Genomic DNA, 71,315 nt, shown 5'->3' on the forward strand with positions numbered 1-71,315 from the left:
GTGAAAATCGGGGTGAAATCCAATCACGAATTCTTTAAAAATCGTCTGGAATCTATGTGAATTCCATGGACTTTTTAAAATCTGTGGAAATCCACAACGAATACACTCCTAAGTACTTTCGTAACCTGCTTTTTCACGCGACAAAGATAAACTTCAGATAGTGCAGAATTTACCGTTGTCTGCCACGATACTAATTTGTCTGAACAATCGTTTTCTGTTAATCAACTACCTCAAATTTTGTTTTTAATTTAAAATTTTAGATAGCATTTGTCATTTCGGCCCAAACACTTTTTGATAAGATTTGCACGTGAACATGTTCACGCTCATAATTTTCATTTCTTTTGAAACTTGTCTTCTCAATATCAACTTTTATATACTAACGAATTTCATTGCCTACAATGGTAAGGTGTGACGTAGAATTGAAAGTACTATATAATTTCAAATGTTGGCAAAAAAATTAGGGACATTTGCAAAAATGCTCACATCCTTATAAAAACTTGTAAAATTGCCCACTTTCATAAACAAAAGTGGGCAATTTTACAAGTTTTTATAAGAAGGGGGCATTTTTCCCTATTAACACAAAAAATTATATACATCCGGACATATACGTGACTTCCATTTCAAATAGAGTTCATCAATAGTCTATAATTAAAATTTATTAATCATAATTAGAATTTGATTATGAAGTAATGCATTGTACATCCGAATTCACCAAATTATGCCTCTATACAATGACGAGCACATGTGAGGGGGAGGGGGGCCAAGCATTTTTTTAATTTTCATAAAATCGTCAAACTATCGGATTAATTTTGTGAGTTTTTATGCAAAAGTTCTTATCATCAAATTAAATCGTACAAAAAATGTCTTCTAAAAGTTTGGAATGATAGATTCCCCCCCCCCCCCTCCCTACCTCTCTATATATGATTAGGTTATAATGAGAATACTATATAATTCTTATACAAAATATAAACATATATATGTGTGTGTATATATAGGAAATGGCTATCGTGAAAACACTTCTTAAAATAAAATAATTTTTTTTAATGTACAAATTTGATGTAGAACACGTATGAATTCATCCAACAGTACGAATTATGAAAAATAAATTTTTGCTATCTTTGGGATTCGAACTCAAAACCACGAATTCATCCAGCAGGGTTACGAATCAACTGTAGATCTTGATGATCTAAGGGTTGAAAATTGTTTATATTTTATATTTTAAAAAGTGTTTTTATTTTAGTCATCCCTGTATATATATATAGGGATTGATTATACTGAAAATGCTATCTTTCGTGACAAATGAGAATGATTGCATAAGCCAGTATATAGTGTTGCATAAGCTGTAACATATATAATAATGCATAAATTTTTTTACCTAGGTTCGAATTCTCGAGAGAGGAAATTTTTTTATCTAATTATTTGAATTTCAATATGCAGTCATTACAAGCAGCTTATGCGAATTAAAAGCATTTTATGCAACATATATACTGACTTATGTGGTTCTAGAGAGAACCACATTATTTGTGAGAACGTGAGAATCATCAAATCAAATGCATCCACTGTAAAAATTAATACATTCGTTGTTGAAATTAACGCACTCAAAAAAATAAAAAAAATTGCTCATTTCAGGATTCGAACCCAGAATCTGCATTCATCAAACAAGATGATGCATCCACCATAGATCTTAATGATCGAATGGCTGAAATAGTTCTCCGTTCTTTTATTTAGTGGTTCTTTCTTGAACCTCTCCCTATATATGAGAGAGAGATTAAATAGCTACAGAATTGACCCAAAACAAATATATATCGATCGTTCTCATCTCTTTATCGAAAATGGTAGGAAAGAATAAATTCTTTTAAATTAGTTAGCAAGTGAAGCTAGATAATGGAAAATTGATTTTTTTTCTTTCTTTCTTTCTTGAGTGGTGGATAACAACTGGCCTTTTCAACCAAGTCTATTATTACAAGTGATGACGGCTCCATTGCTAGTGAAAGAAGATTATATGTCAAACCAGCACATGGCTGCAGTTTTGGATTGCAAATATTGATGTTTCATACCATTAATAATGATATTGATTTATATATATACATATATAATTATTATAAATGCAGTTTCACACAGTTATACACAATTATATGTGGTAAAATATAGTAGTATATATTAATTACAGCATAAGTCCTCCAATTATCCAAATGCCGCAGATGCATGACATGGCCGATTTTCCAACGCATATAATAATACAAAATGGAAATATAGATATATAGATGTTAATTTAAGAAATATTCAGATAAAAAAAAAAGCCAATTTCTCTTGGACTCCAACGAAACAACAAAAACCCTAATTTCATTACATATATAGAAAAAATAATTCCGTTCCTCAATATATACAGATCGAAACTCGGTCCAATGATATTCCAACCAACCTGCCCAAAAAATGTACCTAGTGTAATGATAATTAAATGTTAATATGCATGCATAGGCAAGAATGACAGGTATATGATGTAGAACAGCATTAACAAAAATAAAAAGACCTTTTCTTAGGTAGTGGTGTGTGTTTTTCCATTAAATAATACATATAATTATATATGAATAGAGAAACTGCATAATATTATACTCCCCCGTCCCTTGAAACATGATCTTCTTTTATTTTAATTAGTCTATTAGTTATTATTATCACTTTTTCTAATTTGTGAGATCATTTCTTCATTCATCAAATATATAATTACTTTCTTATTAAAATAATTTGTGTCATTTCCGTTTAGAAAGATATATATTTGAGGAACAGAGGGAATATTACTTTTGGCAAAGATTAAATGCTTACGTATGTAATAGTGAGATATGCAGGGGCCAGCATGTTGTAGATTAATACAATGATTCAGTTATATATTACATAATGTTTTGTGAGATAGGACCCATTTCTCACATGTCGCTCACATACAGTTATATGCACTGTTTTTCTAGTCAATTGTAAATTATGAAATTTGGGTAACCAATTTAGTTGTAGGGGCCCGGATTATATTGCCTATCGCCAATGAAAATGACCTATTTTGATAGGTTGTTGGAAAATAAAATGACAAGATTCATTAAGAATGGATAGCGAATGCCAAATTGATGTATTGGTATAAAGAAACAAAGAAATTTAGGCTCATGTCACATGCAAATACTACCCCATTTATTTAGGCAATATATTTTGGTCCCCCTTTTAAAGTATTTTTATGGCCAATATTGTAAGTGTGTAGAGAAGAAAAGGTAGCTCTGTTCTTGTATCTCTAGTGGATACATATAATTAATGTGGGCATTTGTATACACGACAATGCAACATGTACATGTTGCTGTGCTCTTGTTTTTTTCTTTTTTGCCTTTTTGATTAGGTGAAAGTGCTTATCTTGTTACCAGAGTTCGGATTTCAAGAAATCCTGTAAAATATATGAATGGAGTAAGGGTCCCACATTGATTGTGATGTTTAGTAAGAGAATTATTATTATAAATGGAGTATGCATATTTTTATGGGACGAACGGAAAATAAAAACTATGCATGTTTTATTAGACGGATGGACTATATTATTATTTAATTAAAAATTATTATTTTGATTCGATCTCAATACAAATATTTAAAATTAATCTTTAGTTAGTTAATTGTTATTGATCATAAAAATCACTCATAGTGAAGCTTGACCTTTTGATATATATATATATATATATATATATATATATATATATATAGGGTGCGGTTATTCAATAAACCACCCTTATTTTAAGAATTACGAACCAGCAAAAATGCATGAATTTTATGTATAACTCACATGAATAAACTGTATAAAGGTATGAATATCGAAAAAATAATTGTTTGCTACATTTGGGATTCGCACTCATGACCATGAATATATCCAACAAGGTGATGAATCAACCGTAGATCTTGATGATCTAAGGGCTGAAAATGGTTCTTAATTTATATTTTAATAAGCGTTCTTATTTTAGCCTTCCCCTATATATATATATATATATATATATATATATATATATATTAAAAATAATTTAAAAAAAAACCCTTGGATAAGTCTTCTTGATAATCAGTTTAAAAGGCCTTGGACAGTTCACAGTTGGACTCTTAAAGCTCAGAATCGGGCTAGATTTTACAGATGACCTCATATTTGGGCCTCATTGAGCCCATAACTATAATGACTATTGACTTGATCCAGAAAGTTTGTTATTGTATGCGGACTTGAACAAAAATAGTTTTTGTCGAATAGTTTTTTCGGTTAAAATTAATTACGATTAAAGCATTCACGGCAGATCCCTCAAAATTTTACTCGTAAAAATACTCCTAAGACTGTTTATCGATGCAAAAATGATGTGCTGGACCGCCACATCCTCAAAGCAAAATAAAAGAAAACAACAATTCAAATAAGCAGCAACCATGTAGGTCGACCACAATATAAATCAGACCACCATTGGTCTCTCTCCTCTACAATAGATGAATTATCTAGTATGACATTTGTCTATATTTTTAATTTAGAAGATTTGTTTAGATAACAAATAAAATTATTATACTCTTATACGTTAAATATTTAAAAATACCAAAATTTATGTTTTTCCATTCTCTACAAATAGAGATCACTTTTGCTATATTTCAACACATATTTAAATTCTTTCATTCTTTCTCTCTACATATAATATTTATTATTTCTTCTATTTTTCAATGGATCGAAGCAATAAAACTTTCTTCAACTCTCAAAATTTCAATCTCTCCCAAGACTATTAGTTTGTAGTAATTTGAATTTTATTAATTTTTTATTTTTCCCATTTAACTTTTTTAAAAATATTTTAATTAATATTATTACTAAAATTAGTACAATTAAAACTAATAACAAAATAATTATATATAATGTTGTAGTTGGATGGTTGGGTGGTCATTGATAAACTAACAAAAATAGAAGTGGTTGGGTTGAGATGAATATTGGTGATGTGGAAGAGAGATAAATTAATTAATTACTGGAGATGATTGGATGGTTGGGTGGTATCTGATAAAGATAGTCTAAAGCCTCCCCTAAATTATTTTTATTTCCTATTTTACATTTGCACACATCAGCTCTCCTATTTTCCATTACCTATTTTAAACTATGATAATTTACTCTTTTTTTATCAAACGGAATCCATATCATTTTTTACATTTACACACATCAGCTGCAGGACCTCTACAATAGGAGGAGCTTATCAAATAATTTTGCTAATAAAAATTGGTGAATAACTCTTCAATAAGAGTTATCTGCCTTTTCTTCACATATATACATTTTAAATTCTGTTGCTTGTTGCCAGCCAAGTTGAATGGCATTAACTCAAATCATATAATTTCTCATTGATACCCAACAAAGATTAGCTCATATATATACTGAGTAAAATAAATTCAATGCAATTGCCAATCTGTGGCGAAACAGTGAAGATGCTTACGCCAACAAAAAGTGAGTGTAGATTTAAGATTAGATTTGAGGGAGAGTAAATTTTTTTATGGGCCCAACTTAATGTAGGTGATACTGATATGGTGGATGATCATTTTATATCACTTTTTATTATTTTAGCTCAAATTTAAAATTATGATTACTTTAAGGGATCTGTTGTGGATGCTCTTAGATTGTTTCTAAACAAACAAAGTAGTTTCCTATTTGGTTATTTAATAAAGTAATTATCAAACTGGTTTCCAGCACTCCCAGACATATAGTTTGTTTCTACCTTGTTGATATCTGGTAGTGTACATATATATATATATATATATATATATATATATATATATAGGGGAGGGCTAGAATAAAAACACTCTTAAGTGTATAAAATATACTAAATGATTTTCAGCCCTTAGACCATCAAGATCTACGGTTGATTCGTAACCCTTTTGGAGGAATTCGTGGTCCTGGGTTCGAATCCCAAAGGTAGCAAAAATTTATTTTTCACAATTCGTAACCATGTTGGATGAATTCGTAACCATGTTGGATAAAATTCGTACATTAAAAAACGTTTATATTTATATTTTAAGAAGTATTTTTACTGTAGCTCTCCCCTTTATATATAGGGGTGAGCATTCGGTTATATGGTTCGGTTTTTGCTAAAACCAAACCAAACCATATTTTAGTTCGGTTTTAAAAAAAAAATCGAACCGAACCGAATTAACCGAAAAACCGAACCGAATTAACCGAAATTTTTATAATTAAAACCGAACCGAACCGAAAAACCGAATTAATCCGAAGAAAACCGAAATTTTCGAGAAAAAACCAAAATTTTCGAAAAAAAACCGAAAATTCCAAAAAAAAAACTATAAAATTAAAAAAATATTAGAAGTTAGATATTATAAAATTATAATTAAAATATTATAACATATATTTATATATATATTATAAATATAATTCGGTTTTTCGGTTTTGTTCGGTTTTAAAAAATCCGAACCGAACAAAACCGAAAAACCGAAATTTTATGGAAAAAAAAACCGAACCGAACCGAAAAACCGAAAAAATCGAACCATATTTTAAAATTTCGGTTTGGATTGGTTCGGTTATTCGGTTTCGGATTTTTTGCTCACCCCTATTTATATATATATATATATATATATATATATATATATATAGGGAGAGGTTCAAGAAATAACCATAACTAAAAGAAGACCGGAGAATCATTTTCAGCCATTCGATCATCAAGATCTACGGTGGATGCATCATCTTGTTGGATGAATGCAGATCCTGGATTCGAATCCTGAAGGGAGCATTTTTTTAAATTTTTTTAGTGCATTAATTTTAACAGCGAATGCATTAATTTTTACAGTGGATGCATTAAATTTGATGGTTCTCCCGTTCTCATAAATAATATAGTTCTCTCTAGAACCACACCATATATATATATATATATATAGGGTTGAGTTCAATAGAGAATTATCATTTTATTCATTATGAACAAATCTATTCATTTTACGAACAGATCAACATAAGTAATGAACAGTCGTATTTAGTAAAAATAAAGAAAAACTCGCCACCAGCAGGATTCGAACCCTTAGCAAATTGCTGTTCATGCGATACATTGATCTGTTCATTAAAATTATAGATCTGTTCGTTTTTATTTTACGAATTCTCTATTCTCCACAATATTTAGCTTCTCTGTTGAACCCTTCTCTCTCTCTCTCTCTCTCTCTCTATATATATATATATATATATATATATATATATATATATATATTTCTTCTTCAAATTCAATTTCTTTAGTTTATAAACCTTTAATTTAATTTTGCAATTATTATTTAGGATTCATTATTAATTTTAACATTTAGTTATCAACTATTAAGTTAATATTAAAATGGGATTATTATTATAATAAAAGAAAAACGTAAAGAAATCCACGAAAGCACAAACGATGCAACTAAGGGACATGTCTCGTTAAAACCTTCCTAAAGAAAATTCAAAGGAAAAAACTTTAGGAAGGAAAAAAGAGTGTTTGTCTAAAAAAGCCAAAGGAAGAGTCTAAACGATAAACCAAAAAGACTCCTGCCCGAGAAAATAGGCAAAAAGGTAATTGGGTCCCGAGCTTCGAGCTAACCATCACCCAGGCCCCAGATACACCTGCCTGTCTTCCAAGCAGTCAGCCAAAAGAAGATATTCTACAGAATAACGAATAAAAAATGTACATCTGGATCCTCTGCACCAGAAACCCATAAAGAGACACATATGGAACCAAGAGATAGAAATCATGCTAGCAAAGACATCTCCGGGATCAAGCGCACTCGAAACCCGTAAAAAGATTCCTTACCTGGCGAGAGCAACACAGAGCATGAGAGCGAAAGAGCTCCAGGAAGCATGTGCAAAACAAACCCAAAAACAAAAGCAAGAACTATCCATAGTTCTAAAATAGACTCAGATGAACACAAGCAAGCATTGACATCTCCGGGATCAAGCGCACCCCAAACCCGTAAAGAGACGTCAGCCAAGCAATAATAAACAGACAAAAACATAGCAAAGAAATCTAGGGGCTGCCAGCGATCAGCTCTCGCTCAATGGAGGGCTGTTAAAAGGCACAAGCATACACGACCATGCCAGCAAACAGACCCAACTTTGGTCTAAACCAAGCAGCCCTTAGCCTACCAAGTGTTTGATGAAATGACTCATCCATAGTAGACCCCTTAAGCCAGCAACAACTACACGAGGGATCTAACCAATCAGAAATAATGATCAGAATCAACTCAAACTCAAAGTGCGAAGTCCCCGCCCCAGCCTCCAGCTTATCGGACGACTGAAAAAAAGCACGGGCGAACGCGAGCAGACCAGCAAACAGGCTAAACCCCTGCATAAACAACTCGGCAAAAAGCCCACCAAGTGTCTGAAAAAAAAAACTCAAACAGATCCACAAACTTGGCTCACATAACTGTGATTGGACATATCCGTGCCAATAGCAGTTACGATCTCAGGGATAATGCGGGGCCACCAACCCTCGTCATTCTGTTGATTAGCCATTATATTTGAGGCAACATTGCCTTCCCAAAAAATATGAGAACTCTGAAAACACATGTTGGCAAGCTTACCAAGAATCGTTTTCCACGAAGCAATGAAACACCAAGGGACATCTAACGTGCGGGGTTGAAGTAGACGAACCAAATAGGAAGAGTAAGCCTCTAACCACAAATTCTGCCAGCCCCAATGATATGCGATGTCAATAGCCGAGATAACGGCAAAGAGCTCGGCTTCAAACGCGAAGCTAACTCCATGCTTGATGTGAAAGCATCATCGGACACAACCATGATGATCGCGAAAGACCCCGCCAGTCGCAATCTTTCCCGAGCACCCCATTGCTGAGCCGTCAGTATTAACCTTCATCCAAGGAGCAGCCGGAGGTCACCAAGAGACATTGACAAAGTGGGGAGGAGGAGCTGCATGTGATTTGATGCCAATAGCGTGAATAATCTGATATTCAGGCCACACATTATGTATAAACCCAATTTTAACAAAAGAGTTGTCAACTTTCTTGAAAGCAACTTTAGCCGTGAGAAGAACACTGGTGTGTTGGAAGGTAATGCCATCGAAATAGCTTTTATTACGAAAAGTCCAGATGGCCCAAATAATAGTGATAACTCCAAGCTTCCAGAAATTACCGAGTTGAAAGTTGTGCTTGACCGACCACGACCAAACAAGAAAACTATGAATGTTCGCACAGTTCATTCCCTGAGGAAGATCAAACCATTTAAGAAATTCTCTCCAAATAGGTTCCACCCGAGGACAGAGCCAGAAAAGGTGGTGGAGGGACTCAGCATCGGCGAGGCAGAGAGGGCAGCGGTTCAGAGTGATGAGCCTGTGTCGAATGAGACGATCAATAGTGGGGAGTCTATCATGAAGAATACGCCAACATATAATGGATTGTCTAACTGGGATAAAATGTTCCCAAAGCCATGAACCCCAAGAGACTGCGGGGAATCGATGGCAATGAGCAGCGAAGGCCAACCTGTAGTGACTGTGCCTCTGATAGATGGCTTTCAATGGCGAGTATCTTTGTCTCCTTCGCCAAGGGGGATAAGTAGAATATCAATCACAATTTCTAGGTAACGAGCACAGAAGTCATCCGAGAAATGCCAAATTCCATCGTAGAAATAATCCGAAGTCGGCTGTGTAAGGAACGCATGCATGAAAGTTGGGATCTGGAGCTTATCAATAATCTTGTATCCCAGCCAATCGTTGCGCCAAAATTTGACAGCATCACCGCCACCCAAGTAACAATAAGTGTCATCAACAGTCTCCTCACTTTCATTTTTAATGCCATACCAAGCCAAACCGAAGAAGTAACAAATTTCTTAGGTTGACTGAAGACAATCAAGTAGTGAGATTTGAGGTTTTGGAAGCCAAAATCCGTTCCCATTACCAATTTCCATGTCATCTTCATCAGAAAGCATTTATTCATTAGGGAAAAAGAGCGAATGCCAAGGCCCCCTTCCGACTTGATCGCATAAACTCGATCCCAACTGACCGCACAAGTAGGACGACGATAGATATCTCCATTCCAAATAAAGTTCCGACATTTAAGATCCAAATCTCGCAGGAGATAACACGACCATTTGAAGACCATCATAAAATGAGTAATCGAGTTCTAAATAATAGATTTAACTAAACAGATTCTACCAGACATAGATAAATGCATAGTGGCGGACGTACAACAGGGCTGCATTGGGCTTCAGCCCAGTGCAAAGCCCAATTTTTTTTCTATATACTATATGATATATTTAACAAGCCCACCCCCTAGCCCACCTCTAGCCCAGTCCAATTTTCTTAAAAAAACATAAAACAACTTAAACATAAGGTTAAAGAATAGACGCACATTTAAGAAAAATAAGAAAACAAAGATATAGTATTCACTCACTCTCATCTCATATATTCAAGGTAAATAAATAAGTAATACACACACACACACACACACACACACACACACATATATATATATATATATATATAACATTATTTTAATAAACTATAGTATTTATGTTAATTGCTTAATAGTTTACATTTATTTGTTAAATTTAGGTTATTTTTATCCTATTTTTCTTTCTTAGTTAATTTTTAATGTTGAATTTGAGTCAATCCTTAATTTTTATATGCTTTCAATGTAGTTGATGTTGAATTAATTGAATTGCAAAAAATTATATATTATAATAAGTGACTCTTAAAAAAATGCATGAAAATAAACTGTACGAAATGCCTTTAAGTTAATAGTTGATTAGTGAAATTTGTTTATTCTATAATAAAGAGTTTATAGATTAGTACACAGAAAATTGCAATTAATTTCACAAAAATTACTATGAGTTAATATATGAAAGTAGCCATTTTTTTATTGTAAATTTAAAATTTACCCACTTTTTATGCTAAAATGACTAAACTACCCTTAAGATTAAAATTAAAAAATTACCCACTCTTAATCCTATCTATCTCTGCTCTCACTCTCACTAAGAACTCTATCTCTCTCTCTTCTATTTCTCTCTCCTCTCTCCTCTCTCTCTCTCTCTCTCTCTCTTTTCTATTTCTCGTATGTGCACCAGGTAACACATCTCCCTCTCTTCTCTTTCCTCTCTCTCTCTCTCTCTCTCTCTCTCTCTCTCTCTCTCTCCTCTCGCTCTGTAAGCTATGTCGTCGCTTCCATCAACGGCTGCAGGCAGGCATCATCAGCTATGGAGCCGACGCTGAAGTAACGCCGCCGCTCGTGCTCATCATCCGATTTGCATCTGATCTGCTAAAATAAAAAACAGAGATTTGTGAGATCTTAAAATTCCAGATCTATGTATGCATATTTTGAATTTGCATGCGATCGATAGTTAATTAAAGTTAATAATGTAAATAAAGTAAATAATATGTGTGCTGATTTGTTCAGCAATAGGGGGATATGAAAATCGAGAATTGTGTGAAAAATGAATTAATTTGTCTGATTAATGTTCTTGAATTCACAACTGAATTATGAATTCACAATTGAATTACCAGCGTTGGTTAGTGTTGGTTGTGAATTTACAACCAACACTGTTTCTAGTTGTGAATTCACAACCAATAAAACTCCAATTCACAACCAACACTATTTATAGTTGTGAATTCATGACTAACACTATTTTTAGTTGTGAATTCAAACTTTAAAACTTGAATTCACAACCAATACTTGTTATTCAGTTGTGATATCGAGTTTTAAAGCTTGAATTCACAACCAAAAATAAATCCTGGTTGTGAATTCGACTGGTTGTGAATTCGCGGGTATTTTTTAAATTTTTATATGCAAGGGTAAAATGGTAAGTGTGAGTATTTTTTTAATTTTTTATCTTATTGGGTATTTTTTAAATATACTATTCCAAAGTGGCTATTTTCAAAATCCACTCAATTACTATATACTCCCTCCGTCCCGCTATTCATGTCTCGTATTCCTTTTCGGGTTGTCCCACCTATAATGTCTCATTTCTATTTTAGGAAATAATAAGGGCATAGTTCACTACAAGAAAACTGGTCGAACACCGACGGACTATTTTCCGTCGGTAGATACCGACGGACCGTCATCCGGCAACATCGCCGGAGCCGGCATCTATTTCCGATGAAAATATCGACGGACTACCGACGGACATAGTCCGTCGACAAAATTCGGTATTTTCGATTTTAATAATTATTTTTATTTTTCACCGACGGAATCTCTACCGACGGATCAAATGCCGTCGGAAAATTGGGTAATTTTGAATTTAATAATTATTTTTATGTTTTACCGACGGATTACCGACGGAATATTCCGTCGGTAAATTCGATAAATATTATAATTTGTATTTTTATTTATTTTTTAGTTTTTTATTTATTTTATTTATTTTAAATTATTTTTAAAATTAGTACCGTCGGTAAAAATAATTTTTTTATTTTTTTTATTTTTTATTTTAAATTATTTTTAATTAATTTTCTATATTATTATTATTTTTAAATTATTGAAAATATTTTAAAATTGATAGTTATTTTTAGCAATAATATTTTCTCTTTTTAATAAACGATAATATTATTTTTTTTTTATTATCTCAAATTCGATCATATATTTACTGTCATTCTTTCTCCCGGCACCACAAGTTTTAGATATCATCTCAACATATTCTAAGGTTATGAATAAATTATATTGTATATTGAAATAGAGTTTAAATGAATTAATAGGTGCTAGTTATATCAATAATACGCGTGTTCTCTACTGGCAACCACTCGAAAGAAACTTCAAGGTTAAGCATGCGTGCTTGACTCAGAGCACTAGTGAGATGGGTGACCCACTGGGAAGTTGGTCAAATCATATGCAATTAAGTTCAAAATACATTAGAAATACGAAATACTTGTAGGATACGAAGATAGGTTGATAAAAAAATTAATAATTAAAAATAATAATTAATTTACCGACGGAAAATTTCGTCGGTAAACGCACCACCTACCACGGCCAACGCCGGCGTCGGAAACTTACCAACGGTGATGTCCGTTGGTAATCCGTCGGTACCCACCGACGGACAGAAAAAATCCGTCGATAAATCATTTACCGACGAGCTTTTCAACGACGGGTGAAATCCGTCGGTAATCCGTCAGTATCTCCATTTATCGACGAAATTTTGATGCTTACCGACGGAATATTCCGTCGGTGTTCGGCCAGATTTTAGTTGTGTTCGGCCTTAATTAAATAGACTAATTGTACTCCTATTAGGGCTCTAATTAATTTCGGACTTGATATGCCTTTTTTCTTTCCTCTCTAATTTGGCTCTCAGTTCCGCCGCACCGAGAAACCCTAAAGTATTCTCTCTCTCTCTCTCTCTCTCTCTCTGTCTCTGTCTCTCTCTCGAGAAGCTTCCGCCTCTCTGAAATCTTCCTTCGTTGTTCATCGCCTTTCTTGGGCGTAAGCCGCCGCCCCTCTGCATTCATCTCTCATCTTCTATTCCTCCACCATCACCCATTCCCAATCCCTGTGATGTAGAACCATTTCAAATCTGAAGCCCTCTCTCTCTTACGCCTTTCGTCGAATAACACTCTTCGATCTATTTTTTGAGGGATTTGACCGAATCAATGTCGAAATCATACGGAGATAACTATGATTTCGAATGGATGACTGAGGTGGAGGTTTCGATCCAATTGTTGGTGATTGAAGATGGAAGCAGAGATTGGCGTCGTCGGGCTTTAGTCCAAGAAGGTAAGCTGATTTCGTCTAGCCCTAGTTCTTTCTCCGGTGAAGAACCGATTTCGTCTTCAAACCCTAGTTCTTACCCTGATTCTTTTTTTCTGTGTGAGGAAAACTGGCAACACATGTATATGAACGTCAGCGTGTTGTTGATGTTGAAAAGCCTTCTTTCTGAATTTTTTCTGGTGAGATCTACCATAATCTTTATTCTGGTATTGGTTGTTGGCGATCTTTTGTGCTTATGGTTTGGTTTAGGCAATTGCATGTAGGATTTGCAGTGTTAGTGATATGTGGTATGTGTGTAAATGTGGTCTGAAATGATGATTAATGCTCATTTTTTATGTCCCTGTGTACCTAGTTGAACTATGATTTATTTTGAATTAAAATGAGATGAATAATGTTTGATTCTTCCATGTTCCCCTGTTCTTACGGTTTGTTTTCCGTTGTTCTAGTTTGATTGGGTTTTTTGAGTTGTTGGTTGGCTGCTGTTTATGTGATGTTGGTTGGGTGTTGTTTATGTGGTGTTGTTGGTTGGCTGCCCAAAGTTGGTGTTTATGGTTTTCTGCATTCATTCATTAATCACACATTCTACACATAGGTCTGCATTTCATTCATTTACACATAGGTATGCATTTCATTCATTTACACATAGGTGAACAAAATTCATTCATTTCTGCAGCCTTCAATCACTGCTTTACAAGCTTAAAAAAATATTTACAAAATGTCCTTCTACACATTTTCTGCATTTACAAAAAAAATTTAAACATTCACAAAAGGATTCCTTCTTCTTACTGCAGCCCTTGAATTTGTTTCCACTCCATTGTACCTGCAGCCCTGTTCTTACTATTTCTTTTGGCTGGCACCAATTTAGTGAATGGAAAAATTTCAATTTTTCCATTAAACAATTATATACACCATCAGCCCCAAAAACTGGCCTACATGCAGCATACATGAACATCACCTTGATGATGAAATTCTTGTTATTGCATGTCCTATGAGGTTCTATCTCTTCAGGGGTCAAATAGAACCTCTGTGCACTTTTTGATGTAGAACCATTTATCATCAATGTGGACTTGTGCATGCTTTTAAATTTCAAACTCCTAGGAATCATGTCATATTCTAGAGTTTCTAAAGAAAACCGTAGCCTAAGCAACTTGTTTGGAGCAGTAAGATCAGGTTTTATTGCACTTGAATGAGGTTTGATCAGTTCCGATTTTATCCACCTACCAACAGTGCTTTTACTGCATTTAATCCCACATGCTAGCCTTCTAATGGTAGATCTTTTTGACAATTCTAAGCTAGCAATCAAATGTAAATCAAGTTCTACAAGTTTTCTCCTTGGCCTTAGCTTTTTTTTACTCAATGAACTAATTACCTCACCACTTGCTCTTTGTTTATTTGCAGTTGCCTCTAGCTGGTTTTCCACTTTGGCTTCCTTCAAGAAGAAATTGGATGATGGCAGGCCTCTCGAAGGAAGAAAGATCCTTCCTTCTAGCCATCTTGGAGTTTTTTTTTTTTTTTTAGGAGTTGTGTAGGTTCAAATGTTGTTGTTTCTGCCCTATTTATAAAGGGCTTCAGATTCTGAACTTGAAAAAAAATGTGGGAAATTTGAAAGTTGTGAAAATTTCAATGAAAAATTTGACTTCCAGTTTAGTGAAAAATTTGTGGCGCCATTTTTTTTCATTTTTGTTGGCAGGCGTTAATTTTTTTAGGCTTGTGATCAGATTTTACAAGATGCATTTTTTTGGTATATTTCGAATTTTAGGAAAATGATTAATTTAATTACAGATTATAAAAAATTAAATTAATAAATAAACTTAAGTCTTTTTTAATATTGATAAAATGAAAATAATTAGTTATTCCTTAATCATAAACTTAAACATGTAGACCACACTCCTTATTCACCTAATTTACTTCTGCTTAATCTTCGTGCCAAAAAGTAATGAGACATGAATAGTAGGACGGAGGGACTACTATAGTACTTATATGAAATTGGTTATAATTTTGATTACGAAACTTGCATTTTATATAATTAAAATTTTAATTTAATTTACTTAATAATTTTATTCCAGATGGCAATAAAATACTCCTTCCGTCCACAAAAGACCTTCCTATCTTTCATTTTTGAGACGTCCACAAAAGAACTTCCTACCTATTTTTGGACCATACCCCACCACTTATAATCCTCTTACTTTTCATTTTTCACAACTCCCAATATTAATTATAACACTTTTTCACCACTCTCAATACACTCAACTACTCTTAATCCACTATCAATACACTCAACAATATTTTTTCTTAAAACCCGTGCCACTCCCTCCTAGAAAGTTCTTTCATGGACGGAGGGAGTAGCATATAATGTTCTGCATTTAATTAAAATAAATCTCATCTCCATTCTCCAAAAAAAATCCCAGCAGCGCCGGTTTTAGGTAATGTTGTGCAAATCCTCCTTGACTTCCTCTTCCTCCTTGTGAAGCTTTCTATTCTCCTCCACTCCCACTCCAATCACCTCCTTCTACTGTTGGATAATTTTCAATTAGTAGATTCGTATTTAATTCGAATAACTAAGCCACCAACTTCAGAGTTAGCAATTAAGCATGTTGGAGGAGTACATGGCGCGCGGTGGCTTCGTTTCCTTCAACATCGATGCGCCAAAAATTGTATCAGGAGATAATCGGTGGAGGAGCTGCAAAAGATTTCCTAAAAGGGGTTTAAATACAAAGGGATTCTAGAAACAAATTATGATGCCTAGAGACAACATAACATTACCACAAACACCAGTCATAAATCACAAGGAACCCAAAATCAATACTAGCAGCCACAGGAACCCATCACTGTCTATCTCTATACACAAATTCCACTTTTCTTTACTTGAAACTGGAACCCCCGGTTGTCTTGGAGGAACCAGCAGCACCATGTTCACCACCTGATCCTGCAAAAAGCTGGGGCGAAAACGAGCCACTCTTCCTCAATTTCCCTGCACTTCCCTTCAATGAAAGGTTCTTCCGCAACTGGTTCCTGTTAAGGGACATCAATGTGTTTCGACTGGGTGTGTGGAATGCTCCTTCGACGCAATCTCCTGCTTGGACGCAGCCCCATTGCTTGGATGGCGCATCTTCAGAGAAAGCTTTGAGCCGAGGGAAGGTATTCCTCAGCTTGGAAAACATTCTCTGGTCTGGGGAGTTCTCTTCTTCAATCTTGATGCAGATGGGACATGGAGGATCATTCTTACGAGCTTTAGGCGTTGTTTGGTCCAAGCACTCTGCATGGAAGACATGGCGACAGGAAAGGACTCCAGCGACTGGCATATCTCCACTCTTCACAATCCTACGAGAGCTCCATGGCGATCTTTGTGAAAGGAACCTCTCACACAACCCGCATCTGAAACAATCTGCAGGACTGCGAGACCTGTTTGAAAGATCACATTCAAACGTCTCGGGTGCTTCAGTGAAGTCAATGCTGCCACTAGCGCTGCTCAAGTGATGTCTGTCTCTTAGTGGAGTCACAGCATCAAATTCAGCCAGCCCAGCAGATGCAACACCAGTACCCTCTCTAGCAGGCCTTTCTGATGGAAGGGACAGAGGATGAATAGCTTTAGACATAAAGCAACGACGGTTACGATGAGGGGTATGTGACTTGACCATGGACTCATAATCACAACTACTATCTGATCGGGATGATGTGGAGCCTCCACTATCCCTAGCTGCTGATGTTCCCTATAAGATTGTTCGGTTTTGTAAACATCACATTTTGAGCAACTAAATGTTGTTAAGAGCATCAACATGAACACAGTTACGGTACCTCCATTGTGGGAGAAAAGGATAATGGCCTCCAAACTACATCTGGAAAGGAATATTGAAGTATGAACATTAGGCGGTACTATTACACCACAGAGATCAATATTTAGGGCCAAAATTTCTTGGGCTTCTATCATACATTCATACTATAGAAAACCTGTAGAATCTCAAACTTATTTGTTCACTATGACAAAGCTTCAATCATTATATTGAGTTCTTAGAGAAATATTAAAACCAAAACCACACAATTGCTCCCCAAATACATTTCGGAAATTATAACATGAGTTTGAACATTAGTTTACCAATATTTCTGAAGCAATCTCAACTTCAATTCTAGTTGTAAGAGCTGTAGCATCACTAATTGTCTCCACCAATCCCTAGCTCAACTTGAAAACATAAGTCAAAGAAAATGTTATAGTACAAAAGGGTTGGATGTGTTCTTTTTCCATTTCATTATTCATTTGAAAAGGAAGAGGAATGTCTAAGTCAAGGATTTCAACTGTGAGCATATGGTGAAGTTATGAGATACACGTGATCCAGAACTATTCGAGTAAGGTAGAAAGGCAAGATATCTAGGGTTTAAAGTTTAAACAAATGTTAGCAAACTAGGAACCTATAATGTATAAGAACATCCTCACACAATTGAAATGGAAAGGAGAAAAATAGATAAAAACATCTACAGTATATGTACCAAAATATGAAATAACATGAAATTCTTTTCATATACCTCTCCTTGAAGCACCATAATCATCAGTGCCAATTTCTTGTATTGCTGGGGGAGTCCATTGCTGTGAAGGAGATATGTCAGCCGGACTGCTTAAGTAGGGACCAATGCCATCGGATACAAGAAACTGATGATTTGTCAGATTGTTTCCTCTCACCCAACTTCTACTTTCTCTACTATTTGATGATGCTGAAGAACCATACAACTGAATGCCATCATGGGAACCAAATGACACCGCTTCCGGTTGGAATTGTAAGTCCCATCTTGAAGGTGGAGGAGAAAAACTTGTATTAGTTCTCCAATAGGGCTCGTGTGGTCCCACAGACCAGTCCCGGCTGGCCGCATTAGACCCATGTGGCCTTGCAGCCACACAACAGAGGGACCCCGTTTTAGCTATCTTCTTTCACAACACACCAAAGTTCTTTAAGGCACCAAACTATCCCCACACCTCCAGAAACTTATCAAATCTCAAAAGGACAAAAGCAGGTCAGTCCATTGCATGCTTTTCAGAATACATAAACATTCATCCGTTCAGCATACCACATAATGAAAAAATTAATTTCTACTGTTTGATCACTGAGAGCAAACTAAACTAGCCTGCTTCAGACAATTAACAAAGGTAATAAGCACATAGTCTACTTTCACCACTATAACTATAGCCTTTGATCATTATCATCAAAATACCATCCTCTCTTCCTGACTGCCAATTGTCCAAAGTTTCAAATATTTGAATCCTTCACATCTGAGAGAGAGAAAAAAAAAAGGATGAAGTTTAATTGAAGTGGCATACTGGAAGGAGCATATACAAAGATGAATAAACAAACTTTAACAAAAAAGAAAATCCTTACCAATCAATCAACAAATTAACACCGAGAGTTTCTAGATGCATTATAAATACCAGTTAAACAAAATCATTTTTAATTTAATTATGTTTATCCCTCTAAAAATTATGTCATAAAATGTCAGATTTTGTAATCTAAAAACCTACCTTTCCTGCTAAAAAAAGGACACTGCATTTTCAAGGGAAAACATTAAAAGGATAAAAAAAATTAAAGCACCTCGTACTAGATAAATTTACTGGAGTAATGAAACTTATATTTTTTTCATACCCAAAGGTGAACTACAATAATGGTCTTTTATGAAAATTAAATAGAAGTTGTTCAATTATGTCACATTATTGCAGTTGCAGCTGATGTAAATTGATAAGCAAGCTGCATATCGCCATAGAGAAAATGAAAAGTAAAAATAAAAAACCAAAATCTGAGATTAAAACTAAATAAGAACCCTCATATCCCCACCCAAAATAGAACAAAAATTCGCTAAATATAAGAACGAGCAAGAAATGGAGAAAACATCGTACCAGCCCAGAAAATGAAACTCGCATATCTTGGGAATTCGTCAATAAGGACTACCAATAACTCGGGTATGCATACACATACGGATAAATACATAATATAACAGAAGAGAGAGAAAGCTTACTTGTTTGAAAAAAAATGGGCTGAAGAGAGTGAATGAAAAGAAGTGTGCGTTTGAGTTAAATATAAGAACCCTAATTTGACGGAGAGAAGCGCGATTTTTTCACTCGTTATTTACACTTTTACCCCTCATCTATATGGTATTTATATTTCATACCCAAGGACTTTTCTTACAATTGGACCTCTCATTTTAGTTTATTTATATAGTTCATAAAAAGGATTGGAAATGATGTATTGATAATCCACGAGATTGTGGACACATAATATTCCAATTTCAACATTACGGCCCTAGGTTCCTCTATTTTTTTATTTTTTTTCATTCTACTCCATTTTTTAGTGATTACTTTTCAAAATTGAGTGAAAATATTACTCTCTTTATTTTTTTTACATTGGTTTCTTTTATTCAGTATGATCTACTTCTTCGATATATAAATATATTATGGTGATTATATTCTCCTTTTTCCTTCTCACGAGTTTAAAGGGAATCGGTGGTTTTGTTGTCATAATCTATTGATACAAGTTCTTCCCCAAAAATGAATCTAATGAGCAGAATCGAATCTAATTAAATCCATTAAACTAAGCAATAAAATAACATTAAAAAAATGGGAATAAATAAGAGCCGAAAGATAAACAAAAAGCCAACAACAATATTCCTCAATAATGAAAAATTAAATTTGATAATGGTCCACACCATTAGCTGGTATATCTCCAATCATTAATCAGCAGGTTAAAATGTTGGAGCTGACAGGCTATGAACATTCTACTTACCAACATCACTACAAAAGGGATTCTCCAAAATCCCAAAACAAACAAGCTGACAAATACACAAGAAATCTCACGACTGCCCCAAAAATGGCAGCAGAAACATGGGAAAAAACTAGGACAAGAAGCTAAAAAACATACATTTGAATTTCGAAAGCTGTCAATTCAACCACTCCATTATCCTTCTTCCCATGTTCCCTTCTATCATCTCTCAGATAGCGACAATGGGGTTAGATATCGACACAAGCGTTTCGAATCTATTCCCTTGCATCATGGTAAGCCATAGAATAACAACTTACAACAAGATCACTTGCTTTTTCATGATAGAAAGTAGTGCTAAATGTGAGTCTATTTATAGGCAACTCCATAGACGTGGGGATTTATGAGTGAGGCTGTGGATAGAACGGCTTGATTCACATCAAGATCTGCAAAGCCGGCTGTGGCAATGTTGGTTGCTGTGTGACGGGTTAGATGGCACCCGTCAGCAACAGTTTGCTGCAGTGGATCAAGAATTCCTTGTACAAATCTAAGAAGTGTGCCATCTGCACATAATGAGAATCGATGTTAATGTCTGATGTGGAATTGATAGTGTGATTTCAGTTAAATGATCTCAATTTTTGAATCTTGAATGAATGAGTGTAAGAACATCACCTTTTGCTGCTACATGCTCCACAAATATGTACAACCCCCCTGGCTTGAGCACCCTCCTCACCTCTGTAGTCATATCAAGTTGAGCTTAAAGTTATCCATCAAAATAGCTCTCTCTCTCTCTCTACAGATTTAGTCCAATTCTTGATGATACTCAAAGGAGATAATAGTGATGAGTGCTACATTGAGTAAACTGATAAGTATACTTAATTTCCACAGTGAAACTAGCTTCGGAGAATTGTGTATGGGCTTCGAAAAGAAAAGGACAAGTAAGAAATTATATATACCTTGCAGTGCCTGATCAACATCTTTGACAGAACACAGGACAAGCGTTCCAACAACAGCATCGACAGAAGCATCTTTTAATGGCAAAGCCTCAGCGACCTACATGAGCGAATATAGAGCAATATCAGCCAACACTATTTTGAGTAACAATTGATGAGAATATTCACGAGTGAGTGGATATTACATTTTTGTTAGTTAAACAGAAAAGTCGAGCAGAACCTTATGCTTGATCCATTTCAACGAGACCAGAAAAAACTAATGCAAAAACATATGTTATACTTGAAGACCTTATTTACCAATAGTCTATACATGTTGGCAATTACATTCTGATGCACAATAATGGATTATGTGAACAAGGAACTAGAGACAAAACGAACGAGAACTGGGAAGAACCTAACACCCTAATGCAGTCATCAAACTCAGTGGTTAGGGCAAAATCCTTATAATAAGTCCTCATCTCTTTCTTACGTATAATTGTAAACCGAGCTAGCTGACTGACACGGATGAGCATGTCAAAACCTTTGATACAGCCCACAAGTATGAGAAACCACTTCTGCCAAGATCCGTGAATGGACAAAATCACACATCATAAGCAGAAATTAAGAAATGTTAACACAACTAGGACAAGTGGAATAGATGCATACTGCTTGCATGAACCTAAAATTCGAGGGTGGGAAGCCTGCAGTCTCTGCTGCTGCCTCTGCATATTTCTGCATCTTCCTGTTTGGATCAACTCCAAAAACAAGGATATCTGGATAGTCTGCATAATATTTGAGATTTGGGCCGGTGCCGACGCCAATCTCCACTATCCTTTCTGCCTTTCCTCTCAAATTAGCAAATAGCTCTGACTTGTAACCTGCAATCTTACCAACTCTGAATGGATTTTTAGATGCTGGATATATATAGCATTATTCAATAGAACAACAACAGGCTCTTTGAAAAGTCTCTAACCTCTGCTTCATAAGATCTCATTGTTTTGTCCATAGCTGATGCATACAACTCCTCGTACCAATCTGGTCTTGGAGGATGAATTCTATTCAACATTGTCTGATTACATAGAGCCAAAAAAAAAAAAAAAACAGACACAATATTGTATTTTCAAATCCTCCTTTCCACAAATCAGAACTTGAAATGAAGTGATTAATTAACGCTGAACAGATAAAAGGGATGCAAACTTTTCCACCAGCAACACTCAACTGATATATACAATGACTAAAGTAAAAATTAGTTTAAACGAAGATACATCGACATATATAAGTATTTTATTACCAAGCTTCCACCTTTTGTTATTCTCAACACAAAAAAAGAAAAAGAAAAAAAAGAATCTGTACCAAATATGGAAATTAGAAATCATACCGTAGAATCTTGAGAATCTTTGTGAGAGGCAAATGACGGCAGTGTTGGCAGTAAGCCTGCACCTACAGCTGCTCCAAGAAAATGCCTTCTGGGACAACACGAGCAGCATTTGCGGCTGCCGCCGCCATTTTCCGACAAATCTCTAACGATTCTCTTCGAATTTTTCGGAGCACCGCACGTTGGTGCATTTTGTGTGATGGCGGAATTGAAAGAGAGCCATGAGTTAAGATTAGGTGAATGAGGAAGCGTCATCACGGAGGTGTTTGTTTGTGTGAAGATTGGCTTTTGTTTGACTATCCAAGATTCCTGGGGGCTTCCTTTAACTATTTAGAAGCTTTATCACTTAGTTCACATCTTCAGATTCAATAATTCAATCATTTCAAGTTCAAAAAAATTAATTCAATCATTTCTGTCTGTTTACACATTTGCTTGTTGTCAACTCCTCATTTAAGTTTTTTAATAATTTTAATTTATTTTTTTTTTGGCTTTTGACCTTTTATTTTTCATTTTATTCACAATAAAACCATTAAATAATGGTCGTCTAATATGAGTAATATATTTATGACATTCTAATATCTTATACCTTCCATCCACCAATTTTTTTTACATTTTTTCTTTTTTAAACTTCCACAAAAGAACTTTCTATCTATTTTTAGACTATACTTCACCACTTTTAATATTAATTAAAACAACTTTTCATCACTCTCCATACAGTCAACAACTTTTTCTCAATTTTCAATACACTCAACAACTTTTATTCTTAAAACTCGTAACACTCTCTCCTAGGAAGTTCTTTCGTGGACGGAGAGAGTATTTGATAAGAAGTGGAGTAATACGAAATACACTATTCTTTTATAAATCAAAAGTTCGATAATATTAATATTATACTGATTTGAGGCATTTTGTATATTACTTACAAAGATTATATACATAATACAAATCATAATTATAAATATTATTAATTTTATATAATTTTAATATATCATACCCCTGCGTCTCATGAAGCATGACCCAATTCTTTTCGGCACGAGACTTAAGAAATTGATATTTTGTGCGTTAAATGTGGTAGGTGAAAAACGAGGTGAATAAAGAGTAAATTTTTTGCCATTTTTAAAAACAGGTCAAGCTTCGTGGGACAATTCAAAAAGAAAATTGGATCATGCTTCGTCGGACGTAGGGAGTATTATATGATACTTCCTCCGTCCCATTGATAATAGCTCACTTTAGTCTGTTTCATTGACAATGGTTTATTTCATAAAAGAAAACCACCTTCTCTCACAAAAAGTTGTGGGCTCCAACACTTTATATCACTTTTATACTTAAATCACTCTTCTTCTCAATAATCATGTTCAAAAATAATGAGTCATTATCAATGAGACGGAGAAAGTATATAATAAAAAAATATTTTAATCAAACATATCATACCTTATGTGGCATATTAAACGAACCTTTCATAGTATTAGTATTACTTTGGACATTTTAGTAAATTGCCGTACCCTTGTTCGCTTCATTATATTGATATATTGATGATATTGATTTTCTTCTTTACCCTAAAATTCCAATAGCCAACAAATTACTTTGATTAAATATTTTTGAATTTTGCTGATATGCCCTTCAACATTTCCAGAGGCGGTTACGTTACACACAAACACAGTCTACTCAGTTCAACATTTGCGCTGCTTAAGAGATTCCTCGGCGAAGCCTCCTGCTTTTCCGAACGTTCACCGTTAAATCTCCGCTGTAATATGCATTCTTTACATTCCTTTTGTATAAATTTCTGCATTTTCCTTAAATTTCTTGGCTTTGGAATATTGGATTTGAATGTGCTATTTGTTGGCAGAAGGGTGTATTCTTCGGCTATATTCATGTAATAATTCAATGCTTTATGTGATTGGTGTTGAAATTATCATTTCTTTGTTAATGGGTTTATTGTTCTTTGAAACATTTCACACTGGAAAACGGAAAGAAAAAAGAAGCTATTTTCATCTTGTTGTATTTTAAGCTGAACGTCAATTGCTTTTTGTATGGATATCTCTCTGATTTTTCTTGCTTTTTTTGTGCTTGATTAACGTGGAAAGGTTTTCATATTTACTATTTTTGTTTGAATTGGATTCCTGATATTTTGTATGGTATTGTATCGGTTGTAGTTAGTTAAATTACACTGTGGTACAAATGGGGCAACGAGGTGATTACGGAAGGAGAGGTCATGCACTATCTGATTATTCTGGAAATGAAGGAGGGAAACGAACAAGTGGGGTTGATGAAAAGGAACAAAATTCGATTGGAATGGAGCATACAGTTTATCGTTATTTATGCCCGTTGAGGAAAATAGGGAGCATTATTGGTATTGGTGGGGATATTGCCAAGCAGCTGAGAGCCCAGACTCATGCAAGGATAAGGATTAGTGAGACCATCCCGGGCTGTGATGAACGGGTTGTCACCATCTACAGCTCGAGCGATGAAACCAACAGTTATGGAGACGAGCAAGTTTCCGCTGCACAGGATGCCCTGTTTAGGGTGCATGATAAGGTGGTGGCCGAGGAACAGCCTATGAATGGCACTACATCTGAGGAACCCTTGCAAATCACTGTGCGATTGCTCGTTCCATCAGATCAAATAGGTTGTGTGATTGGTAAAGGTGGGCATATAGTTCAAAATATACGTAATCAGACTCATGCTCAGATCAGAATCTTGGGCAGCGAGCATTTACCGCCTTGTGCTCTGAGCTCCGATGAGCTCATCCAGGTACATGGCATTTCATTCTACTTGCATTAGTTCTACACTTTGACTGTAGTGTCAAGATGAGAAAGTATGTATCTTTCTTTGTCGTGCTTTTATGCTGATAAATGCTATCCATGTTAAGTTTCTGTAGTCGATATTAAATGTTGCACATTTGTTTTCTACTTCTAACACTTGTTATCAAACATTAGCTTTCGTCTTGATTGGTGATAATTTGCTCAATTGTACTAGATAAATGGCGAAGCCACTGTTGTGAAGAATGCCCTTTATCAAATAGCTTTTCGTCTTCATGATAACCCCTCCCGGTCACAGCAATCAATATTGACTTCGCCAAGCATATATAGATCTGGAATTTCATTTAATAATCCGAACTTTGGTGGGCCGCCTCTGGGTGTGACCTCGTTGATGGGTTCTTACAGGAATTACAGAAAAGACGGCAGAGAATGGTCTTCTGTTGCCAGAGAATTCTCCCTTCGTTTAGTTTGTCCAACTGAAAATCTTGGTGCCGTGATTGGTAAAGGTGGCTCTGTTATTAAACAAATAAGACAGGAGACGGGTGCGTTTATAGTAGTTGATAGTTCTGGCGCTGGCGGAGATGATTGTGTTATATCGGTTTCTGCTAAGGAGGTACATAAGATTAACTCTGCTCATATTGCAATAATGAACGAAGGTTTTAAGGAATATTCTAAATCCATTTCTGATATTTTAGATGCTCGAAGCACCTTCTCGGACCATAGATGCAGTAATGCGGTTGCAACCACGGTGCAGTGAGAGAATAGAAAGAGATTCAGGTGATCATGCGATCACAACTCGTTTGCTAGTTTCTAGCTCAAGAATTGGATGCATCATTGGCAAAGGTGGGGCTATTATAAAAGAGATGAGAAATACATCTAGAGCGAATATTCGAATTTTCTCTGATGAAAATATTCCCAAAGTTGCATCCGAAGATGATGAGATGATCCAGGTGAATGAATTAGCCTGGTTTTATTTGTCATACATTATTTATTATGAGATGACATCACTGAAATTACCATTAATGCTGACCAGATAACTGGAGAACTGAATGCTGCTAAAAATGCAATGCTTCAAGTAACACAGCGGCTGAGGGCCAACATACTCGAGACCGATGGAAGCTCGTTAGCATATCCTATACCTGCTCCACCGATTGAGGCATTTGAAGGGCAAGCATATGTAAATCGTGATAATAGAACGCATCATCAAGGATATTCAACCTACTCTGGTGGATACAGTACAAAGACCTTGCCTCAAGCCGACAGTAGTTATGGGAGCTACAATGATCCTCGGGTAGTCTTGACTTTAACTCAATCTACTTAAAAAGAAAAAAAAGTAATCTGATTTGTTTATTATGCTATTCGTTGTTTCCATATCCTGATCTAAGTTTGATGATACAGATGGTGAGAGGAAGCGGTTATGAGGCATATGCTGCTTATACGCCTTGTCAGTCGACTGGGGCCAGGTAAAGTTATATCTCCCTGGTGAGCTTTCTTGATCATCTCACTTTCCGATCCCTTCCACCAAAAATCGCAACAAAACAAAAGGAAACACAATAGGGAGTTGCAATAAACAACCTGTTTGCTGCTTAAAGCTGCGGTCTACATTTATGTTTCATTGGGACTCAGTAGTTCTCTCCTCTTTTTCATGAGTTCATCATCCTAATATGCTTATTGTTGATGCCAATGCAGCTATGGTGTATGATGGTTGAAGGTCCATGGTGCCCTATTTGGCGAGGCCAGCGGTACAAGTCAAGAATAGAGAACCGGATAAACAGGACATGATGGAACTACTCTCAATGTTGCACCTGAAAGTCCTCGAAAAGTTCATGTTTCAATGAAACTTGTTGGCTGGATTTGGCTTATGCTTTTATATATTAATAATAGAAACCGCATGAGCTCGTTTGAGTTTTCTCGTGGGATCCAGATTTTGTTTAGACTTTTACTGTTAGCCCAAAGTTTTGCTTAAGATTTATTGAGCAATCACTTTGCCCTCAGCTATGTATTTACCACGTTTTGGGGGAAAACTCTGTTGCTGCTTTCAGGTTTAATGAATGGTCTTGATTTTTATTATAGTTGACCTAAAACTGTCTGAAATTGTGTGTCTGATTCAGCATTCATTTGATGAACAAGAAAGAACAGATGAAGCAGTTGAATGATATGGACATATTTATCAAATATTTGTATTTATTACCAAAAAGACAAAAACAGTAAAAAGTTTGAGAAAAAGAATGATACTTACCGTATTAAACTAATCTTAAATCTTGGTATATCTATCGATGAGGCAAGCAAAAGTACATACTTACAAGATCATTACAACCTAATCCACATTGATCATTACAAGATCCAAACTTGCTTACGTCTGCAAATACCAAGAATGTTTCTCAACTCTCTGCAGCTGTCCCATTTAACACAGACGCAGAAGCTTCACTAAACACTGAGGCACAGAAGAATGAAGCCAGAAGTAGGTGCAGATCATGATCAAGAACCAAGAGAGAACAGAGGAGTTTCGATACTAGACCTCTTTCTCAGAATACTAGCTATTATTGGGACTCTAGGAAGTGCTGTGGCAATGGGAACTACAGACGAGACGCTTCCCTTCTCAACACAAGCATTCATATTCCAAGCTCAATATGATGATATCCCAGCTTTTAGGTCTGTGAATAAACTCTCACATGAAATGATTCATTTTTTGTTTTTGTTTCATTGTTTGTTGTTTCACCGAAGGTTCTTTGTGATCGCGAATGCAACAGTATGCGGATATCTTGCTCTCTCGCTACCAATGGCCATCTATCATGTTATCAGGAGAGGAGCAGCTAAGAGCCGGGCTCTGCTGATCTTTCTGGACTCGGTAAAGACTTCTTGTTGTTCGTTTTGGATGCATGTATGACTAATCTATCATAATTTGTTGAATCATGTGAATTCTTTGTTTTTTGTGCAGATAATGCTAGCTGTACTAACTGCAGGAGCCTCAACAGCAGCAGCTATTGTGTATTTAGCACACAAGGGGAATGCTTCAGCAAATTGGGTAGCCATATGTCAGCAGTATCAGAGCTTCTGCAACCGTATCACCGGATCTTTAATCGGCTCTTTTACTGCAGTTCTTATCTTGATTCTGTTGATCTCTTTGTCAGCTTTGGTATTATATAGGAAACCAAAGTGATGTTTTTCTCTACAAAAACCTCTACTAAAAAACTATGTCATCCTGGTGTAATATTTCAATAAAACAGTGCCTATGGCTATACTTCCAAATTCAGTTATTCATACTACAATTTGCATGAAAACTATATCTAAATCATTGCAAAACAATCAATATATTTCAACACATAAAAATCAACATTACATAATACTTGCAAAAAATATAAATTAGTACCATCAAAATATTTAGAAGTGGAATAACAAATTTTAGATTAATAATAGTTGATCATATGGATAAAAAGAAATACAAAAAAAAAGAAAAAAAATTAGGGTGATGAACAGTACCAGCTACATCTACTGCAAATTGTGAAGTAAATTACAGTATTGTGGGAGAGCAGCATTGACGGCAAACTAAGAACGTCTAGAAACGGTAAGTTTCAAGCCATTTTCCATGGAGAGAATGGTCATCATTCTGTAGTTAACCGGATGCCCCTGCAGCAGCTTGAACTCATAGAATCTGCACAAAATTGCAAGAGCCATCTTCATCTGCAGATATGCAGAGTCTTTCCCGAGGCAGATCCTCGGCCCTGCCTGCACCACCATCACCATCACCATCACCATCATGATCCTAATCAGCACAAAAAATTCTTTGATTTGATGTACCTGAAATGCAGTGAACTTAAAAGGAGATGCATTTTGGAAGACTCCATCTTTGAGCCATCTCTCGGGTTTGAAAGATGCTGCATCCGAGCCCCAGTTGTATTCCATTCTTCCCATGGAATATGGTACGTATGTCACCATCCCTCCAGCCTTCACCTTCGTTCCTGCTGGCAAAACGTCGTCCTCCAACACGCCTTTCGGATCCTAAAACAAAACACTAAATTAATCACTTCTTTGGTACATTTCTTTAAAGTGATAAATATAATGGAGTAACCTGAGGAACAGCAGGGTAGAGTCGAAGCGTTTCTGTTATGACAGCGTGCAGATAGTATAGTTTCCCTAGTGAATCATAGCTCAAAAGCCCTGAAAAATGCACTAATCTGTTATCAAAGGATTCTTCATCCTCTTCTTTCATACGTACACATTCCTCTTCGAACCTCCTCAGCTCTGAATACAGCTTCTCTGCTACCTGCTCATGACTCATCACCATGTAGATAGCCCAAGTGAGCGTCGTGGCAGTTGTGTCGCGACCAGCAATCACAAAGTTGAGAACCACATCTCTCAGGCTCTTGTCCGTCATCTTGTTGTCGGGATCCTTGCTCAGCTCGATGAATCTTGAGAGTATGTCATGCTTCATCTGAAAACAAACAATGTCTCTTGCTATGTAATATTACCCAAAATATATATAAATATCAAAGTTTTGATGACTTACCTTTTCATCTCTGCTTTCTTCCAACTCTGCCTTGCGCCGTCTGATGACGGAGTAAGTGAAATCATCGATGATCTTCATGTCTTGATCAAGCACAGCCTCTGATCCCATATTCAAGAACTTCTTGATTTTCCACAGTGGATCAATAAATCTCAAAGTCACAGTTATGTTTGCAGAATCAAACGCCTTTGCAAATTGATTATCTGGTAAATCGGCAGCTAATGTTCCTATCTCCACACCAAATCCAACCTTGCAGATTGAATCCAGAGTCATTCTCATCAAAAGCTCCTACAAAAATGCTTACATTATATTCCCAAAAAACGTACTCGATATGTTTTTTGGTTTAATTAGTTACCTGCATATCTACTACTTGATTATTGCAAGATGCATGACTCAAAATGGAAGCAAGTTTAAGGCTATATTCTCTGAAAACCACGGTGCTAAAATCCCTCAAATTCTTGGAAGCAAATTCGAAGCTAGCAGTCTTCCTCTGCTTCCTCCACAGCTCACCATCCACATTGAAAATCCCATCTCCCAACAGCACTTCCATATAGGAATGGTACACCTCACCCTTGGCACAAGAATACAGTAAAATCAAGAAACCATGCATTTTTTTGAAAGAAAAAAGAAAAAAGAAAAAAAACCTTAGGGTAGTTGTTGAAGTTGGTTTTTAAGACGTGCTCGACGTCGGCGGGATGGGCAATGTAGGTGTAGGTGGAGAAAGGCATGGGGACGACGACGGTTCTTGAGGCCGTTAAGTAGTTGAGGATCCAATCGTGCATGACGTTGTAGTTCATCAGCTGTTCCACGGCGGCTCCCAGAAAGGGCCATGTTTTGGGCCCTTTACAGCCTCTTTGCTTCACTCTGTGGATGAATAGCCATGCAAATAGCATGCAAACAGATATCACTAGTATTTGCATTGCTTTCTTTTCTTTTCTTTTCAGAAAAATGAAAAGAAAAGTGATGGTGTGAAATGGAACCCTCAATCTCAATCACGTCTTTATATAGACACACTTTTACACGAGAGAGAGATAGAGAGAGAGAGAGAGAGAGAGAGAGAGAGAGAGAGAGTAGGTGATCAATAATCTTGGCGTTTCAAGACATAATAGTGATCACGGTTGAAATGTGACTCACCGGTTTTGTGTATTATACATCTAAGGATCAATTTGCTGGTTCGGATTTTGTGTTTCATTATTAAGTTTATTTTAATATAATATTTATTGTAAAAAATAAAAATTACTATAGTGAACATTTATTTTTTTACAAAATAAAGTTTAATTTTTTTATACATATACATCCTAATTATGGAAAAATTAGCCTTGATAATCAATTATATTAACATGTTAAAAAATATTGATAACCCCGATGTTTGGATATCTAATATATAATCAAATAAGCAACTTGCATGCATGCGGAACCTCTATACCATACAAAGGTGAAAAACTACTCATACAAAGGTGGAAACACTACCCACACAAAAGTGGAAAAATAATCGCACGTAGAGTCGTAGACGGGATTAGGAATGTCAAGTCAGCCCGAAACCTGTGGGCTGGCCCGATTAGCCCGCTGATCTGAGAGAGTTAGGGTTGAAAGTTTTCATCCCGATAAAAATTACAATCCGAATAGCCCGTAACTGAATAGCCCAGCACCCGATAGGATCGACCCGAAATTAACCTGAAACCCTATAGGGCTGACCCGAAAATGATGTGTTCGCTTGATTATATGAAAATTTTTCTCATTAGTTGATTTTTAACTTCATTATTTTGCTTATGAAAATTTTTAATAAGATATTTTTTCCAAAAGTTTGTGAAATGTATTTTGATTCAATATTAGAAAGTTATACGTATCATTTCACTTCTCTGTATTTTTAATCCAATACTTAACATAAAATATTTAGATGTAAATATTAAAAAATGATACTTATTTACTAAAAATATTGCATCTTTATATCTCTGAGACTTGTATATTACTTCCGTTGTCCCATTACAAATATCCCACTTTTCATAATGGAATGTCTCATTACAAGTGTCTCATTCTTATTTTGGTAATATATTTTCACTCTATACCTAATATTTAAATAATTTTCACTAACCCACTTTATCTACTTTCTACACATTTCTTAATTCACCAACCCACTTTATCTACTTTCTACACATTTCTTAATTCACGTGCCCAAAAATAATGGGACGGAGGGAGTAGTTAATATGTAAGTTAATATTGAAATATTACTTATTTATGCGTGTATTTATTTATTACAAATATAATATTGTCAAAACAAATATATTAATTAATTTTTAAAAAATAAATTTTGAATCCGACTAGCTCGAAACCCGAACATTTAGCACTACAAAAATACGCGGGATTACCGGCGACCATTTGCCGTCGGTAATCTAGGGCAGCTGCCGATAATTACGATCACCGGAGGCATTACCGACGGCGAGCGGCCTCCGGTAACATGCTCGTCGGTGATCGCAATAATGACGGCAAATGACCGCCGCCGGTGAACGTTGCTGTTGATCGGTGGACCATTTCCGGATGTTACCGGCGGCAATTGCCATCGGTGATTAGCAGCGGCTCACTACCGCCGGTAATGTTTACCGGAAAACGGTGGTGATTACCGGAGTGTTACCGGCGACGTTGGCCGCCGGTGATTAGCAGCGGCTACGTGCCGCCGGTAATTTTTTTTAATTTTTTTTATATTATTATTTATTTTATTTATTAATTTATTCCACACAAGTATTTCGTATTTATACAGTATTGCATACGTTAAACGAACTTCCCAGTCCGTCACCCAGCCCATTATGTATATGACTCAACATGCCCATCTTCGTTGTGCTCTAAGTCAAGCACGCTTAACCTTGCTTAACCTTGAAGTTCATTTCGAGTGGTCACCAATTCAGAACACTCGTATTATTGATATATCTAGTACCTATTAATTCATTTATATAAACTCTATTTCAATATACAATATACATTCATAACTAGGGATGGCAACGGGCCGGATCTGGACCGGATCTCATCAATACCAGATCCAGATCCATTTTTATCTATGAGATCCAGATCCGTGGATCTAAAAATTTTGGATCCAGATCCAGATCCGCCAGATCCGCGGGTCCAGATCCATGGATCTGCTGTTTTTAAATTCCCATAATCCAATATGCCAAAATGGCGCCAAATCAAAAATCAATTTGTCAACATGATAAATACATGGCTGCCAAAACCAATCTGTCAACATGATAAATCAAAATGGCTGCCAAATCCAATTCAAAAACCATAAAATTTCGATAAATCCAATCTGAAATGGCTGAATCTAACAAACTCAATCAAAAACCATAATCTAATCTAACAAAATAGCTGCCAAATCAATGGCCGAAATCAACAAATTTAATGGCTGAAATGACTGAATCTAACAAACTCAATCTCTCAAAAATGGCTGAAATCAACAATTTATCTAACAAAATCAAAATGGTGCGGGCGCAGCGGCGACCGGTGCGTGCGTGCGTGCGTCGAGAGAGCTGTAAAAGAGAGAGTGTGAAAGAGAGTTGGGTAGAGAGTAAAAGAGAGAGTGTGAAAGAGGGAGTCGCCGACCTGTAACTCCGCCTTCGCCGGCGAACTGAGAGGGAGGCTGGCAGGGTGAGGCCGACCGCCGACGAATTGGAGTGCTCCGAGAAGGTGGCCGGCGAGCTGGAGCTGGAGTGGTCCGAGAAGGGAAAGAGGGGCGGCGAGCGAACTGGAGGAAGAAGGGCGTGTGCGGTGTGCCGCGTCTGCTGCAGCTGCTGCTGTCCTCGCCTTCGCCGGCAGCGGGCTGGGCGAGGGAGTGAGAGAGAGTGACTGAGGCGGCAGGAGAGTGAGGGAGATTTGGAGATGAACGAGAGATGATAGGTTAGAGAGAATTAGAAATCTAGGGTTTCAATTTTGATAGTTATTCTATTTTTTCTATTATTTTCTATTTTTAATATATCTAATACTATTAATAAAATAAATATAAAAAATAAATAATATATTTTAAATAAAATCGGATCCACGGGTCGGATCTGGGTCGGATCCGGATCTCAAATTTTAAGATCCAGATCCAGATCCGTTTTAGAAAATAAGATCCAGATCCGGATCCAGATCCGTGGATCCAAAAAATTGAGATCCAGATCCGTAAAATCGGATCTGGATCCACGGATCTGGACCGGGTCCAAGATCCACTGCCATCTCTATTCATAACCTTAGAATATGTCTAGATGATATCCAAAAGATGTCGTTAATTATTGATCGGTTTCGTTTCCGTACTTATTTTTATGTCGAAAAAATATTTATTAATTAATTTATTACTATTATTATTATTATTATTATTATTTTAATAATCAATCTAGTTTATACACAATAAGCTAAGTATTTTAATTTGGCATTTGTAATGTATTTTGAATTGAATTGTATACGTTAAATTCTTACTAACAATCTTGAATTCTTACTAGGAATCTTAGATTAGTGATGAGTGATGAGTGAATCACTAATTAAATTAACATTCTTAAGTTATAATTATAAGATTCTTACTAAGAATCTTGAATTCTTGCTAGGAATCTTAGATTAGTGATGAGTGATGAGTGAATCACAAATCAAATTAACATTCTTAAATTATAATTATAAGATTCTTACTAAGAATCTTGAATTCTCACTAGTAATCTTAGATTAGTGATGAGTGAAGTGTGAATCACTAATCAAATTAACATTCTTAAGTTATTATTATAAGATTCTTACTAAGAATCTTGAATTCTTACTAGAAATCTTAGATTAGTGATGAGTGAATCACTAATCAAATTAATATTTTTAAGTTATAATTATAAGATTCTTACTAAGAATCTTGAATTCTTATTAGAAATCTTAGATTAGTGATGAGTGAAGTGTGAATCACTAATCAAATTAACATTCTTAAGTTATAATTATAAGATTCTTACTAAATCTTGAATTCTTACTAGGAATCTTAGATTAGTGATGAGTTAAGTGTGAATCACTAATGGTGGCACCGATGGTGGCTTTTAGCTGTTGCTGTCTGCCGACCGAGTCAAGGAGGGAGAAACGGGTCCGGTGAAGGCGGTGGTTCGCCGCTGATAGCGGTGGCTTCGTCTTTTCCAACCAGGGTCGGGGGAGTGAGAAGAGGGAGAAGGTGGGGCCTGTTGAGAGTTGGTCGACGGTGGCGGCTGCCACTGACCGTCCGAAGAAAGAGAGAGTTGGTGAAGGTGTCCAGGCGGAGGCGGCGGCGTCGTTGCCGGATTTGTAAGCTAGGCCACGATTTCCAGAGTGGGGTCTCGTATTTGGGGATCTAAGGTTGGGGGAAGAGAGGGCACCTGTTTGTGTGAGCTATCGTGTAAGAGACGAGAGAGTTAGGTGGCGGTGGCATGGCCGCCGACGGCGGTAGAAGAAGAGAGAAGGGGGGAGGCGTGCGCGTGCGTGTGTATGCGTGAGTTGTGTTAATGAAGAAGAAGGGATTTACTTATTTTAGGAATTTGGGGATTTGTTTGGGCTTAATTGTTTTTAAAGAAGTTAGGTACGTCCTTGTAATTTTTGAAATGGATTGCCTTAATATGGGTGATTCTATTCATAGCCCTCACTTTACTCCTTATAGCCCCTTTTTTAGAATATTAATAATAATTAATTAAGAATTTACTATTTTACCCTGAAAATATTTATAGCCCCCTCTATATAAACCTTGGAAAGAATTGTATAGCCCCCAATTCAAAATTATGAGAACCAAATGAAATAATCAATACAAACATCAAGTCGAATTCCTTATTTTTTCTCATAGTGTGAAATAAAATCACTAAAAGTTGAGCTTTCATTCAGCCGTAGAAAACAAAACTTGAGATTAAACTTTCTCGTTCTTCCCGAATCAAATGGAAAAGAAGGAGAAAGATAACCGAATCCAGAATCAATAATAATGCTCATAGTCATAGATACAAATACTGCAATTTCCTTCATGTATAAGAGCATATTCAGACAGATCTAAGAATTCTAACTCGCCCCCTTCTTTATTCTAAGTTTGATGTTGTTAGGCTGTCTTAAATTTCAAGGTTTCTATTTTCTTGTTGATTTTTTGTGTTTTCCGTTTCATGTATAAATATTTTTTAAAAAAACTAAGCTTTTTGGGTGTGGAGGTTTGTCGCAGAGTTTTCTACTTTTTTGTCTTCTTTTGATGTAGTGCTCTTACGACAGTAGAGGGAATAGTGTTCCGACTATATTGTTGTTGATGCAGGACATATTGTATTCTCAAGATGGTCTTAAGGTGAGTGAGTTCTTGATTCAGATAAATAGTAGTTTTGATTTAGTACTTGAGAATGGGGGAATGGGGGCTATAAATAGAGATTTTATTAAAAAATGAAAAGGAAAAATAAAGAACCTAGGAACCCTTGAGAGCACAGAGGAGCAAATTAAGGGTCGGGCCTCGTTAAAACCCTTTTAAGGCAAACCCAAGAGGAAAAATCCTTAAAAGAGAAAAAGAGTACCCGTCGAAAAATAAACTACGAGGGAGCAGAAATGAGACAACTTCAAAGATTCCGGCCTAACCATCACCCCTAAGCAGCTCGGCTCCCGATCACAGAGAAGCAAAACATACGAAAACAAAGCAAAACAAGAAAAACAAACGGATCCAAACAAGTGTCCAAAACCGAAAAAGAACTCCAACATCGTCAAGAGTTTGAAAAGAAGTCCGCAAAGAATGTGCGGTGGTTAGCTTCCAGCAAGAGCTGGAAATCACGTACCAAAGCCACCAGCCAGCAAGCGCAAATCGGCGAGGTTGGCGAAGAACCCGGAGATCCATGACACCCTACACGAATAGAGTCGTAGCTAGGCTTTGGACCGGAGAGCAGAGTTAACACTCCAAGAACCGGCACATCGACGACGAAATCCGCTGATTCCCACAACAACTCAACGCAAAACAACAAATGATAGTCGATCGCAGAGATCCGTAGAGTCCCGTCCAGTTGCTCTCCAGCGCCGAGCGCACCCAGCTCCTGAAATAAGATGCAGTTGACGCCCCAACCCAAACAGCCAACAGTTATATAGCTCGTAAAAAAACCCCAAAAAATCGACTGCAGACAACCCAAAAATAAGCAAAACGGCATGAACTCCAAAGCCCGAGACACCTTAACAGCCCATGCAAAGAAATGAAGCTCCATAAGGAGCGGAGCACGACCCTGCAACAATGAAAACTCATCGGCTCCAAAGCCTCGACGCCAAAAAACAAGAAACGCCGAGCAACCAAAGAGGTGCGACAATTTCAACCCCAGCTTTGAGCGCACCCAAAAGCTGAAAAAGAGCTAAAATGACGCCCAACCCAACAACACCTTCTCAAGCCAAACATGACACACGAAATCGCACCAAATCAAGCTTTCGCCTGCCTAAGAAAAACTAGCAGTTCGAGAGTCACGACGCAAAACACACACCACGCCCCCTAAATAAGAGGCAAACCAAAAACTTCCCATAAGTCCACGCTCCCCACGTGAATGATAAAAAGCCAAGGTCAGAAAGATACTTCCCACAAACCAATGTACCCCAAAGTGCATTATGAAAAATCGAGTTCCGAAAAAACCTCAATAAAGGAGTAGCAGTAATATTAAAGCTCCAAATCAAAACTAACATCTCATCCTGAACCATATGATCGCCTGAAAGAGCTGCAATAGACCCAGCTCGCACCTGCCAAGTGTTCGTCAAAACGTCAAGAACAAATATACCTTCTAGAAAAAGAAAGTAGCAGTTTAGAACCAGCAGACGAGCAATCCCATCACCGCTGGCAGCATGAGTAAACCTACAATGCCAGCAAAGCCACAACGCCGTGAAGGCCTTAATGATTGATTAGAAGATAACTGTGGACTGCCATATCCATGCGAACTGCATCCTTAATAGCATCAACTTCATAAGGCCACCACCCTTCCTCACGACCATCGTTGGCCATGATGTCCACTGCTTTATTCCCCTCACGGTAGATATGGGTAACTTGCAAATTGAAGTCCGAAAGAAGCCAAAGAACAGCCAGCCACACAACGATAAATCGCCAAGGAACATTACAAGAATGGGTTGATAAAATGCTAACAATATAAGTCGAATCCATTTCCACCCAAAGGTATAACCAACCCCGACGATGCACAATGTAGATAGCATGAATCACCGCAAGAAGCTCTGCCTCAAACGAATAGCCGATACCCCCTTTAACATGATAACAGCCACGTACCTAAGCCCAGTTGTCTCGGAAAACCCCTCCAGCGGCCATCTTTCCCGGCGCTCCAAGGGCAGAGCCGTCAGTGTTTACTTTGATCCAGTGAGCCGAGGAAGGCCACTAATGCACATTGATGATCTCTGGAGGAGTATCCGCCCTCGAAGAGATTCCTATAGCCCGGGAGATAATGTAGTCACTCCAATTGTTGTGTATATGACCTATATTAGAGAAGTTGGCTTCAATCTCCAGAAAAGCAACTCTCACCGTATGAATAATGCGCCTGCCATTCCAAGACATGTTCTCAAAAATACATTTATTGTGAGTAGTCCACAACGCCCAAAGAATGGTAATAATTCCATCCTTCCAATAAGCTTCAATTTAGGTGTTTAATTTTCGATTCCAAGAATCCACAAGCACGCTATGAACGTCTGAGAGATCCAAAGCTTGCTCATATTGGAACCAACTGAAAAAATCTTTCCAAATCTGCACCACTTTGTCACAACTTCAAAGAATATGATCCGCCGTCTCCCCAAGACACATTAGGGGGAATGGGGGCTATGAACGCAAATGGGGTCTCTTAATAGTGAATACACAACATTAAGTTTATGAAATTGAAGTTTATGGGAGCTATGAACTAATACGCAAACAGGGGAATGGGGGCTATGAAATTTCTTCAATTTCAAATGGGGGTTATGAAATTGAAGTGATGAATTAATTTAAAATTTAATACTCCCTCCGTCCCACCGAAAGTGGTGCGTATTCCTTTTTGGACTGTCCCACCGAAAGTGGTGCATTTCCTTTTTTGGCAGAAATTAGACACCCCTTATTTTTCCTTAATCACTCCCTTATTACATTCTCTCTCCTACTTTATCACTTTATTACCTTCTCTCTCCTACTTTATCACATTCTCTCTCCTACTTTATCACTTTATTATCTTCTCTCTCCTACACACTTAAAACACTAATCTACAACTCCTTAAATCTCGTGCCCAAAAGAAACGCACCACTTTGCGCGGGACTGAGAGAGTAAAATTTTGGGGCTATACAACATAGAGTAAAATAGTAAATTTTTAATTACTTATTATTAATATTTTAAAAAGAGGTTGTGATGAGTAAAATGAGGGCTATGAATAGAATCATCCCCTTAATATATATTAATTAGATTTTATGTTAAGTTTGATTAATTATTTCAAAGATGATTTGCATAATAATATTATTAGTATTATGAAGTGCATATTTCTAAGCAATTACTTATTATATGCTAAGTGTTGGGTCCCTTAAGGGTTGAAAGGACAGGTGTATAGAGGAGGGAATACACCTGTATGCTATTTTCGAAAACAAAGTTACTTAAAACCAACTCCTTTGTTTTGAAAGACAGTTTGACTGATTTGAAAATGCACGCTTCAGATGACAAGGGGTGGCGACTGATACTGAAACGAAGGTTCAGTGGGTGACTTCAATTAATTGATCTGGTCAATTAACTTCAGTCCAAGTAAGGCTTCAGTCATAAGTAAAACAGAGTAGAATTACTTTTTAACTGACTTTCAAAAGATTGATCAGTTAAACCTATAACTCTAGCAGCGAAATATTAAACTTAGTGAAATAGCCTTGAAAGATTTTCTTCACAGAGAATCCCTTAGTTACTCTTTTCAGTTAATCAGTATTAGAGAAACAGAGTTATGCGCAAGTATTGAATATAAAACAAGTAAGAACACAAGGAATTTTTACGTGGTTCGGAAAATAACGTTCCTACATCCACGGCCAGATCATTAGTCTGACAATCACTCGCTAGTGCTTACGGGTGCACAACAAACCTAACCACGATGTTTACGAGTGCAACGCAAACATATCTGCAATGCTCATGGGTGCAAAGCAACCTATACTGAAAGGAAACTCCTTACAGCAACCAACTCATAGAGTTGGATTTACACACTTAGCTTGCGGATGCTAAGGAACCTAGCTGTTTAGTTTACTGGTACTAAACAACCACTGAGCTTGGTCTAAGTCTCAAGCTCGATTACAAACACTCTTCTCGCTCATTTGAAAAGGGGTATTGTAATATACCAACTATGATTACTGAGTACAAAATCTCAAGTAATCAGAAACTAGGCTAATGATTTATCTAAGTGAAAATTCTAGTCACAACAAGAGAGTTTAGGTAATTAGTAAAACTGATTTCACAACATCTAGATCCTCTCTTCATCGATTAAATGCTTAAGGAATTTTAAGCTCTATTTGATATTCTGATGTAGCTTCGGCATTGAGGATTGAATCGGAATCTTCTCTTCTCTCTCTTTTTGGTTGAGAGATCTTCTAAGCTATTTATAGGCGTCTCTGAGGAATAGATCTGTTGGCGGAGATCTTCTTCTTCAAATCCTGCAGCTGGGAGATAACGTCTTTAATCTGCTCAGAGTCCGAGAAAGACTATCTTCTTGTTTGGTGTATTAAATGCTTTTGCAGAAGCATTTAATGCGAGTGTCTGGCTTCAGTCCTTTGCTTGACCAGATGTTGACTTCAATTAAGTAGTCTAGTGTATCACCAGTTTTTTCTTCCAGTTGATCAGTTCTTCAGTTGAGCTTTGATCACTTTAGTCTTCAGTTTCTTCAGTCGCTTCTTTTACCTGTAATCTTCAGTCGATATATTAAAGCTAAGGGTTTTAGTATCATCAAAACTAGGGTAGATATTTCTTCCAATTTTCAACACTAAGCATGACATGGAATTTGCATTTGCAATAAAAGTATTTATGATTTAATCTGTTTTATTTATAAATCCAATCTGTTGGGAACTTATTGAAATATCATAATCCTTGTTTTGATGATACCAAAATCCATAGGCCTTAATTGTAATAAACTAAAACTGTTCGAACTCAAGTGTTAGAGTTCTCTTCTAATTTAGTTTGTTGTTCTGAAGACTGAAGACTGAAGGACGAAGGACTGAAGACTGAAGATTGAAGTTACCAACTGAAGTATCAGTTGAAGAATCAGTCCGTAACTGATTACTTAATGTGTGCCACGTGGAGTCAGCGGACCGATACTAAAGTCAAGTATCAGTTAAACATTCTTCCTCGGACTGAACCTCCAACGTTCAAAGGAAGCCACGTACTCTAAAAAGTACAGCCGCATTAAATGCAGAGATCTCAGGATCATCCCTCTCTGCAGAGGTCATTCCTATTTGGTGGCTACTTTATCAGAGACGTCACATCTCCTGCTCTTCAACATAGCCGTTCTCACCAAACAAGGAACCTCGAAGATTGAAGCCTCAGCCCAAATTCGAAAAGCTCTCCAACGGAAGAAATCTTGAAGACGTTCTCCGCCAACGGATCTATTCAAGACTTCTCCTATAAATAGCGCTCGAGGATCACTTCAATCTTCATCGATTCAATGACATAAGATGAAACTCTGCCAAAATTGTTTCTCAGTCAAAGCTTAACCTCTCCAAAGTTTGAATCAAAGAAGAGAATACCAAAGCCAAAAATCAGTCACTCCTGATTACATACATTCTCTTAGACCTTAGGCAAACCTCTGTTTACCCAAAGCCTAGGTCAAAACTAACTCCAAAGAACTTGTTCTTTGAAGTTTAGTTGGCAAGATTTCAAACCTCCCTTCGAGAGATAGAATCGAGTGTTTGAGTTGAAAAGGAGTTCAGGAAGGTACTCTGACTCCGTAAGATCCTAGTGCAGGTTCGTGCTAGGAGTGGAAAACCCAATGCAAGTGAAGTGTTGGTACTGAAGATTGGATCTTCATTTGATTCGGTTGTGTGCACCCGGCTAAGCACACGGATAGGTTTGCAATGCACCAGTTAAGCACTTGCGGAGTAAAGTTGTTGGTCTGATCAACCGACCGTGGATGTAGGAAGTGTTTTTCCGAACCACGTAAAAATCTCTGTGTTATTTACAGCTTTCAGTTTTACATTCTTACTTGTGCTCTTTCCATTGATAAACTGAACACTGACTAAATGCAAGGAGAAACCTAAGACTAACAACGTGCTCAACAAAGGCTATTACGAAACAAAGTTATTTCCGTTGCGTATGTTATCAGTCTGACTGATCTATCCTCTGATAGTCAGGAAGACTTGTAACATCTCTGTTTTAGCAAACTCGACTGAAGCCTTAACGTGCATCAGTTAAGTTCCAGTAACTTAACTGATAACTCTTTAATGAAGAGTATTTCAGTATCAGTCGTCAACCCTGCTTGGTCAAAACTCCTTTCAGTTAACAGGCGTCTAAGTTTGCGTGTAAAGTTTCGTTTTGATCTCTATCTTGAGATCCCTCTGATTTGAACAAAATAGCCTATAGGTGTATTCCCTCCCCCCATACACCTATTCGAGACCCTCCGGACCTAACACAATCATTTAAGAAAATCGAGTAAGGATATTGTTGGTGTCCTTAACTCAAGAATTTAGTTTTTAATATTTATTAAATTTTGAAAGCCCGACGTGATATTATAGAATGATAAGCACTTCGCTGTGACTTAAGATTAGATTCAGGAGACCTATTAAGATTATAGATTTCTTGTAGGCTTTGTGGACCAAGGGGATTAGCGCTGTTTTCCCAAGACAGGTTTCCGTGTGTATGATCTTCAGGCTTTGCCTAATTAGGTGGGCTTACTTTCCAAATGTATGATTGAGTTATTAAGTTCTAAATGTTTCAATTAATGATATGCAAATTGTTTATCCAATAAAATATTTTGTGCACTCTGCTCCGTTTAAGGCTCGCATAAGTTAATCGATCGAGGTTCTCTCTTGACCTAACATGTTATTTGAGAATTATGTACGCCTGTTAGCTGACTCGGTGGGTTGATCTCCATCGGGCACTAATCATGTATGAGGCGTTATAAGGGTGCTCGACGGGATGTGTTCCGAAGCATTGGGTCTCAAATGGGAACTTGGCTGGGTTACGCCCTCAGTTCAAGTAAGTAGGAGTAATGAATCCGTCGGTGGCTAAAAGGTTCGGGATCACAGCGAGTAACGGAAAGGGAGTGTGACATGTGCGCACAAATGAAAGAAATTATTTTAACATGCTTAGAAGTTCTTTCAATTTAAAACCTTCTAAGTTATGTCAATTATGATTGGATAAACTGTCTTTACGAAAATATGAAATGTTTCAGAAAATGCTTGTCCACTGAGTACATTAGTACTTAGCCCAAATACTTTCAAATATTTTCAGATTGGCTGGCTGGTGCTGACGGGACTGAGTTGAGGCTAGGCTTCAATTTCTTATTTCGACTTCCACTGTAGCAATAACTCATATCTATTTTTTTGTTATCTCAACTTAATACTTTCATGTTAGGTTTCGAATGACGCCTTTGATTGAACTTAGACTCTTAACTCGTAGTTTTATGTTAATGATGTCAGTTATCAGAAGCATAAACAAAACTTGTGATCCAAAGGGGACTAGCCCGACTTATTATATTATTATTCGGGTTTCAACAAGGATTTTACCTTGTGTTATTTCTATGATTTAGTTGCACCTCGATTTTATATTTTTCCTTCAAGAATTAGGGTGTGACATAATTAAAGTGTTCAAATGTCATTTACTACCTAAAGGTAAATTATCAATCTCTATGAGCATGCTGGTGTTTGAGTTTTCCACATTATCTTGATTGTTGTATTTATTTTGTGATAGCTAGTTATAGAAAATTAATATGCTTGATATATTAATATATGAAATCTTAGGCAGGAATTCCTCACCCGAGTTTCCTCACCTCCTACTGATATATTGTACAATCTAAAACTTTCAATACTCATATATCATTAATAAATAATTATATTTAAATATAAAATTACTTTATTTATTTATTTGTTTGTTTTGGTTAAAAACTAATGTCTCACGAGCAGAACAAAAGAAGAAAAACTAAATTCAATGTGAAGTCGGGAGCTATAAGATCTACGGGGCCATACATGCGATTTGTCCAAAGCCTAACATTATACATACCAAAAAATTAGATTTTATTATATTTCGATAACTGGTCTTTCTTCAATTTCAAGTCTCAATTTTTTTTCAACTTGTAGGTTATCCGCATGTTAGTTTTTCAGCCAATTAACATCCTTGGAAATTAAATAATCATCAAACAAATTAAATAGCGATGGGTCCCATCCAATCAAGAAAACTCGAACCTTGTCCAAATTATTTTCAATCAAAACTACCAAACACGTTTATTCAATTTATGTAACAAATACTCAATTTATGAACATTTATAGGATTAAAGTATTAATTAAATAATTAATTTAATCGTAAGATAATAATAGGAATTAATCATGCAAATTAATCAAAAACTTTTGTTAAGTCAAATTAAATGTCAATATAATAAATTCGTCCTCATCCAAAAAGTACCCTTAAAATGTCATATCACTGAAATGACTGCATGCATGCACCTAGTGCGTATATAGAAAAGTCGTACTAGTATATATACGGTGTATGATCCTTGCAGACAATTTTTGTTTTTATTTTTAAACGTAAACTCGTTACTTATTTTTAATTCAATATTTATTACCACAAGTAAACATTATTTTTAATATAATGAATAATTAACATTTATTATTAAAATTTGAAGTTTAAAAATAGTACTCCCTCCGTCCACTAATTCAAGATCTAAGAGGTAAAACACGAGTTTTAAGAAAAAGTATACTTTTATTAGTTGGGTGGAGAAAGGGACCCACAAAATATATTGTTTATTGGTTGAGTGGAGAAAGGGACCCATAAAGTATATTGTTTATTAGTTAAATGGAGAAAAAATGTATTGTTTATTGGGTCCCACCAATTAAAATAGGAATAAATACTTACTAAAAATAGATAGACCTTGAGTTAGTGGACGGACCAAAAAGGAAAGTAGGCCTTGAATTAGTGGACGGAGGGAGTATGTACCTTTAATACTAATTATAGAATAATCAACTCACATAGCATAAACAATTACTAACTGAAAGTTCAAGATTAAAAATAATTATAGCTAATTGGATACACCTGAAGCAAATTGTGCAAAGACTTCTAATTCTGAAAATTACGTCAATTTCAATTTATACTTACCTGCTACTTGAAAAGATCCTCAAGCGCAGCGCTCAGATGTGACCTGCTGCTGTGACCCATCCAACATAATTATATGTAGGAATGTCAATTTAGCCCGAAATTCGTGGACTGATCCGATTAGCTCGTCAATTCAAAATGATTAGAGTTAAAAATATTATAAAAATTACAATACGAATAACCTGATGTCGAGCCAAGCGAATGTTGTAATTGAGAAACTTGATTAACGATTGGGATTGTGAATGATTTATCTACCAAATGTTAGATTTTGCTATTATTTTTTATGATTTTTTAGATTTGTGTTCTTTTGTAAATTTTTTGGCATGAAATATCAAATTTTGAAGCTATGAATATAGAGGTGAGTTTGAGTTGTTATTGTTCTTCAATTCACAACTAATTTGATGAATTCACAACTGAATCGCTAGTGTTGGTTATGAATTTGAGTTTTAAACCTCAAATTCACAACAAACACTATTGCTTGTTGTGAATTCAAGTTTTAAAGCTTGAATTCACAACTAGAAATAGTGCTAGTCGTGAATTTGAGTTTTAAAACTCGAATTCATTATTTCTAGTTTTAAGGTTTAAAACTCGAATTCACAACCAACACAAGTTATTCATTTGTGAATTTGAGTTTTAAAGCTTGAATTCACAACTAAAATTAGTGTTAGTTGTGAATTCTAACTTTAAATTCACAACTAATTGGTAGTGCCTATGTCCTTAGGTAGTGCTCCCTCCGTCCCCAAAGCTTGAGCAACATTCCTTTTCGAGTTGTCCTACGAAGTTTGAGCACTTTCTTTATATAACATAAGCTTTTTTCCTTTATTCACCTTTTCACTTTTTCACCTACCACATTTAATGCACAAAATACTAGCTCCTTAAAATCTGTGCCGAAAAGAAATTGTTCAAGTATCGCGGGACGGAGGAAGTATGTAGTACAAATTATGGGCCGCATATTTTGTCCATGTGTAGAGCCTTTTTAAGGCATTCCAAGGCAAAATACACAGGGATAAAATGAGAATAAAAATTTTGGATAGTAATAATAAATTTTATTATTTTATTATTTATAATTTTTTAAAATATCTCAAATTTATTTAATTTATATAACTGAACACAAAAATGCATATATATATATATATATATATATATATAAGTACAAAAATGCATTGCACTAGGCGATCAGTTAGGTACCCCTAGTCTGAGTGATGCATATAATTTGAACAAAAATATGAGTATATATGTAAACACAAAATTTCCTAACTTTGCACACAAAAATAAATTTATAAAACACAAACATATAACTTTACAGACAACAATATGCTTGATGTTGCCACAATGCAATGCATTTTTGTTGCATGTTTTTGTTTATTTATATGCATTTTTGTGTTCAAATATATGCATTAAATAAATTTCAGATTAAAACAAAGAAATGCTTCTTTTTTTTAATATTTGAAATTTTTATTCACATTTTTTCCATACGTGTATTTTTGCTTTGGAACAGGTGGCATCTGCCACGTGTCACGTTCTTAATGCGCCATATGTACATAATGTGTGATTCAGATTTGGTACCATATACCTAAGGGCACGGTACTACCAGAACCCAACCCTATATATATATATATATAGAGAGAGAGAGAGAGAGAGGAGGGCTAAAATAAAAACATATTTTTTTGTATAAAATAGGAATGGATCTCACCCCTTTGTTTTCTAGATTCTATGGCTGGATTTAATCCTAAAGATCAGCCTTCAAAATAGACGCCAATAATCTTAGGGGATCTTTTTGTCATTTCAATTGTCCAGAATCGATTTCCATAATCCTATCAAATTCTTCCCATATCAAAACATAATCTACACGTAAAATACATATTAATCTCTCTTCTTATCATCCATATATAATTATTTATTTTCCAAATGTATGCCAAACATCACATATTTATTTCTTGAATACAAATTGCATGAATTACATGTTGGTACAGAACAAATCGAAAATTTAATTGCGTGAATCACTCGTTCATATGGCACGAATAAAAAATTATTTAAAATCGATTTAGTTCTATAAGAAATAATTCATGCAATAAACTATGTGATTCATGACAGTATTTGTGTTTGTTTGTTTGTTCAATTCATATCACATTGTTTATTCAATGAGCCAAATCATACAATATATCATACAGGTTCATGCGCATCTGATATTTAATTCGTGTATGAAAGAAATATCAGACAATTGTAAGGCTGAGTTCAAGCAACGATGAAAGAGAAAAAAAGAATCTTGGTTCTGTAGATGATGAAAGAGAAAAGGAGAATAAAAAAGAATGTAACTTACAATGAATTGATTACTCGTTCATTCAATTAATTTCAGAGTAATTATTTCAAATATGGAAAATCAACCTTTCCAAATTACTAGGCATGAGAATAGGAACTGAAAATCTGTACACGGAAGGTCAAAGAAAATGTTTTACTCTTATACCCTTTTAACTATTTTGTTATGAATTCACAGTTTATTGACATGAATCGGACGATTTGATTGTTTTACATCTTGACCGTTAATTATATGAAGATCTATGGTCAATATATGTTCCTATTTTATACACTAAGGGGTGTTTTCACCCTAGCCCTCCCCTATATATATATATATATATATATATATATATATATGAATGAGATCATGTAGATCCCAATGCTTATAATAGATCCGTAGATCCAAATCTAGACCACACATTTATGACATGTGGCGCATCAAGATGGTCACACGTGGCAAGGAGTTTCCAAGCATTTCAAGGCAAAATCTGGAGAGGGGTAAAATTGGAATGTAATTTTCGGATTTAATAATTAAAAAAAAATATATATATATTTTTTAGATTTTCTCAAAATAGATATATTTTAGATGCATATAGTTTCACACGAAGATGCATAAAGTTTTCACATGAAATGCATGACTTTGAACAGAAAAATGCATTTGATTTTTACAGTTTTGGTATTTTCACCACCCCACCCCCCAACCCACCCCACACCACCCCCCAACCCTCCCCATTACCACCCCCCAAAATAGTCATGTTTCACATGCATATAAAATCAAACAAAAGTGCATAAAGATTTTACATAAAAATGCATTAAATTATACAAAAAATGCATTTCATTTTAATAAATCTAGTAGTTTCGCCACCCCACCCCTGCCCCACCCCCCACCCAATTTTATTTTTTTTTAACTGATTTTCTGACCACTGACCCCCCACCCATCCCCCCCCCCACAATTTTTTTTTTCAAAACTGATTTTCTGATTGTTGATTTGCTGACCCACTCCCCCCCCCCCGCACCCCCCACCCACCCACCCCCCCCATAAATTTTTTTTTTAAAAAAAAACTGATTTTCTGACCGCTAACCCCCCACCCACCCTACAGCCCAAAAAAAATTATATTTTTTCAAAAAATGTAATGCATTTTTGTGTGAAAGTATATGCATTTTTGTGTGAAAGTATATGCATGTAAAACATGTAATTTTTTTATGCATGTAAAAATCAGTTTTTCAAAAAAAAATAAAAAAATTTGGGGGGTGGGGTGGGGTGGGGGGTGGGGGTGGGGGGGGGTCAGTGGTCAGAAAATCAGTTTTTGAGAAAATAAAAAAATAAAAAAAAATCTTTTTTTTGGTGGGGGGGTGGGGGGTAGGGGTGGGTCAGTGGAAAGAAAATCAGTTAAAAAAAAATTGGGGGGAGGGGAGTAGGGGGTGGGTGGGGGTGGGGTGGGGTTCAGGGGTGTGGGGGGTGGGGTTGGGGTGAGGTGAAATCTTATGCATTTTTATATGAAATTTTATGCATTTTTATATGAAAGTTCATGCATTATCGTATGAAACTTTATGCATATAAAGTATACCTATTTTGAGAAAATCTAATTTTTTTTTTAATTTCGAAAATTACATTCCAATTTTACCCCTCTCCAGATTTTGCCTTGAAATGCTTTGTTACGTGTCACCATCTTGATGCGCTACATGTCATAAATGTGTGGTCTAGATTTGGATCTACGGATCTATTATAACCATAGGGATCCACATGAACCCAACCCTATATATATATATATATATATATATATATATATAGGGTGTGGTTCTAGGGAGAACTACATTATTTGTGAGAACGTGAGAACCATCAAATCTAATGCATTCACTGTAAAAAATAATGCATTCGCTGTTAAAATTAATGCACTCAAAAAAATAAAAAAAATTGCTACCTTCAGGATTCGAACCCAGGATCTGCATTCATCCAACAAGATGATGCATCCACCGTAGATCTTGATGATCGAATGGCTGAAAATGGTTCTCCGTTCTTTTTTTATTTATGGTTCTTTCCTGAACCTCTCCCTATATATATATATATATATATATATATATATATATATATATATATATATATATAGGAAAAGGTTCAATTGATAAGCACAAATATGTTGAGAAGTGAGAAGCAATTTAAATAGGTGTAAACAAGTAGTACGTTTTGATGAACATGTCAATTAATTTTATGAACGCACGTTTGGTCTGAAGTTCGATCCCTGGTGGTGGCATATTTTTTAACAAATTAAAAAGATTCATATGTTCATCAGTTATATTAGTATGTTCAAAGAATTTATTGATATGTTCATTAATCTCATTTCTTACGAAGATCAACTTCTCAATAGTTATATATATATATATATATATAGGGGGCCGCTCCAATGAGACCCCCTAATTTTAGTGAGATCTAGGGCATGATCTGGTGCGTTTATTTTATCAATCCTATGGCTGATATTGTATCTGGAGGGTGATTTTTTTTCTCAGGGTTCGAATCCTGGAGGGAGCAGAATATTTTAAATTTTGTTATTTATCAGTATATACTGCATTGTTCATCAGTATATACGGCCCTGTTCATCAGTATATATGTCTTATTCATTACGAATTTTTTTTTTTAAAAAAAATCATCAGTAAATACATCTTGTTCATTAGATATACGTTTTGTTCATTAGTATTATATGTCTTATTCATTGTACTCATGTTATACGAAAAATAGGGGGTCTCACTGGAGCGCCCCCTATATATATATATATATATATATATATAGAAATTAATATTAAGTATATTTAGGTAGGTAATTAAATCATTCAGCATAAGGAGAAGTATCTTTATATATATATATATATATCTTTCCAAAATCAGATAAGCATATATACAAATTTCTAACTTTAACAATAATCTGCAAACTAAGAAAGCTAATTAAATTAGATGGATAATCATGCACAAACAAATGAGCTAAGAATCCTAAGATATTTTCTACATCGACAACGACAGATCGATTCCACCACCATTTACTGTTCTGTACAGTTAATTAGCTGCATTTGATCCTTATCTCTCTTTCCTTTTCAAGCCCTAATCATCATCACTACTGAAACTGATCATAAACCGGATTCACAAACGTTGTCTGATGCACATGGGACTTGGCTGCCGAATCCGATGATTGCTGAAGCTTCTCGTGGGCCCGCAAAAAACCTCCATTATCATTTTCTTGATTATTAATATTCAGATTGTACAATGAAGAGTTGTCGTTGAGAAGCTGGGAGATGGAGGAGCCCATGTAACTATCAAACTCCCATAAATGAGTTAACGAATGAGTTCTTGGAAATCTGTATGCAGCCGCCGCAGCTTCTTGTTCTTCGCTACCACGATTCCGATCATCGTTGGCCGCCGCAATTTGATGACTTACAAACGAATCTTCAACTTTAATTGGCTGATGTTCGAAACTACTCCTTCCTAGATTCTTCTTCTTGTAGATTCTGCACAGCACCCAATCATCCAACTGCATACGATACGACAAATTTCTATCAGATAAATAGATAAACTCAAACCTCCTATTAATTAATTCGACATATTTTCTGCAACAACGTATCAAAAGCAACTAACAGACTTAGATAATTACAAGTAACTAATTCGTGATACGTGCACGAAAACTCACCAAAAATAGAAAAAAGATAATTAGGGTTATAGTAAACGTACCCTCATTGAGCCATTCTGTTTATAGGGTTGGGATCTTGACTCGTTGAGACGGTACTCGTGCATGATCCAATCGGTCTTGACGCCCTTAGGCGGGCGCCCCTTGTAGAAAACAAGTGCTTTCTTCACACCTACGTATTTGGAGCCACTGTGGATGGCTTTGTCGGTGCCCGTCGCTTTCCAGTAGCCGGACACGGCCGCCCTATTTGGCCGGACGCCGTTCGGGTACTTCCGATCACGAGGGGTGAAGAAGTACCACTCGTTCTCTCCGAATTCCGCCTTGTCTGAATATATGTATATATACGTTGTTAATTATTAATTACTAGTATTAATTAGTTTCAAATTTTAAAAAATAAAAAAATATAACTAACCGGGAAGCTGCCATGGATCAAATTTGTATATATCGACTTCTGGGATGATTGAAACAGGGCAAGGTCTTGATGTAGCTTGGTTGCGAAGGTAGTAGATGATTAGTTCTTCATCGGTCGGGTGGAATCTGAATCCAGGTGGAAGTCCAGAGCTGATTCTTGATCCTACCATTTTTTTATTATTATTTCTTTTTTTTTGTTGATTTGGGGAGAAATGAAAAAGGGTTTTTGAGGAAGTTGTATGGTTAGGAGAGAGGGGAGAGGGTTTGAAATGTTTACAAGGAGAAGTGAAGGGATTTTATATTTGGGGGAATTTGTCATCTTGTATTACATCATGCTATTTTGATTAGGTTGATTTGTTGACTTTCAACATGCACACACATTGGGAATATGTAATGGATGAGCGAAGCCCACACCCATGTATATGTATTCTACCTTCTTTTCTTTATTCTCATTCGCTTTCCCGCGGATAATTTGGATATGTATGGAGAGATTATTAATTAAATAAAAACTTTTTTTCACTGTGCTAGTTATAAATTAATTTGGACGACGATCATTTTTTGTACTCTTCCCTACCGAAAAGAATATACTATCATTTTTTTTTCACGTTCATATGCACTAAAAATATATTACATTTATTTTAAGACATGACCCCACATAATTCGTTACATTTTATCCATTAAAAACATCACACCTAATTAAAAAGTAGTAAATATTTTTATCCACTCAACACATTATCTATCAGTCTAAACTCATGCCATCCGCCAAGTGATACATTTATGAGGAACGAAGGGAGTATAATTTATGGTTGTCATGAATAAAGAAATAATTTATTACATTAAAAAACCATCTACGTAAAATAATTTATTTTGTGTATAAAAATGTATTAATATATGTATAATACGATTTATAAATTTTTTGAGAGATAATTTTCTATTATAATAATTTCATATATGAGATTTGTGTGGGGAAGAAAGGGTTCAAATGAGAACTCTTAATTATTTTGTGAACGTACAACTAATTTTAATTCATTGATCGTCAAATATATGTTGAATATATCATGATGAATTAATGCAGCACTTAAGTTCAAATCTCATGAAGGGTGAATCAGTGCATGCAGCAATTTTATTCATTCAATAAACTAATCTCACGAAAAAAATGTATTAATTTCTCATAATAACTAACTTATGTGTACGTATATTATTAGTTAGATCGTACGTGTATTTACACATGATGTTTTACGTGTATTGAGATTTTAATATATTTTATTATATGTATTGGTAGCACATGCGAAATTAAATTAAATATGAATGAATATTCAATTGGCTGCTCACCAACTCTTTGAAAAATTCTAATTGTTTGCAGTCGAGTACAAAAAATTCTTCACGCGAGCGCTCACACACACATGTATATAATACATATATATCATTGGCTAGCTATTTGGATAAGGTAATTCTGTAGAAATTCAAAGGGTGCTTGTTCAATGTTTCGGCTGAGAAAAAGTAAACAAATTATCTAATTTCATTTGCGCTTTATTGATAAATATACTGCATGCCAAACCTCCTCTTTTAAATATCTGCATGCGCATAACTAAAGTCAGCAAAACATACGCAAAATTGCATGACAAGCATAGATTTTAAATTTTATTGGTATATTTTTTGTGAGTTGAGAATAGCCTGAATTGCTGACCTTAATTACACATCACTTTTTGGTCAGTACTTACCAACCGAGATACTGAAATTAACATATTTTCCACACTTGGATTTGAAAATTCAATTTATTATTTGCAACATACTCTGATCAAACTCATTAGTTGTTATTATCTCACCGTCATATGAATTAATAAATGTCTGTATAATATATTTAAAGGTTCAGAAAAAGTATTCAATTCATCAAACCCACAATTATATTGAATTAAGACGAGTGTGATATTTTCGTATAATTATACGTAACATTAAATCTAAGATACAAGATATAGGTTTTCTCTAGTGATTAGGGAAAGTCTAAATTGGGTTAATAGCGTATAAAACCAAAATACATTCTGGGTTCTTTCCCCTAGTCCAGTAAGTACTGCTATAAATTCCGTATTATTTTCTAAACCAGGTATTTAATTTATCCGATAACTACTTCAACTTTATTAAAAATTTCTAAAGTATGTGACCGAATCCTCCTCCAAAAAAGTAGCTATCACAAGCCACTTAGAAAGTCGACACCTGTCCTTAATATCGTATAGAGATAAGCATTTGAAAATGATACTATTTTAAAATCATTGATAGGTTTGGCTTGTGGTTCTTATCTAGCCACATCAAGATTTGAGGTTTTATTTGGAGCACATAACCTATTTTTAGCTCATGCTATTATAAATATTTAGTGAAATTCGAATTCATAATTTTTAATATGACCGCATTAATTAGCGATCTGGCATATATAGCTAAAAAAAAAGATCTTACTAAAATGTAGTTCCCAGATCAAAAGATTAAATTAATGTCCATTTTTATAATATAATGTACAAAGGGATAGAAAGTGGATCATATAGTAAGTTTTTCTTAATAATTGTCATGAAAATAAATACTCCCTCCGTCCCTGAAATAAGTTCATCTTTTTCCTTTTTGGGACGTCCCCAAATAAGTTCCTCTTTCTTTCTTTCCATTTTTGGACAACCTCCCCATCACTAATAATACTTTATTTATTCTTACTTTTCACTTTTTCACAACTCTCAATATTAATTATAACACTTTTTCACCTTTTCACCACTCTCAATACTAATTATAACATATTTTTCTCCACTATCAATACACTTTACCACTTTTCCTTAAAACCCGTGCCGTCCCCAAAGAGGAACTTATTTTGGGGACGGAAGGAGTATGATTGTGATACGTAAAAAATATTTTCACATAAAAATATTACTCCCTACGTACTCAAAACTTTTCGACACGAGAATTAAAAAAATGTGTAAATTAGTTAAAAATGATAGGGCCTATATTTTTTAAGGATTAAATTTTTTTATTTGTGGAAATAGATCACTTAAAATGAAACATTCCAAAATAGAATATAAGTCATTTATAGTAGGACGAAGGGTGTATTCTACCTATGAAAAAACATAATATTCCTAGCTAATTGTGCTGAGAAAAAGCTTCCACCATGATCACGGCATAGAGCACGTCCCAATTTACTTTAATTTAGTTAAGACGTCCCAATTTACTTTAATTTAATACTTAACTAGCGCTCCTTACTTGTAGAGACAACGTACCATCTTTTTTTTTTTTTTGAGAGAGGGAACGTACCATCTTATTGATTTGAAATATGAAAAGGGGGAATAATTTTTTTTTAATCGAGTAATCATATCTCGATTAAGATTAATTTATTAAAGTCGTGGGTGTTGGCGGCGTGATGGATCGTTTGGATCAACATCATCTTATCAACACGTGGCGTGGTTGAATTGTGCACTAACTTGCCAAAAAATTGAAAAGGAAATAAATTTGGTCCTAGATAAATCAAGAATATTCTCGTGAATCTAATTATTTTAAGCTGGTGTAGCAGCCGTAAGGCCCGTAATATGCGCGATGATTGTAAATTTTATATATATACTTTATAATTATTATTCTTTTCGTCATAATTTAATACTATATTTTATTTTTTATTTTAATGTTTTAATTCAATATGTCACTAATACATAACATTCAACTCATTATTTACATCAAATATTATTATGCCCACAAATAATTATCTACTTCACTTTAAAAAATAATATCTTCATTACCTCCTCTACTTTTTTGACAAATACACCCTAAAAAAATTATTTTATTATAAATTATTCGTTTGTTAAAATTCATGCCCAAGCCTCATGATTTATTTGAATTTGGACTGAGTGAGTAATATAAATTAATAAAATTAAAATTTGGTACGAAATTTATTATTTGTAAAGTGATCAATGTAATTTATACAAAAATATTTACATAGATATAATAAATACAATTTATCTTATCAAATAAGTTGTCTATGAATTGGCTATGTAACATTATATTAAAAAATTTATATAAAAAATGGTGAATTACAAAAACAAAAATCAACCTATGAGATTCAAACTATGGACCAAGAATTCCATCAGCATAGCTAAAATTTCACCAAAGATCTTCACAATTTAAGGGATGAAAATATTGGCTATTAAACACATTGATCTCTGACATACTACATTTCAACACATATTTTTAAAATACTAATAGATATGTAAAGATATTCGAACTTAATTTAATACCTATCAAAGATAATTGTATGGATATGAAAAAATACATACATTATTAAAAAAAAAAGTTATCATATTTAAAAAGCAACAATAATTTTGAACAAATTCAAACATGTATGATTTTCTTTTATCTCTTATAACTTTTGATTCAATTAAAATTGGATTATTTAATCTTGACTTTAATTTTAATTCCTTTGATGATGAAATAAATATTGAAAATTAAAATCAAAATTAAGAAACTAATAACATCTGATAACATTGACTCAATTCAAAACACAAACTAAATTGACTTGTAATTATCGTACGAGATCATAAAGCACCTATCTCAAGGAATGGTAAGCAGAGAATTCACTCATGTTATACACATAAAGCAATAAATTTTAAACACTTTAAATATAAATTAAGTCTGACACTCATCATCCAATTAACTAATGTGAAAATAAAATAAGTAAGGCAAAGGTGCAGATTGGTCCCTACACTAGACTCCCCCATACTCGACCCTGGCGCAAAAACCTCCCCCAAAGTCCGGAAAAAATGTGCATTTAAACCCTCGCGTTTAACGGCGGTTTAACGCTTTTATCTTATCTTTTTAAAATTTTCTGGTCATTTTCTCCGGCTGAATTCCTTCAATTTTCTACCAACATTCATCTGTCGAAAAGGGAAATCCCCAAATCCAGCGAAAACACATCGGAAAACACCAACCGCTCCACTCACATATTCCTCCAAAATTCATCCCCCGTTCGAAAAGATCTGCGAAATTCACGGCTGCAAACAGCCTCCTTCTTATATTCCTCAATTCCTCCGCCCTCTCTTCCCAAATCTCGCCGGCGCCACTTCTCCTCCGACGAGCGCCTCGCCCTTGACGTCGCTTGCCCTTTGTCCGTCCATTTTCTCTGCCTTCCTTCCTAAATCGAACTCGAGCTCTCCCCCCTTGCTGACACAGATCCGCCGCCGCCCGCTTTTGGAATCGGTGAGTCAACCTCTACGTCACTGGCAGCGTCGCCGCTTCCACCAAGGTCTCTCTCGCTCTCTCGTTGTAGTAGCCCGCTCTTTTAATTATGATTAAAACTAGTAAATGCAAATTTTTATAAATGAATCCAGTTTATGGTCCTGATTTTTTTTTTATCAGAGACGGATTTATTATTTTAGCTTTATACTTTTGTAACGCATGAGAAAAACACGATGAGGATTATTGAGCTATTCAATAATTATTATTTCCAAGTTATAACTGACTTAGCAAAGTCATGTTATTTATTAATCGAAAAACAGAAGCAGTTATATTTTATTAAAGCTACTAGAAGTCGAGGAATTATTCCGACTGCAACGCAGATTAAATCTACGGATTTAATTTAAGTTATATTACAGTTTATCAAGTTAGTAGGCAAGGAAAATAAGATATCAAGCAAGATACAGAAATGCGATGATTGAAAATCGAAGCCAGTATTTTATTACAGTTACATAATCACCGAGACATAGAATATACATCATTAATCCTCCACTACATTTTTTTTTTCCCACCACCCTTTGCTCCCCACTTCTTCAACCACCAACTCCACTCCACCAACTACACTCCTTTTTCCCCACCACACTCAAGTGCACCACCAAGTGCACCACTACTCCTTCTTAGCCTACATCTTCAGCCCACGCGTACCATTTTCACTCCCAATCTTCACAAGGGAATCCACCAAATAACAGGAGAAATCTGCATTCATTGCCCTGCTGCCAAAAATTTCAGAGGTAAGCTTGGTTCAATTTCTTCACCTTTTTCCATATTCCACCTGCATTAATACAAGAACAGCAATCTTGAATTATTTCAGAGCTATTCCAGTTCATCTAGTACCTCAACAACAGCCAACCAAACATTAAGATTATTACACATTTCTTTCAACACCAACAGCAAGCAATCAGTTCAAACATATTCAAGGTAATCATGCTATCCTATTTTTCATACCAGTGAGCATTCATATCAAAGCATGAGCATGATCAGTTTTAAATATAGAAGACCTTATAGACATCTTGAACTTAGCAAATACACCAACTAGATCTCATGTGAATGACAATAAGTATGAGCACTCAATAGTGCTTAAAACAACTCTTATGCAAGGCAAGAACAGGCTGCACTTTTGCACCCTAAGAATATAAGATTGTAGAGGATGAATTCCTAGACTACCTCTATTTGAGTGACTAAGACAAATCAGTGAAATCCCAAACTTCAAACCACACGCCATTTTCATAGTAAAGAAGAGACTACGATAAGGATGAAGGTAGAAGAAGGAGAGCTTAGCTTTATAAAGGAGTGGGCGACTGCCCTGCTCTGACTCGGAAGACGAAGCGACGATGGAGCCTCTGTCGACGTCGGGACGAGGGAATCGTCGGAGGTAGCAAGCTTCTCCCCACCACTCGCCGGTTTCGAAGAAGCAACGGCAGGGACCAGCTGATTTCCAGAACAGGATAGTTAAGGCTTCTCGCTCGGCCATGACGAAAGGCGAGACAAGACGGAAAGAAAGAGGAGGCCGACCGACTCCAGGCCGGAGCAACGCCGCTCCCAGACGGCGACCGGCCGCCCAATTTCGATAGGGCGCGGCAACGATGATATTTCAGATCCATGGCTCGATAAAGAGGACAGCGCCGCTCTCAGACGACAGCAGCCCGTCGGATTTCAGACGGGGAGAGAGAGATGGCCACGACCGGCGCCGACCGCTCGCCGGATTCCAGACGGAGGTGCGACAACAGCGACTTACCAGATGAGACTAAGGCTCGATTTTGGGTCTGCGATGAAGAGAGAGAACAACGCCGGTGGTTGATGCATCGCCGATCGAAGCTGATCGGAGCAGACGACGACGGGACGACCGGAGAAGGTGGAACCGAATGGATTTTGGAGAGCGCCGCGCGAACAGGCTGGAGAGGAAGGGGCTGGGCGGCGTCTGGTTCGAGTTTTTGAGAGAGGAGAGGGATCGTGAAGCTGAGAACGGCGGCCGACCGTCGGATTCACAGCAGGAGCAGCGGCGGAGCTCACGAGGCAGCCGTGAATCGAGAGAGAGAGATCGATTGGATTTTGAGCGAGAGAGAGATCGGCTTTGAAGAAGAAGGAAGAGCGGTCCCCTTGAGAATGAGAGAGAGATCGAGAGTTTAGAAAGAGAGAGAGAGATTGGGCTATGTTTTGGGCTTACCCTATTTTTAATCATTTGGGCTTTTTTTATTTAAGTTTGGGCCGAATTTTGAGCTTGTTTTTAATGAAATTGGGCTTCCAATTTTAATTGCTTGGGCTTTCATATTTAAATTCGAATTGGGCCAGTCTTTTATTTAAATGGTCATTCCCATTATTTCTATTGGGCTTGAATTATTTTAAAGATTGGGCTGATGCTTATTTTACGATGGGCTATTATTCTAATTCCATTTATATTTCGTTGGGCCAATTTAATTCATCATTTGGGCCGATTAAATTGCCTATTGGACTAAGATTTATTCTTTCCAGCCCACATTAATTTCTATCATCACTTGGGCTGAAGCTACTTCTTAATTTAAGCCTTGCAGTAATTATTTTGATGGAGCCCAATTATTTATCAGTGGGTGAGCCGATTCGTATTCAGTAAATGAGCCGCCCAGTTTATTTAATATTGTTTTTGGACTTCAGACTTTAAAGCAAGCCATTACTGTTTATTTCATTAAGGCCACTGGTTTATTTAATTAATTGGCTACCTTATTTTGAGCCATTAATTAATTGAAGTTACACTAGTAATTATATTCTACTGTCAAGCCCGATAAATTCTTACGGGGTTACTTATGGAATGAACCGAGTCAGTTCCTTCTATTTATCGAATACAAGAGCGAGATTATTTTATTTTACGAGTTAGAATGTTCTGATGGGAAGGAAGAGTTACAGATTTATTCAACCGCGATAGATGAGAGTTAGTTAAATCTATTAACGTGGATTAATAGTAGAATTCCCGATTATCGCTCTGAAGATTAGTACATGCATACCAGATTCATGCATAGTTAAATTATGCTTTCTCATTAATTGAGAACTTTCCTCGAGTCAATGTCTTATTTTACATTCTCGTGTTTAAGGTCAAGCGCGAGAGTAAGAACTATTCAAGAAGTCACAGTACTTAGCAAAACTTTGCTATCAGGTGGGCAATTTCTTACGCGTAAAATAAAATGCTATTGAAGAACTATGCAAGTCTTATGCTTTATTATGCCTAAATGAGTTAAGCTTTATTATGTTTTACGCTAAATGATTTACGCTTGATTACGCTTATTTACGCTTGAATGCTTTACGCTGATAGGTTTATGCTTATGTTTGATGCTTGCGTCTGTTGGGGGAGGCCTCCCTCAACAGTACGATGCCGTGTCCGCTGAGGAGGGCCTTCCTCACGGCGCGATGCCCGTGTCCGCTGAGGGAGGCCTCCCTAGCGGCGCGATGCCAGTATGCCAGTGTTACAGCGTCTATTGGGGGAGGCCTCCCTCAATAGTACGATGCCGTGACCGCTGAGGGAGGCCCCCTTCACGGTGCGATGCCCGTGTTCGTTGGGGAAGGCCTTCTCCACGACACGATGCGTGTTTATGATTGTTAATGATGAAGAATGCGCTCATGCTATTTATGAATTTGGAAATGTTTAATGAGCAAAGGATTTGAAAGAAACTTATGCCTCTTATGCGATGTTGTGTTTTGTTGTTGATGTTATGTTATATGCTTGGCAACTGCCCACTAAGTACTCTTGTACTTAGCCCTTCGTTGTTTATGTTTGTGCAGGTTGAGCTGTGATGGGCGATGAAGTGTTGCTGAGTGGAGTTTTTGTCGAACTTAAAGTAGGCTCAGAAAGGATACATGTCTTCATACATGTATCTCAGTTATGCATTCCGCTATAATCACTGATTATTTCAGTTACGCCTTCCGTTGCAAACTCTGATAATGTTTTAGCCAAGCCCCTAACGATGCCTTTTTCCTTTTAAGGAATATAACGCGTATACAAGTTCTTTGAGTACCCTTTTTATGCGAACTATGCCTTTTTCCTTTTTAAGGAATATTTCACGCGTATTCAAGCTCTTTGAGTATTCTTTTATGCGCCCCTTTCTAAACCCGCTTCGTAATTTCCCTTCCCCAGTCATGGTTTCCCGGCTTAATTATCCCTAATTAAGGCCGGTCGTGACACTCGTCCCTGCCTTTCGCCAAAAGAAATTACACCAAAAAGCCCAAATTTTCTTCTATCAAAATTTTCCACCGCCCGTTGACTCAGACAGCAGTCGTGGCTGCTGTCAAGCGCAAAACTCCGGCGGCGTTTCACCTCCTCTGGAGAAGCACCGCCTTTGCCGTGCCTTCGGCTCTGGGCTCTCGAACCGTCACTGTTGGGCTCAGATTTTGACGAGGCAGCAAGAGCTTTGAATGAGGGATGAATTCTGGAGGAATGTGGGAGTGGAACGGTTGGTGTTTTTCGATGTGTTTTTGCTGGATTTGGGGATTTCCCCTTTCGACAGATGAATGTCGCCGAAAAATTGAAGGAATTCAGCCGGAGAAGATGACTAGAAAAAAAAATTTAAAGAAAACGGCGTTAAACCGCCGTTAAACGCGAGGGTTTAAATGCACCTTTTTTTCGAACTTTTGGGGAAGTTTTTGCGTGAAGGTCGAGTATTGGGGGGTCAACGCTATAGCCTAGGGGGGTCTAGTTCAGAGACTAATCTGCACATTAAATTAACTAGGCGAAATGAGTATCATAAAATAAATGAAAGCATATAAACCTAAAGTTCTAAACTATAGTTCTAGGAAGCCAAGCCACAAATCAAAGCATATAAATTAAGATACGAATTAAACTCAAAAACATCAGATTCTCAAAAGCAATAATTCAAACAAATAAATCTTAAATCAAATTAAATGATAACTAATTAATCCAACGAATTAACCTATAATTAATAGTATATATCCTCACATCACTTACGTAAACAATCAATTGAATTCATTATAGAACAAAAGCAATTGAAATGTGAAAAGAGAAATGGAAATTGAAATAAATTAAACATGAACTTACATAATCATTTTCGCGGAAATGAAAGTTTAGAAATTGTCCAATTTAACTATTCTCCTATTCTTATTCTACTGGATGGCATCACAATTGCTAAAGAAATTAGTAAATTCTAAACTATCTACTTAACTTAAAGAATGTAGAAAGTTGGTGTTCTCCAGTTGTGCGCCGCCAAGCCTCGAACTGTTCTTGTTTTTGTGTCCCATTTTTTTAAAGAGCCAAAAAGGGTTTTTAATTTAAGGTAAATTGCCATAAAATTCATATATTTTTTAATTTTTGGGTTTTTTTATGATCAAAAAAATTTACTTGAAAATACATAATTTGAAAAATTGACAGGGAATATCCCCGCATTCGTTTTCCGGTCATGGTGATCATCGTATACCACCAAATTAATAACTTCTACAATAGCTAAGAATTAGTATAGTTTAGTAGCAAGTAGGGTCGAGCCACAGAGAACGGGTAATTGCAATCAATTTCCTAGATATCTAAATTGGTGTAGCCACCACGCCTTAATTTTGAGAGAAATATTAATAAGGGTTAATTGCCCCTAAATACACCACATTTCCTTGAATTCTACAATTGCACATCACCTTTAAAATCCGCCCCTAAATACACCACCTTTCCTTGAATTTTACAATTGCACATCACCTTTAAATCCGTCCCAAAATACATCACCTTTATATTTTTTTTCTGTTTTTGCACATGACTAAGAAATCCCCAAGAAATAAATTAAAGTGTTAATTTATAAATTTAAATGTCATTTTAGCAGCGGAAATATAATAAAATAAAATTCTTTATAAAGTTTAAAATCGTATATATATATATATATATATATATATATATATATATATATATATATATATATATATATATATATATATATATATAGGGGTGGGCTACCGTGAGGGCACATCTTAAAATACGAAATAAGAGCAATTTTTAATGTATGAATTTTATGTAGAACACGTATGAATTCGTTGTATAAAGATATGAATTGTGAAAAATAATTTTTTGTTACCTTTGGGATTCGAACTCAGGACCATAAATCCATCCAACAGGAATACGAATCAACCGTAGATTTTGATGATCTAAGGGCTGAAAATGATTCTTATTTTATATCTTAAAAAATGCTCTTATTATATATATATATATATATATATATATATATATATATATATATATATATATAGGGGAGGGCTAAGGTAAAAACACTTCTTAAAATATAAATATAAACGTTTTTTAATATAAGAATTTTATCCAACAGGGTTACGAATTCATCAAACATGGTTACGAATTGTGAAAAATAATTTTTTGTTACCTTTGGGATTCGAACCCAGGACCACGAATTCATCCAACAGGGTTACGAATCAACCGTAGATCTTGATGATCTAAGGGCTGAAAATCATTTATATTTTATACACTTAAGAGTGTTTTTATTCTAGCCCTCCCCTATATATATATATATATAAGTATTTTCGTAAAGAAATAAATTCTCTAATAAATTTTTAGAAAGAACTTGAATTAAAAAAATAAACAAGTCATGACATTAAGAAAATAAAATGAAACTTTTATTTTAATAAATTTCACACGAATTCGATATAATTTGGAATTTAGAGTTACAATAATCAAAAGTACCACATGAATAATATAATGAGTTTGAAAGAAATATTTTTTTTTATTTTTTTTTAAAGAGGTTCGACGCGCCCATTCGACTCTCCACGCGCCTCCAATGTCATTTACCTGAAATATTAAATATGGGATAAGCATACATAGTATACTTAGTGTGGGAACATGCAATTATTGTCCACGTTAATAAAATGGTAACACATACGATCATAACATTCAAAATGACACAGTTTTGCCAATCTGGAAGCCACGTTATTTAAAGTGGTAACACCCTAATCTAATTAAAGTGTTAAATATAAATTTAAATATCTTTTTAGCAGCGGAAATATAATAAAATAAAATTCTTTATAAAAATAAATGAAGAATTTTATTTTATTATATTTTCGCTGCTAAAAAGATATTTAAATTTATAAATTAACACTTTAATTTATTTCTTGATGATTTTTTAGTCATGTGGAAAAACAGAAAAAATATAAAGGTGATGTATTTTGGGGCGGATTTAAAGGTGACGTGCAATTATAGAATTCAAGGAAAGGTGGTGTATTTAGGGGCGGATTTTAAAGGTGATGTGCAATTGTTGAATTCAAGGAAATGTGGTGTATTTAGGGGCAATTAACCCTATTAATAAACTAAGGAAGCAAATAAATCAAATAACCAATTACTAGAAATCAATCAAAGAAAAGTAACTCGACTTGAATAAATTAATACTAATTTAATAATTTCATTCATCGACTCAAAGATAAATTAATCTCTATCAACCAACCAGTTGTAGGATACTGTGAACGCAACGGACGTACCCCAATTCCTACTTACTGTGTCGATAGATAGCTGGAGACGCCAGACCTGCCTAATTCCCTTATTAAAATATAACCTAGCTGGAGATGTCAGACCTAGATTAAATATTCTAATAGCATTAAGATGAAGGAACCCAGTTAAGAAAAATTATCCAAGAACGCAAGTAATAATTCGTCTACCAATTTATTCCTACTACGAACATGGTAGCTTTATCACTAATCAGCCATATTCCAACAATTACGGATTGGAGGAACCAATTGACTTTAATCCAATTAAATCTAAGTTGATCAGGCTTAAATTAAATCAAAATTGTCTTTAAACACAAGGAATAAATCGAAATCAACAAGAATCAATTATATGCTCAATTAGATCTCACAGATATTAAATCAATACTTCATTATTTTCGCCGAGTCAAGAAAATTAGCTACTCATAATTAAACTATAAATAATCAGATAAATAAAAGCAAACATAAAATAAGAAAATAAATTACAATTAAAAATTAAAAAAAGTCACCACAATTGAAAACAAAGAATTCGTCTGCTGCACACTTCAATCTAGCCGCCAAGTTCCAAGTAAAAAGCAGAGAAAACAATATCAATTCTTAATCTAAGAGACAAAACCGTGTAGTGCTTAGGTAATTACAAAAAATAAAACCTAACTTTTATATATATATATATATATATATATATATATATATATATATATATATATCCTAATCTATGCGGCTACTACTAACTAAGCAAAACAAGAGGGTTTAAAAACCCTTAAGTGCCGCCCATCACCCAAACATGGGTTTTTTTTTCGGCCCTCACAAACTAAAGCCCAAATTAATTAATTAAAACACAAGAGTATTAGGCTTTAATTAAATCTAGAATAATAAACTCCAAGCCTAATCTCTAATTTTCTTCAAAAAGCATACGAACTTCATCAAATTCACGCTATTCTCGAGCTTCTTTATCCATGAGTCTCCAACTCCAATCCATGCAATTCCTGCGCCAAAATACTAACGAACTTGGACAAAATTAAATAAAACACACGGTAAATAACTCGAATCTAGATAACTAAATTACACACATCAGGTCACCGCCGAAATGACTCAGATCCAATGTGTCGAAATTTAGTCCAGGTGTTAAGTTTAAAACATGACATGAACGCCACATAAGATAAATTTTCCATCTGTGCAATTCTCCTAAAATCATAAAACCCTAAGCTAGTTCAAACAAAAAATTATTGATGGTGATCAACCGCCCAAGTCTTAAATTCCCATTTTTTGACTTTAATGTTCTGTCTCCTACCATTGTACAGCTCTGGCAACCCCTTGGGCTTTCAGTCATTGTCAAAAACACCAGGGTAAAGAGGAACTTCCGAAATTCTGGCTGCGAAACACAAAAAACAACTCGCCTCTACCGGCGGTAACTTGCAGATGAGGATTAGAGACAAATACAGAACTTAACCAGGAACTTCGAAAACAATCAACTTCAGATTGACAGGATTATTCAGAGATTGGAAAATTTCATAAATGAACTGATAATCAATTATACCAAGCCCTCTTCTTTCATTTTTTTTTAAGTATTATTTAAAGAAAAAAGAGATTTTCTGCTAGAAATTTGTCTAGGAGAACTCATCAAATCGGTCGGCGCCGAATGTAACCTTAATCCAAAAAACCCAGATTCAGGACACAAAGAAACAGGGCAAAAGATCTACCAACTCACAGAGATTCAGGAGAGAGGAGGGAACAATCACACCTGGGAGATTGTGACACTTCGTCGGAATCGAAATTAACGACGGCTTCAGTTTATTCCCTTACTCGGACTTCAGGGGATATTGATTAAAACTCTTGGCGTAAAAATACCGGAGAGGTGAAAAACCAGATGACCGAAAGATGGACACCCTTTTTTAGTTGAACGTTGGTGTGAAGTTCCTCCACGCCGGAGGCAGCCAAACCCTAATTTTTGGGTTAATTTCTCAACATCCACAACTTAAGTGACACCATTTTAATTGAATGTCCAACGGCGTCGTTTCAATTAATGGACGACGAATACAAGCTGGCTTTCTGTTCTCTAATTTCTTTCACACGCCGCAAGTGTATAGGTGCAATTGTGTACAGTTGCAAGCAAGGTCGTATTCCACAGAGACCAATTAATATTAATTCATATCCTAGATTCTAATCCTCTATCTGAATAATCGAAAAGATGAGTTTTTGTTTTAAAGAACAAATTAAATAAACAACATGAAAGAAATACATTAAACTGAGAAATATGGAGAAACAGATATGAGAGAAAATTTCTCAAGGTAAAGGTTTCAACAGATTCTAATAACTAACAGGTTCAATTCAATCATCAAGATAATTTTCCTAAGACCAATTCAAAGCTAGTCTATACCCACTCCCGTGGTATACAAACCGTTGATTACATGCAAGGCTACCGTCGCCGGATCACACTTCTAACATGCAACTCCTACAAGTTTCTAGGATTAAAGTCCTCACAAATACTAATTCCCTTTAGAATTAAATATATGTGTTATATGTTCTTAGTTCAGGTAATAATTATCATCTCCCAATCTCAAATTAAAACCTATGATTATGCTAAATTGGTGATCAAGCAATAAAGCAAACAATATAAGCAAGAACATAAAAAGAAATAATATTCTTGATTAATTGAATCGAAACAGTCAGAAATTCAAATCATGTTTACTCCCTAAACCCTGGGAAAGAGGGGTTCTAGCCACACATAGACATATAAACTAGAATCAATATCTCAAAAAAACAGAAAAAATATTCAACAATAAAAACCGTAGTAAAATCGAGATTCTTCAGTTCTTGCTCTGGATCCGTTCTCCGTTTGTCACAGCTCTCCCAAAAGATAGAAAATATGGCATAAGCTCTTAAGAATAAGTTCTTGGGGAGTATTTATATACCTTAGGTCTTCTAGCTCTCAAAATACCCAAAATCGCGTATTTCATAAAAACTCATAAAATTGGGCAAACACGGCAGACCGCGCGAGCTCGTGTGGTCTCATCACGCGGCCGTGCCCCCAGCCCGCATGGCCTGCTTGAAGTCCCTGACTTGTCGCGCGGCCGGGGCATGCGGCCGCTTGTCCTCCGGCAAGCGGATTTCCGACGTCCGTTTTCCCTCGTCCGATATCCGATTTGAGCTTCGTTCACGCCTACGGACTCGTGTCTTCATGTACTTCTCTCCAATATCATCAAAATCTTTTCAATTCGAGTCCAAAAACCTATAAAAACAGCACGACACGGACGAGTAGTCTATTCCATAAAAATATGCAATTTAAACACTAGACAATTCAACAAACTCAATAAAATCACCCACAACACTAAAGAATAACGCGACATAGGAGTGAAAAATGCATGTAAATCACTTTCTGACTGCCAGCTCGGATTAAATATGGGGAAAAAACGGATGCGGGGAAAAATCCATATCAATTTTTCAATTCATATATTTTAAAGTAAAAAATTTTGGTCATGGGAAAAAATCGAAAAATTAAAATGTACGTGAATTCAGCGGTAATTAACCCTTATTTTAAAGGAAAGAAATAAGGTTTTTGTCCTCGATGTTAGTTCTCTGTGCCTCCCTTTTTTGCTAATTCGCGTGAATCGAAAAAGAAATTCAACGTGAAAGCAAGGTGCGGTTGTGGGGTCGCGCACGATGTTTTTATTTCAGTCCGTTTATTTTTGTTTTAGATCCAATTTTTAATCTGTTTTTATCCATAAATTCGTATCGAGACGAACTTCAAATCTTCTTTAGACCATTCAACTTAATTCTATCTCCAATTTTGTGCACTTATTATTAGGTCTAGAGGGTCTCGAATAGATGTATGGAAGAGGGGGGGGGAATACACCTATAGGCTATTTTTGAAAATGAAACTTGAAACACAAACTGTTACAATCTTTCAATTAAAAGAATTTTAGCAAGGTAAAGGTTGTTGACTGATACTGAATACTCTTCAGTAAGGAGTTATCAGTTAAGTCAGAAACTTTAACTGATACACGTAAAGCTTCAGTCAAGTTTGTTAAACAGAGAGATGTTATGAATCATACTGACTATCCGAAGATAGATCAGTTAGACTAATAACACACGCAGCGGAAAACTTTTGTTTCGAAATAGCCAGTGAGATTAATCACATTGTCAGAAGTTAAGTTTCTCTTTGCAGTTAATCAGCTTTCAGTTTAAGAAAGTTTGAACACAAGTAAGCTGCTGAAATAGAAATTTTATTAAAAGAAAAAATAGAGTACCGACGCTAACAAAGGAACGGAACACAAAAAAACCGACTAAAAGCAAACAAAAACCGTGTAAAAACTACCGTGGGAAGACGAAAACAAAGGAAACGAAAGCTAAGAAGAAAAACTTAAAACACATCCTCGTCCCCAACATCATCATCATCCAACATATCACCCCATTTCTTCTTTTTGGCCACCACCGACATAGCTCGGGCAGCATCGGAAGAGGAGTGAATCACAAAGTTTTGCAGAATCGCTCCTCCAGATTGAGCATGTTGTACTTTATTCAAGAACTCCACCGGCACCGTAGAGTTAAGAACGTCCTCCTGCAAAACACCAGTAGCCCGGCCAGCTGCATGGCCATTCTCTATAATACGTCGGAGTCGGTGCTTGATAGAAGAATCAGAAACCTTCCCCTTCTTGTTAGCTCCCTTCGGTCGCCCTCGGCTGCGAGGGGGGTCCACCGGCAACTCCTTTTCTGGCATCACATCACTACAACATGGGACGGGAGAAGTCAAGTCCGAATCAATCTTCAAAGGAGGCATCCTATCTGAAGGCGGAGAGCCCGTATCAGTGTCAACCTCCTCATCCACTTCTTCCACCACCCCCTCTTGAAACTCTTTGCCATGATCAACAGATTGCAAATTCATTCCTTTGCCATTGTCTATAGGATCCTCAGTCTCAAGAATAGCAAATGAATTTGATGTCGAGACGCCAAGATCCGGAGCCACGTTCAAGCCATTCTTTTCCCCAGTATCATTCGGACAGTCAGCGATATGAGGAGTCTCCTCATGGAGATTCTCATCGACGGCTTTGGGAATAGGCTGCCAAGAATTAGCAGATCCCCGGTTGCCTTTCCTGCTATGTCCTTTGAAATTCTGATCCTTTCTCTGGAGGACCGGAGAGGAAGGTTCAGTCTCAGAGCGATTTTTCCTGCAATCATCAGTAGCATGGCCCACCACGGAGCAAATCCCACAAAAAAACGGTAAATTCTCATAGCCAAATTCAATTTCATAGATATCATCACCACATTTCACATCCAGAAACTCTGGAATATCAGAAGCAACATTCATCTCCACGAGCACACGCGCAAAATAACCCACCGAAGCTCTAGCAGACATACCATCAATGATAATCGGTGTTCCAACCTGCCTAGCGATGCCAGCGAGGACCTCGGGGTGCCAATAATCATGTGGGAGATTGAAAATACGAATCCAAACTTGAGCAAGAGTAGACGTGGCCTTATTAGGATTGAACTTGGGAACCCAAGCCTGAAGATGTAGGATTCCAGTACTTAGGCGCCAAGAAACCTTAGAGAAGGCAATGGAATAATCCTCCTGCGAAGAGAATTTCAAAGTGAAAAAACCCTTTCCAAGGGGAATGACCTCCCAGGGATGCGACGTTTTCCACATAACAGTGAGCTCATTATAAATATCAGCAGCGAAATGAGGAGCATCCCCTTTGCGAAGAAACAATCGGCCATGCAAGGCAAATTGGAACGAGCGGACTTGTCGTTGATGGAAAGCCGAAGAGATGTTGAGGCAAGGACGACCGTCTTCCATCGAAGGCTTTAGGACAGCAAAGTCGTGAGCAGGAACATCGGCAGGCAGTTCCGACTTCAATCTTAGCGTCTCGGCGAAGGATTTAACCTTAGCATGCCTATCAGTCGAACCAGGCAGAGGGCGAGAAGGCTGCCCATCTCCAGGAAACCCCGGTGTCGGAGGCGTCTTGTTTTTCGGGAAACAGATACCGGTACAGCTGCTAGAGAGCACACCGGCAGATGAAGCATTTACCGTCTGAACCCCTGACTGCTGCATCGGATCATGAAGCACAAGAGCAGTGACAGGAACAACCGAAGAAGTGTGAAGCACCCTAGAGTCGACATCTGAAGATCGGTTAACCCTAGGCAAATTTACCGCAGCAAGTGGCGGCTGCTGGGACCTGCCGAGCACCGATGAATCGGACGAAAGCGACTGCGACTGCGTCCCATGGAGAGGCAACGGTGGGACCGCAGGAGAAGGCTGAGCAGTTAACGTGGAAACCCTAGAAACCAAGGGTGGCGGCTGAACCCTAATTTCTGGAAACAGCAAGGCATCAACAGAATCGGACTCATGAGCAATCAAGAAAGATCGAGCAGCCAAAGGGTGAAGATTTCCAACAGGATTGAACGGCATCCTCGTAGAAGGCCGAGAGAAATTAGAAGAGATAGGAGGAAACTCCGAAAGAAGTAAGCGAGAATCCATGCCGGGCCGGAGAAAGCCAAACTAGCCGGCGAAGAACAGAAGACGACCCTACCGCAGCCGCAGCGGCGTGGCGGAGAGGGAGATCGCATGAGAGAGAGAGAGCACCATGCGGCTAGGGTTTTCTCCTGAACAAAAGTAAGAAGGTAATACTGAAAGTTGTAAATAACACAAAGATTTTTACGTGGTTCGGAAAATACTTCCTACATCTACGGTCAGTTGATCCGACCGAAAACTTCACTGGACATGTGCTTACGGGTGCACAGCAAACCTGGGCGTGTGCTTACGGGTGCACAGCAAACCTGGACTACTGAAGATCATATCTTCAGTACCAACACACCTAGTTGGATTTCTCACTCTTAGCGCACACACTGGGCACTAAGATCTCTTCGGAGACAGAGCACTGGTCTGAACTCCTTACAACTCAAACTCTCGATTCGGTCAATTGAAAAGAGGTTTGAAAACTTGTCAACTAGATTACAAAGAACAGGTTCTCTGTAATCAGTTATACCTAGGCTTTGGGTATACAATATTTGCCTAAGTTCTAAGAGAATGTATGTAATCAACAGTGACTAATTTTTGGCTTTGTGATTCTCTTCTT

General features: G+C 36.2%; 6 protein-coding genes and 1 long non-coding RNA gene across 14 annotated transcripts; 3 read left to right on the forward strand and 4 right to left on the reverse strand.

Annotated features, from left to right (window-relative positions):
• Positions 1 to 16,342: 16,342 nt before the first annotated feature.
• Positions 16,343 to 18,712, reverse strand: LOC130994029 (uncharacterized). The gene is made up of 3 exons (XM_057919067.1): positions 18,701 to 18,712; positions 18,189 to 18,585; positions 16,343 to 17,229 (listed from the first exon to the last, which is right to left on the reverse strand). Exons 1-3 carry the CDS (start codon positions 18,710 to 18,712, stop codon positions 16,532 to 16,534), a joined length of 1,107 nt encoding a protein of 368 aa, XP_057775050.1. The 3' UTR covers positions 16,343 to 16,531.
• Positions 18,713 to 20,310: 1,598 nt separating this feature from the next.
• Positions 20,311 to 23,132, reverse strand: LOC130995809 (uncharacterized). Of its 5 annotated transcripts, none has more exons than XM_057921245.1 (6): positions 22,712 to 23,132; positions 22,307 to 22,402; positions 22,000 to 22,218; positions 21,358 to 21,454; positions 21,074 to 21,136; positions 20,311 to 20,964 (listed from the first exon to the last, which is right to left on the reverse strand). In XM_057921245.1, exons 1-6 carry the CDS (start codon positions 22,961 to 22,963, stop codon positions 20,771 to 20,773), a joined length of 921 nt encoding a protein of 306 aa, XP_057777228.1. In that variant the 5' UTR covers positions 22,964 to 23,132; the 3' UTR covers positions 20,311 to 20,770. The 5 variants fall into 5 exon arrangements, with proteins under 5 accessions (XP_057777228.1, XP_057777229.1, XP_057777232.1 ...); XM_057921246.1 differs by having other exon boundaries at positions 22,307 to 22,368; positions 22,712 to 22,959; XM_057921249.1 differs by having other exon boundaries at positions 22,000 to 22,228; positions 22,307 to 22,388; positions 22,712 to 22,756.
• A 1,129-nt stretch (positions 23,133 to 24,261) lies between these two features.
• On the forward strand, positions 24,262 to 27,548 carry LOC130995796 (KH domain-containing protein HEN4-like). 3 transcript variants are annotated; one of them, XM_057921221.1, is made up of 7 exons: positions 24,262 to 24,451; positions 24,859 to 25,456; positions 25,682 to 26,077; positions 26,160 to 26,414; positions 26,498 to 26,755; positions 26,863 to 26,927; positions 27,154 to 27,548. In XM_057921221.1, exons 2-7 carry the CDS (start codon positions 24,884 to 24,886, stop codon positions 27,164 to 27,166), a joined length of 1,560 nt encoding a protein of 519 aa, XP_057777204.1. In that variant the 5' UTR covers positions 24,262 to 24,451; positions 24,859 to 24,883; the 3' UTR covers positions 27,167 to 27,548. The 3 variants fall into 3 exon arrangements, with proteins under 3 accessions (XP_057777204.1, XP_057777206.1, XP_057777205.1); XM_057921223.1 differs by having other exon boundaries at positions 26,863 to 26,946; positions 27,154 to 27,289; XM_057921222.1 differs by lacking the exon at positions 24,262 to 24,451 and adding an exon at positions 24,454 to 24,578.
• Positions 27,549 to 27,766: 218 nt separating this feature from the next.
• On the forward strand, positions 27,767 to 28,713 carry LOC130995824 (casparian strip membrane protein 1-like). The gene is made up of 3 exons (XM_057921275.1): positions 27,767 to 28,116; positions 28,189 to 28,312; positions 28,403 to 28,713. Exons 1-3 carry the CDS (start codon positions 27,914 to 27,916, stop codon positions 28,622 to 28,624), a joined length of 549 nt encoding a protein of 182 aa, XP_057777258.1. The 5' UTR covers positions 27,767 to 27,913; the 3' UTR covers positions 28,625 to 28,713.
• Positions 28,714 to 28,842: 129 nt separating this feature from the next.
• On the reverse strand, positions 28,843 to 30,937 carry LOC130995798 (cytochrome P450 704B1). Of its 2 annotated transcripts, none has more exons than XM_057921224.1 (6): positions 30,613 to 30,937; positions 30,324 to 30,539; positions 29,972 to 30,256; positions 29,534 to 29,896; positions 29,263 to 29,463; positions 28,843 to 29,190 (listed from the first exon to the last, which is right to left on the reverse strand). In XM_057921224.1, exons 1-6 carry the CDS (start codon positions 30,886 to 30,888, stop codon positions 29,011 to 29,013), a joined length of 1,521 nt encoding a protein of 506 aa, XP_057777207.1. In that variant the 5' UTR covers positions 30,889 to 30,937; the 3' UTR covers positions 28,843 to 29,010. The 2 variants fall into 2 exon arrangements, with proteins under 2 accessions (XP_057777207.1, XP_057777208.1); XM_057921225.1 differs by having other exon boundaries at positions 29,972 to 30,217; positions 30,613 to 30,936.
• A 19,458-nt stretch (positions 30,938 to 50,395) lies between these two features.
• Positions 50,396 to 51,912, reverse strand: LOC130995815 (NAC domain-containing protein 2-like). The gene is made up of 3 exons (XM_057921255.1): positions 51,560 to 51,912; positions 51,192 to 51,472; positions 50,396 to 50,994 (listed from the first exon to the last, which is right to left on the reverse strand). The coding sequence occupies exons 1-3, from the start codon at positions 51,726 to 51,728 to the stop codon at positions 50,581 to 50,583; spliced, it is 864 nt and encodes a 287-aa protein (XP_057777238.1). The 5' UTR covers positions 51,729 to 51,912; the 3' UTR covers positions 50,396 to 50,580.
• Positions 51,913 to 59,864: 7,952 nt separating this feature from the next.
• Positions 59,865 to 60,793, forward strand: LOC130995843 (uncharacterized). Its single transcript, XR_009092293.1, has 2 exons — positions 59,865 to 59,929; positions 60,553 to 60,793. It is a non-coding gene; the product is annotated as an uncharacterized LOC130995843 (long non-coding RNA).
• Positions 60,794 to 71,315: the final 10,522 nt, after the last annotated feature.

This window comes from Salvia miltiorrhiza, chromosome 7 (genome assembly GCF_028751815.1).
Source record: "Salvia miltiorrhiza cultivar Shanhuang (shh) chromosome 7, IMPLAD_Smil_shh, whole genome shotgun sequence".
NCBI lineage: Eukaryota > Viridiplantae > Streptophyta > Magnoliopsida > Lamiales > Lamiaceae > Salvia > Salvia miltiorrhiza.

Coding starts and splice junctions, on each gene's coding strand:
- LOC130995824 (XM_057921275.1), top strand. CDS start 27,914: ATGAAGCCAGAAGTAGGTGCAGATCATGATCAAGAACCAAGAGAGAAC. Junction 28,117..28,188: donor GATGATATCCCAGCTTTTAG/GTCTGTGAATAA, acceptor GTTTCACCGAAG/GTTCTTTGTGATCGCGAATG. Junction 28,313..28,402: donor TGCTGATCTTTCTGGACTCG/GTAAAGACTTCT, acceptor TTTTTTGTGCAG/ATAATGCTAGCTGTACTAAC.
- LOC130995809 (XM_057921245.1), bottom strand. CDS start 22,963: ATGACGCTTCCTCATTCACCTAATCTTAACTCATGGCTCTCTTTCAAT. Junction 22,403..22,711: donor AAGATTCTCAAGATTCTACG/GTATGATTTCTA, acceptor CTATGTAATCAG/ACAATGTTGAATAGAATTCA. Junction 21,455..21,999: donor ATTTTAGGTTCATGCAAGCA/GTATGCATCTAT, acceptor TCGCTCATGTAG/GTCGCTGAGGCTTTGCCATT.
- LOC130995796 (XM_057921221.1), top strand. CDS start 24,884: ATGGGGCAACGAGGTGATTACGGAAGGAGAGGTCATGCACTATCTGAT. Junction 25,457..25,681: donor GCTCCGATGAGCTCATCCAG/GTACATGGCATT, acceptor CAATTGTACTAG/ATAAATGGCGAAGCCACTGT. Junction 26,078..26,159: donor TATCGGTTTCTGCTAAGGAG/GTACATAAGATT, acceptor CTGATATTTTAG/ATGCTCGAAGCACCTTCTCG.
- LOC130995798 (XM_057921224.1), bottom strand. CDS start 30,888: ATGCAAATACTAGTGATATCTGTTTGCATGCTATTTGCATGGCTATTC. Junction 30,540..30,612: donor ACTTCAACAACTACCCTAAG/GTTTTTTTTCTT, acceptor TCTTGTGCCAAG/GGTGAGGTGTACCATTCCTA. Junction 29,464..29,533: donor TCTACCCTGCTGTTCCTCAG/GTTACTCCATTA, acceptor GTTTTGTTTTAG/GATCCGAAAGGCGTGTTGGA.
- LOC130994029 (XM_057919067.1), bottom strand. Junction 17,230..18,188: donor TTATGGTGCTTCAAGGAGAG/GTATATGAAAAG, acceptor CCCTTCCATCAG/AAAGGCCTGCTAGAGAGGGT.
- LOC130995815 (XM_057921255.1), bottom strand. CDS start 51,728: ATGGTAGGATCAAGAATCAGCTCTGGACTTCCACCTGGATTCAGATTC. Junction 51,473..51,559: donor TGATCCATGGCAGCTTCCCG/GTTAGTTATATT, acceptor ACATATATTCAG/ACAAGGCGGAATTCGGAGAG. Junction 50,995..51,191: donor AACAGAATGGCTCAATGAGG/GTACGTTTACTA, acceptor TATCGTATGCAG/TTGGATGATTGGGTGCTGTG.